At 39.7% G+C, this 72089-nt stretch overlaps 1 protein-coding gene across 1 annotated transcript; it reads left to right on the top strand.

Annotated features, from left to right (window-relative positions):
* Positions 1-16316: 16316 nt before the first annotated feature.
* On the top strand, positions 16317-68194 carry DHX15 (DEAH-box helicase 15). The gene is made up of 14 exons (XM_068404346.1): positions 16317-16564; positions 22071-22419; positions 26889-27082; positions 28247-28406; positions 28800-29018; positions 43894-44061; positions 49482-49568; positions 51166-51315; positions 51481-51589; positions 52738-52929; positions 55912-56034; positions 58357-58547; positions 65988-66157; positions 67629-68194. Exons 1-14 carry the CDS (start codon positions 16497-16499, stop codon positions 67744-67746), a joined length of 2298 nt encoding a protein of 765 aa, XP_068260447.1. The 5' UTR covers positions 16317-16496; the 3' UTR covers positions 67747-68194.
* The last annotated feature ends 3895 nt before the right edge of the window (positions 68195-72089 follow it).

Below are 72089 nucleotides of genomic sequence, written 5' to 3'. Positions count from 1 at the left end.
ATGACAGTGAATGATAATTTTATAAAGTATAGTAAGAATGACAGAAACCGCAGCAATGCTATAAGCTTGTAACTAGCTAAAGATAGCACATTTATTAATAAGGATGAGGAAAGAGAAAGCATTATTTGATTTTGCGGGCTTCTGTTGGAAATAAACTGGATGACATACTTGTATAGCATGAAATGCTTTCAAGTCTACTAGTAAACTATGAATAGTATAACCATACTTACTTGGTATGCCTATGTTAAATGGACAGACCTTAAAGATCATCTAGTTCCAACCGCCCTGCCACAGGCAGGGACACCTTTCCACTAGACCAGGTTGCTCAAAGCCTCGTACAATCTGGCCTTAAACACTGCCAGGGAAGGGGCATCCACACTGGAAGCACATTAAACTAAGAATTAGAAAAGGAGTTGCTTCAGATACAGCTGGTGTTTTTACACTAGGAATTATTGTGGAAGAGCTGTTCCTAATTTAAGCTTGTACCTTACCTTGTTCTGAAGTAATGTTTGTGTGTACACAAGCCATTAGACCCATCCACGAAACCTTGTATTTGAAAATCTTCTGCCCCTAAATTGTATTATTATTATACTATGGAATAATTTGCAGGTTCATCAAAGAGGCTTCAAATTGCATGAGCTTTGGAGGCGGAATCAGTCATCCCCAGCAGATATGTCCTTCTCAGACTGGGGTGGGGTAAGACAGGCATAGTTGTATCTGTGGAAAGCTTTTCTTGTAGATAAACACAGGGCTTAATACAAAAAAGCTATTATCCAATACTTCTAATTGATACTAATTTATTTTTTAAACTGATGTTTGTAACTATTCTTATATATGCTAAACAGTCCATTTGCATAACATACACACAGAGCTACACAAAACACAGCAGCCTGACATTCTACATCTTCTTTCCCTGACCCACTTTGTCATCGTTAATGTTTCTTTTGTCTCTTTTTGGCCTTCTCCGTTCTCTTTTTTTTTGTTGACAGAAAAATCTTTCTCCCTTATCATTCTTTCCTTACTCTTTCTTTTTTCTTTCCTTAGTTTTCTTATTCTTTTTTTTTTTGATCTACACCTACCTGTTTGTTTCTTCATTTTTCCAAACTCCATCCTCTTCCATGAGGTAAAGATATCCAGCAGTTGTCTTAGAATTCTGGCTGGCCTATCTACTAGTTGGCATTTGCTTTCATAGAGGGACTGGGTGAAATTCCTACTGTATCTGAAGAGTGTTTCTCCTGCAATGGTTATACACCAGTCCCCAGATGCTCAGTAGTATGATAAGGAACCACATTTTAGAGGTAAATGTAATGAGTCTTCCCACAGTAGGCTCTTCAGGCCCTAGGTTTTTCTTTAGTAAGACTGATAGAAATAGTAATTAGTGTAAAAACTAATAACAACCGCAGATTAAAATATGGTAAGTGGCTAGGTTTCATTCTGTCTCCATAGTGCATCATCCTCAGGGTTCCTCATCTCCAGGACATCTGTTCCCAGCCACCCCACTCCTATAAATCTCCCTGTTATCCTTGTCTTTCTGTCCATCACAAGAGGTGATGTTTAGGCTCATATGCACTGCCCTGCCACGTTTAGACTATCAGGAGCTACTGATCCACATCCTCCTTGTCTGCCTCTTGGTCCTTCATCCCAAGTGTCAAGCTGGCCATACCTTGTGACACTGCAGAACTCAGTCTCTTCCTGGTCCCATTTTCCTTTCTCCTTTCCCTTCTTTGAAGGCAATAGTGCTCCTATGGGCTAAATGCACAAGTCCATATCAGTACAGTGCTGACATGAGCCAGTAAAATGTTATTAAAAAAATCCATGAACTCTTTATTTTACTTGACCAGTGATGAAAATCACAGCATAGTTATATGAATTACTAGTTTCTTACACGACTGTCTTGATCTAACTTTTACAGGGTGGGTTACTAAGCATTGGAATTTCATCTCTCTACAGGAAAAACATATGCTGGCTTTCTAATAAGAACAAACAGGCAGACCCTGCAAAGATACTGACATTCTTCCATGCCCTAAGCTGAAGTGAATGCTATTCACTGTAAGAATGCTATTTGGCCACCACTTGCTGTTGTCATAGCTCTAGCAAGAGTAAAGATGCAGACATTGAGTTGAGACAGTACAGCCAGTGTGGAAACTGCCATGAGAGACTGTTCTGAGAGAGAAAGCTGACTGCAAGTGACACAGAGAAATCTGAAAAGGGGTTGCATGCAATAAGGTTATTCTTCAGTTGTGACATGTGGCATGTCTAAAGTAAAAAAAAAACAAACCCCTCTATTGTACAGTTTTCTCCTGCATTCAAAGAATTATTTTAGCAATCGAAAAGTACTTCTTTACCCCCTACATGACTCAAAAGTTGGTAAACAGGTTTTCTTTGAACTTCCTAATTAAATTAGTTTTGGGTAGAATGCAAGCACAATAAATTCCAGCTCTAAAGGTCACATTTTGGAAACATTATAAGCCACTTAACAACAGAAGCTTAGAAAGAGAATGCTTTCTCAGCCTTTATGACTGCCTTGCAGCACTGTGATAGCACTGGGACAGCAGTATTACTGTAATTAAATATCCTTTGCAACAGTCTGGAGAAGCGGAAACTCTCTGGTCATCTATGACGTGTAGCAGAGCAATGCCCTTGGGATTGAGATGTGCATAAGGGTTAACTCTTTCTCAGGCATTGTAATGTGACAGTGTCAGCTCCCACATGCATAAGCTCAGCCAATAAGCTTGTATTGATATAATGATTGAATTTATGTATTTTATTGGTCAAAACTTTTGTACTTATGGAAGAGGGAATTCTTAAAGCTGTCCATTATGGGGTTCAGGAGATTTAGCTTTAGCCATTTGAGACTGTTCCCCTCCTCAGCCTTCAGTGGTTACACTTTCAAGGGCAGAGAGAGTAGGATGGGATGTGTGTCTGTGCCATAGTCAAAACAGCAGACAGATTTCCAGTTACAATACACGTGGGGTGGAGGGGTGGCAGAGGCACACAGAGGCCTCCCACTGGACACGCATAGCCTCCTAGACAGAATGGAGAAGGTGGCAGACCAGGAACAGCCAAAACTGCCCCAGATGAATCCTCCTGAGCCTGTCTGTCAGGGTCTCACCACCACAGCTATTTCACGTTAGAGAAAACAGCTACTCAGCTACTGCTCTCTGTCTTACTAGCTACAGGTTAAGCATGAATATGACAGCAACAGGTGCATATCCAAACGCAGGATGAGCTCCTGTGCTCTCCAAGAATTCTTTGGTGACAAAAAGTAAGGACAAACTTTGGAAACTGCTCACTCCAATAAGTGACATTTTATTCTATGGGAATAAACGTGTATACAGTCACACAATCATTATAATGAAAAATATAGAAACAACGTGGTGTCTACAGTGTAAAAAAAAATAGCTAAGGGAGAAATTACAGAATAAACAAGACACTTTTCTATCCTTCAGGTTCACCTGGACATCATGGCTGATTGAAGACTTGTGTACCACCGACGATGTGCCTGACTGCATCCAGGGCAGTTTTTGTATACCTTTGTCAAACAGCCACCATTTAGGCTGATTGATAGGAAGTTTGGTTCTTAACCAAAACCGGAAAAAACTGCATAGCTTGCACACCGAACTATGGAAGTAGAAGGTATGAGAATACTATGCTCTCTGTAGAGAGAACATAGGAACACATTAAGAAAAATGGCTTTCAAATTTCCTTGAGATATGCAAGTTCATTCTACATATCTCTATCCCACAGCAGCTTGAATCTTCTAGGAATATTTGCTCCTGTGATATCTGCCTTCTTGACCAACACTGGAGGTTTTCACTGTTGCGAGCAAAAGTTTTTAAAACCCGAGCTTGTAAGTGAGGCTAAGAGGCTTAGTTGAGAGCTACAACAGTCATTCTCTCTGTTTTGGGCACAGATGACTTTGTACAATTCATGCTGTCCAATGAGTAATACTGGTACTGACTTGCTGCATTGCATTTCATGGCTTGTGTTATAATCTGGTTTCAAATATAAAGTACAAAGAAAGAGTGGGATTATACAAATGTAGTAAGTTTGTTTCTACATGTTTTAAAAATTAGCATTTGTTGGATAGTTTACGGCTTACTTGTGCATTTAATGTATTGAACAGTCACATGTGATTTAAGTTGCAAACTCCAATACAGTATTTCTACATGCCCTAGAAATGCAGAAAATTTCCTCACGCCCTCCCCCCGCTACATATTCGTACTTCTTATGTCTGCCAGATGGTGTGGAGCAAATTATTCTAGCACTCAGACCATGTGAATTTTAAGCAGATGAATATAACAGTCTGCGCAGCACTTTGCCTTCTTTTATCATTGACTGTGGTGCTGGCCTGTTTGATCATACCCCAGAACAAACAAATCTCATTAATCAGTGTTTTCCTTTTTTTTTCCCCTTGGCTGCTTTTTCCTTTCCATTCACTTTTGGAGAATTGCTTTGGGAAGCCTTGTTTTTAGAGGGAGATAAATTTTTCAGTCTGTTTGGTGCTTTTATTCAAAAGTGAATTTAGCTTTAAGAAAAAGTGCCAGCTTGATAAAACTGAGAAACACTGCAGTTCACATATAAATGAAGCTTAGCCTGAACATCTATGATGTAAGTAAGTTATCCACTAGTAAGCCACAGCAATTTACATCTCTATAGTTGAAAGGGCAATGTGATTTAAAATCCATGTACCTTACATTATTAGGACTCTTACTGAAACTGTCATTGAAGATTCTGAATTATGCAATTCAAATATAGTTACTTCACCTCAAATGTCAGCAACATCAGCCAAGCAATAATTTGATGATGCCGTTTAATTCACTCTGCCATGACTGAACTGATCTTGAAGCACTCCTGACTTTTTGTTTTATTTTCACTTCACAGACTTGTAAAAATATTGGTCAGAAAGGACCTTTGGAGACCATCTGGTCTAACCTCCTGTGTGACTTGGGATTCTTGCCAGTGCTAGACCAGGTCAGCCATGGCTTTATCTGTATGAGTCTTGAAAAGCCCCAAAGATGGACATTCCACTGTCCCCCTGGGGAAATAAGGGTATGAACCTGCTCCAGTGCTGCACTGTCCTTCTAGGAAGTCCAGACCTCCCTAACTGAACTTTGTGCCCATTGCCCCTTGTTGCACTCTGTTACTATGGAGAAGAGTTTTGCTCCGCCACCTTCAAGCATTGTAGGCTGCTAATAGATTGCTGCTTAGCTCTTCTCTGCCAGACTGAACAAGCTCAGCTCCCTCATTGCTCACTGATGGACAGTGACCAACCACTCCTCCTTGATGCCTCAGCTATCTTGGTGGCCCTCAGATGGACCCTCTCCAGTTTCTCCACATCCCCTTCAAAGTTGGACACAGACTCCAGATATAGCCTGGTCAGTGCACCTCACCAACAGTGTCTGGATGAACCACCCTCTTCACAGCTGAGTTAAGAAAACAGGTACTATTTAATACTGTTGGCTACTGAGTTTCTTGCAGTAATTTTCCTGTATTAGGACTCTGAACCATAAAGACCTATGGTTCTTAGACAACTGTTGTGGAATACACAACTTTTGGCACAGTCTTGCCTTTGCTTCTTGACTGTACTGGGGCTGCTTACAGGTTTCAGGAAGATGATTCCTGTAGGAAGTTTATCTGGTAGCGTGAATACATTGTCTCTACTCCTCCAGACTAAGAAGAGAAGGTAACAAAGCCAATTTGCAGGCCAAGGCACCATCACTTGAGCACATTCCAAATAAATACCAAGTAAAAATATAGTCTTTTGCTCTATTGTTTTCCCTATAAAGCTCTTTGATGGGGATGGGAAAGAGCTGGAGGTTTGGGGAATTTGAGTGGGAGGGCGGGTGTAATGCTAGTTTCAAGAGCTAAATTTAATCATGTGGCAATTTGTTGCCCCATAATAATATGTACATATTTCTGTCAGTGAAGACTTACCCAGAAATATAGAATCCACACTGGGAGGGAGTCCTAACGTTGAAGGTACAAGAACACTGTAATAAGTGATAAAGAAACCCTTACTTATCTCCTCTTCAAAATTAGAAGCCCTTGTTAATATTCCAGCACAGACCCGGTTTATGGAGCTGCTGGCAATAGCAGCAGATCTACTATAATCAAAATTAAAGCTGACAGAAGAAATAAAAAATACAGTGCAGCAGCCCCGTGCTGATAACCATGTATGGTACACACCACATTGAAGAAATGGGCAGGAAGGAAGAGGCACTAAAAGTAGCATCAGTACAGATGGGGATATATTGCATCACAGGTGTCTCAAAGAAAATATGATGAAACTCAGAAAGCTGCATTCACTGAACAACAGCAAGGTCAGAATTTAGGCTAATGCTTAGTTCTAGTCTTGAGTCAGGGTAGGGTAATTAGATTTACGTGGTATTTAACACTAGGAATTTTTTTCTTCCTGTTTCTTCTTCCTTATTCTCACCTGCCTCAATGACAAAGTCACAGTTGCATTCTACATAGCATCTGGGCTCATCTCCTGGGGGATCTGTGACATTGTACCTAGAACATATGGCCACTTTGCGCTTTCCCTGACCAAAGTTTCACCTGCAGCCTTCTCTCTTAATTTACCCTATATTTTTCTTTTTCCTCCAATGAATATTAGCTTTGCTTCTCTCTCCTTTGTGGTTTAGAGTTGATTTCTCAACATTGGTAACTTGCAAATTATTTTTAATTGAAAGTAAATGTTGGTGTGTGGGAGTACATACACAGCCTATGCAAGCCTGTGCATGTGTGCAGCCCAGAGGAAGACTGCCAAGGAAGAGTGCTGAGGCCAGGCAGGGCTGTGCAGCCACAAGCTGTATGTCTTTTAGAACATTAGGATAAAGGGGGAACAATGGGTAAGAAGTAGGTCTGAAGTTTGCAATTTCATACCAATGTGCTGGTGAAGACACACAAGCTTGCACGTTAAATGTCTGATGAGGGCTTTAAGCCAAAAGGTGATACCCTTCTTTTTCCTTAAGTGATTTGTCTTTCAGTCTTATTTCCTGTGACTTCCATCTCCACTTTATAACTTTATCCCTTTAGAAAGTCTGAGAAGAGGCTCTTTTCAGAAGGTTGAATTTTTCTTCATCTTTCTTCTGTTTCTGCTTCTCTTTTTCTTGTAACTGTCAGCTCTTACACTCTTCTGTCCCTTTACCACTACTGTTTATTCCCTTGGCATTCTCATCTTTTATACACCCTGCTCTTTTTCCTTCTCCATGGAGAAACACAATGTTGGAACTGAGATAAACCTAAAGAAGTAGTATTCCTCCAGGAAGCATCCAGATGATAGGCATGAGGAGAACTGGATGATTTTGTGAATGCAAGAGTGCATAGGACAAACTATATCTCAAAAACTTCATGCTGAAATAAATTAGCATTTTTCATACTGACCCTATGAAACAGCATAATTTTCAGATAAAGTCAGCAGATGTTTTTGAAAGCATTGACACCAATCCCAATCTTAACTATTGTGGGGTTAGTATAGAAAAGTGATTTGTTGTTAAGGTATGACAAAGCAGATTATGAACATGTCTCTTGGCTATATCTTAGTATTAACTACTGAGAATATTTTAATTCAATAGTATTCATCACCATGGCATTAGCCAGGGGTGGCATTTACTCTCAATCAGAATAAAGATGGGAGATGCTGTGGTTACAAATAATGCTACCATAGACCACCTTCAGAATCTGTACTGGTTATTGTTCAGTGATATTCTTAAAGCGCAAAGCAGCAAACCTCTCCTAGACCACCCCTGGGATTACAACACATTATTCCCCTCAGCTTCCTCGCAATGTCCTTCTGCTGGACTGTTAATGCTTTCCTGCTACCCTAATCTTCCAAGAAAGCAATTTATGTATGTGCTCCCTAACTCATTTTTGTCTGAGTGAGAAAGGTTAACTTAAAACAGTCCAAAAATCAGCTCTTTGTTAATGTGGCTTATTTGACAAAAGTAGACCAGAAAGCTTATAAAAACTACACCTATGGGAGAACTTCAGAGTTAAAGGATGTGTAGGAGGGATATTAGAGCTTTCTGTTGTATGAATGTCTATCAGTAGACAGGCAACAGAGCTGCTCAAGTCTTGTTCTGGTTATTTTAGATTTATTTTTAAGTACCCAAATAGACATGCTGTTAAAAAGATGAGCACATAAGAGTCTCATTTGATTTAACATCCTCTACAAGGTCCATGGTGTTTTGGCTATGTCTTGGAGGACTTGAAATGTTTTTTCCTACTTTACTGTTCCTGCAGACCAACGTGCTTCACTGTAGGATATTGCATGCTTTTTATAGAATATGAATGCTTTTCAGAGAATATTGGTACTGAAGATTCAGTCCTTACCCCATCACTCTCCCACACAAGGTGCTAAGCAGCACTGCCTTCTTTTAAGGGAAAGAAAATTCTCTGGGATTCTCCACTATAAATTTGCCCCAAGGTATTAATTCATTTCCACTGGAATCTATGGAAAAATAAAGCGAATGTCGAATATCTGAATATTTCTGAAAAAAAATGCTGAAGAAATGTTTTACTAAGAACAGCCAATATTATTCATGTAAATGTATCCAAATCAATCAGGATGTCACTTTAATGTAGGATCAGTCATCTGATATGGAAAAAATGCATATTAAAACATATCTTTTACAAGAAAATTCTTTGGTTCTGATCCTCCGAAGATATATTCAAGCACTGGACTTTATTCACTATGAGCAGTGTCAGGCTGTTATGTCACGGATTTTTTCAGGTGATCTTGCAGCTGACACAGTGTTCTGTCTCTGGTTGCTTGTCTGTATCCCTGTGCTTTTCCATCTGTTGTCCTTGTTGGGAAACCAAACAGGCTAAGAAACTGCTTTTATGTTGTTGTTTCTAGGCTATTTTTTTAGCCACATTCGTTTCACAGCCTGATGCACCGCATGACTGTGCAGTCATGACTACCCAAACAACCATGCGACAGCAAGGGAGAGGGTACTGCAGAGATGGGACTGAGCAGTCAGGATTGGGAAGGTCAGGCACTGCTTAGGTAGTGCTGGAGAACAATCTTGAAAAACCTCATTTACCCCTGTGGAACTACTTGCTGCATGTTAAATGTAACATAAGACTGGGCTGTGTGTTACATATTTCATGTAGCATTGCGTAGACAGAAGGTACTTCAAAAAAGTTGCAATTGCAGAAGAAAGCACTTCTACGCCTGTGATAACCTTAATTCTGCCTCCCTTCTTGTTATAGTAGTCTTACAGTAATAGTACAGTACTGCTATAATAGTAGTATTACACATTCATATAGTGCATGAAAATACTATACACAATGCTATACACAATATAGTAGTATTACACATTCATGAAGACAGAAAGAAGTTTGAACGAGCATTGCTTTATTTCAGCCACATAGGCTACATAACACCTAACAAGTACAGATGAGTCCCAGCCATTCTTTTTTCTGGAGGCATCTCTTACAACAAAGGAAATGTTCACTGACATGATGCAAGATGGGGCCCAAGAAACTAAAGCCTGAAAGCAAGCTGCTGCCTTCAGAACAAGTTATCTGCTTTTCAGTCCAGGTCCGAAGAGTCTGAGCAAGACTATGGGAACAGCACGCGCCTCACCATCCTCTTTCCCAGTACTTTCCAGATCTGGGCAGAAAGCAAGCACTTACATAAGAAATCCAACCTGCACATGTATGGATCAACTATCCTATGTGCTTAGGGCAGGCCCAGTTATAAGACAAGAAAGAGCCCATACATATGGCTCGCCTTTGCAAAGGAAGAATTGTGGAGAAGACAAGGTCACCACTACTCTAAAATACAAAAAACCAGCCTCAGGGCACATGAGACAGTTCTTGATATTAACCTAGATATGGCTGTTATAATTTTAAAAAATGCCTGCAAGTATAGCATTCTCCTTGTTTTCAGCTGAGAGGACAAGTTGCTCTATCTCTACAAAGAAGGTCACTCACTCACCAGAGTATTGTATTGGTTCTTTTGTTTTTACAAGAAGGAGCAGCCCTAGCAGCACCCTCTCCTTTGCCTTTGGGAACAATCTTGCTCATTGGAGAGGAGGATATCATTACAGGGTATGCAATGTAATATAACAGTGCATTAATCCCCACCCCCCCAAAACCACTCCAAAACTTCTTTCAGCTTCTTTAGGACCCTAATACTGGTTTTCAGTTCATACTAAGGTTGTTACTCCCAGCTATGAGCTGGGGGTAGAATGACACACACTAACAAATAACTGCACTTCTGCAAGACGGGGGCTTTATGGTAATAAGTTGTCAAGAGGGAGGTTACACAGCTGCAGAAGTTTAAATCTGCTTTCAGTGTTTTCATTGGCTCCTGAGGATTTTTCTGCAAGTGGTCTTTTAACACAGTTGGGAGAAAAAGTTTTGATCATCTGAGGAAGGAATAAGGAAGATCATTTGTTAAAAAATTGGCCCCAGCTGCGCAAGGTATGATTGTTAATGTTTATGATTTGTTACAAACCATTTCTAGGATATGATGGATTTTTAGTCTGTATAATTTTCTACTGCTATTATTTTGTTAAGTAGTCTGGAACTTATTATGAAGATAAGGATTACTATTTACCACTTTAGATGTTAGTAGCCCATGAAGTTGAGGTTATTAGATCACCCATTTCACTGCTCTCTAGCTTTTTTTTGCAATCTTAGCTTGTTGAAACTGTGTATGCTATATTTAGATAGCAAAAACAAAGCAAATAAATTTCCTGATACTTAAGCAGATTCTCAGAGTGAAGATGTACCACTGGCAGATCCAGCATGCCTAATCTTAGGCATGAATATTAATGTTTTACAGATTGTATTAAAGGGAGGACTTTAATAAAAAAACTTAAGGAGCTAATGCAATAGTGAATGAGATGATTGTACTCAATACGAAAGGAATGAAAAATATATACCAATGTAGTACATTTTTTCCTTCTGCTGTGAACAATTTGCAAAGAAAATGCAAGAAAGAATCAGACCTTCGCAAAAGAAGTGCCAACTGAAAAACTTGTATTTGCTCTTCTTCCAATATTCTAGCACAAGATCAAACAACAAGCTTGAAATAGTGTTCGTCTCTGACTTTAAACAATTCCACATGAAATAGTTACTAGTCCCTAAAAACACCTTATATTTAGGGAGCTTCTCCCAAGATTTCAGGCTTGGCCTAGAAAGCAGTCAAGTTGTAAGGAGCTTAAAAGATAAACTGCCTTCACATATAACATACTAGCCTGTAGCTTCAGACATTTCTGAATGCAGAAGGTATTAAAACATTGCCACCTTAACCAAGATCTAGAAGTTACCAGAACAATGTGTAAATTCAGTGTATAATAACTGTAAATTAGATGTATAATCTAATTTACTCGGGTGATATTCTGTATTTACACTGTCTTTTCAACTTATATTCAAAGTGGATACTGAATACTTGCTCTTGCAAAGTTTCTGAGAGGGTACTACAGGTGACCATAACACCTTAGCAAGTGACTGTGGGGCTTAGAACAGCAGCTGGTTGTCTACAACAATGTATTTCCTTCTAGAAATGGGCTTTGTTTTAAAAAGTGATTTGTCACTCTGGTTAACGTTTTAGTAGATACAACTGCAGTCGCTCTCTCCTTCTCTCTTTTTCTTCTTTATGAAACTTTACCAAAACCATTCAGACCTTTCAGACCTGCAGACTCAGTTACAATGGTGTGTTCTATATGGGATAACATTTAATAGCCATTCACAAAATTCAGATAGTGCCTGTGTGGCTGATGAAACTTGCTGTCATGGAAATACTGCTGTTGCCATGCTGGCTTCCTACAGCATACTTCCCAGAGGCAATTCCAAGTGTTGATTTATATATATTTGAAGTGTTGCAAAGTTTAGTTTCTGTAATTACAGAGAAGCTACCTCTTTTCTTCACCGCAGAAATTGAGATCAGTTCATGTATTCATTTTCATATTTTTAAATTTGAAAAATGTGGAAGTCTGACTTTTTAAACATACTCTGATTGCGGGTTCTTGTCTCGAGTATTCTTTCTCTGATGATATGGCAGAACATGAGGAAAAAATCCATTTATTTACATGGGCTTTGTGGGGGAGGACAGAATGAGAGCTTGTCTGTGATAAGAATTTGCATTGAAGGTTCCTACCTTAATTTTTGAAGGGTATTACCCATTTTATATATATATATATGTATTATTTTAAAACAGTGATTGCAATGATAATTATTAGAAACACTTTCAGTTTTAATACTTTTAAATTAGTTTGCAGGAAATTATTTAAAATCGTGTTTTGTAGATTTATAAAAAATAGGGGTTAGACTTGTTTTTAAAAAGCAAACTCTTAAAAAAAAATAGATTGGCAGCACAAGTGTGGCCATGTCATTGGGAGCATATAGGGTCTACTGCAAGTCAGCAAGCCATAAAAGAAATATGTACTACAGAGGTTTTAGGGCTCTAACACACAGGCCTTTAGTGGATTTAACCTCCCCTAGCTGTGTGTCTTACAGCTCTGCTTGTTATTATAGCTTCCATTGCAGCAGTGGTTTGTGATTTCACTTCACCATCCCCTGTTTTAGCTTAAGCCAGTAAATAAGGTGTGTTTCAGCTAAGATGCTAGACTGGATAGATCTCATTTTTCTGCCCTTGATAGACTTGGTAATCTCTAGCAAAGGGGTGAAGCCATTAGCTACAGGCAATAATATCCTAAACTGTGACACTAGCCTTCTCTGTCAGAAACCTCACCTGATCCAGGGTAGGTCTTTGAATTACGGCTTGTCTGAGACCCATGTTTATTCCTTTAGGGAGAAGGCAATGCACGATCATAAAAAAAAATAATATTTTAGAGATAATGTTATTCTCCTAAGGCATTGTTTCGGTTTTAAATGTTAATGCTGCTTTCAACCCAAATAGCGTAGTAAGTATTATGCTCATACCAAAAGCAAAGAAATATTCACTGGAAATCAGCTAAGAGGATTTTGATACCAGTGAGTATACTTTTTAAAACTAGGGTAAGAAATGGAGAGTAGAAGTGTAGATAGTCAAATGGCAACCCATATAAATGTCTCCTGTTTTAGTAATCTAAGATTTTCATTTTTATGGATGGATATAAAAGATTTGGGGGGGGGGGGGGCGTGGAATAGAAAAACCTCTTATTTAACAAATGCCTTTGAAAAGGCAGAAAATATGCTTAAATGTGCCCTATTTTACACATTCCTTTCATCCTTTAGGCTTTTGACGTAATGCTTATCACTTTGTCATTATGTCAATTTGTGCTTACCAATCTTTTTTTCTCTTGTCTCATCTTACATTTAGGCTGTGATCCTGCGAACACTTACCTACATGCTTAGTTTTGCTGCTCTTAGTAATCCCTTTGAAGTTAAAAGGATTATTTGCATTAGTAAAATAACGCATGTGGGTGCTTGCAGGATGAAGGCTTTGCATTGTAAATTCTTTGGGATGGGACCAGATGGTTTATTATGCTATCGTATAGCTCAAAGCATGGTTGGGTGGAGGATGAGTTCAGGAGTTTGCAAAGTATTGTTAACAGAGTGAACTAGTATGTGGGATATCCGTCTGGGGCCAAGTGCTCAAGTAGCTCCTCACCCCAACTAACACACCATCTTCTTCCCTTCTTTTTTGCATTTGCTGCTGACGTATAGCCTAAGATCTCATACCTGCTGAGATACCTGCTCCTTTTTTCCCACCTCCTAAAGCAGAAACTTTGCTGGTGTTGGCCACGTGGTAACCTGGAGCAAGATCAGAAGTAGCTTCACGCTGCTGTGTATAGGGAGAAGCAATCAAGATCTGGAATATATAGCTCCAGAGCTCTCCAGGCTCCCGTTGTTGGACAGTTGCTGCCTTCTGAGAAGTGCACAGCAGTAGCTGCTCATTACAGCTAATGTATGTAATGCTTTTACCTTCTTCCCCTGTTTTCCTACTTCCCAGGAAGACCTAGCCACTACTTTTTTTTCCCCCACTCCCTTCTCCGAGAAGCTAAATGCGTGCTACTCAAACACTCTATTTCAATAATCATTTGCTTTTGTTTAAGACAGCCATAATTTAAAACCCACTTGGGAGATGTGTGGAAAGTCCTCCCTTAGCTGCATTCTGAGAATGCAGGTCTGTGTACATTACCACAGCATCACAAAAAATAAGCTTGCTATTTGGGATAGAGAGAGACACCCTGTAACACTTATCCTCTGTCAACCTCTGACATAGATATTCCAGTGTTTTTTGTAATATAACTTGAAAAATTACTTCCAGCTTCACAGGAAAAGCTCAAATCCAGTTTTCCAGGAATATTTATTTTGGTTGATAACTCTAAGCAGAAAAATGTTATTTTTATTACATTAATGTCTAGAACTCCAGTTGAGCTGTGGGTGCCATTTTATTATGTTATCTAAAATTAGGGACAAGAATGCTCTTCTGTTGAAGAACATACTCTAAGGACTTGTCTACCTGAAACATTTCAGTAGTTATACTGATGTAATCCCAGAAAATCTTTGGAACAAGAAGCTGTGGACAAACACCCACTTGCTGAGCTCGCTGTACTTGTGGAACAAGTCACTGCTGCTAGATGATCTTTCCTGACCACTTTCGTATTTGTTAGCTGAGCCATTTATGTGAACGCTCCCTTGCTCTCAGAGTCAGATAGACTTAACAAAAATTTATTATTTAAAACACCTGAACTAACCCAATTCCTTTGACCAAAATGCTTGGGGAGCGAGTGCTCATTCAAGTAGCTGAGCAAAGGTTGTGGTGATCTCTGACAGAAGGGCTATGAAGAGTGAGGGGGAGAAAGCCTTGCAAAGTGTGTGTTTTTCAACAAATGTACCTAGATGAAGACAGATATCGATGATAGTGCTTTTAATTTCTATCTTAAAATTGTTTGTCTACAGTATGAATGTAAATCACTGTAATGGTGCTGAAGTAGATGAAATAGACTGGGAGTAGAGAGAGGAGGAGTGGAGAACAGTATGTCCAATGGTTGATGTTCTTCAAACAGCTGTCAGAAGTATCAAGAACAGTGCCTCTTGCTTTTCCAGAAGCTCTTAGAGACTGGCTTTTATGAGCTGTGCTGCAGTATCAGATGACCACACTGGAAGGCAAGGCAGCTGCTGAGACTTAGTGCTGGGAGGGAGCAGAAATGGCCAAAGGAAGGATGGTTGTATGAGAGCAGAGGTTGCTCAGTGAGCACGAAGTATGCTTCTGAGCTGAAGACATGGTTGTTAGAGGCATCTCATTGTCTGCCTGACTTTATCTTCTCTTGCCCTGACTCATCTGTGCCTTCAGTTAGAGGACAAATGCTGCTTGTGTGGATGGTTAACACAGTTCTTAAAAGGTGCTGGGGGTGTTAGGAGGTGGGGAACAACTCAGGGTCACAGGAAACAACTCTGAGGACCAACTCTTCTGGACCAGGCTTAAACTTGCAGACTTCTGCTGGCAGTTATGCTGATTGGTAGTGTGAAACATAACTAACTACAGCTGTAACTGTTGAAGCAAAACCTAACTGTAGTGAGGAAATGGCACTTGAACTCAGCTGTCTTATTTCACTTCAGGGATTGTGTTACTAAATGCCACTGTAGCCGTGCTCACGCTTGGAAGACTTTGATGTAGTAGAACTAAACAGGTCTACTGGAGTTTGTGTTACGGACATGGGCTTCCCTTGTACTGGTCATCTGACCTAGGCACAGTAGACAAACTACAAGAGAAAGTGACAAAAACTGGTAACTGTCTTTGTGGGTCTTTGAAAGGCAGTTAAATGTTTTTCCTCATGAAATATGCTGCTATGAATACTTATTGTTGAGATTTGAGTAGTTAAAGGCTGTATGTGCTTTTACAGCATGCAGCTGTAATGTTCCTGGTTTTCTAATATTTCTGCTGCTAGATGACGTGTGAAAGATTGCCTTTTTTCCCCACACGCAAGGCTAACACACCCAGAGACGTCTGTGGTGGCCTAAAAGAGGCGTTTGCCAGAAAGTTAACCCGGTTTCGACTCCCTTTGTGGAAACTCCCGCTCCACCGCACGCGTGCCCGGGGGAACAGAACAGGCTGCGGAAAGGGGCTTTTCTTGTAGGACATCACCGGTAGCAGCCGGCCTGGCAGGGCCGCTCCGACCCGTAGCGTGCGCATGGCCGTCCCATCCCGCCCGCCCACCGCGCCGCCATTCTGGCGGCCTCCTGCCACCCTTGGAGCGCGCGGCGCTGGGCGGGGCCGGGCCGGGCCGGGCCGGCCGTTGGGCGCGCGCCGAGGGAAAGCGTTTGCAGACGGTCCCGCCCTCCCGCGCGCGCGTTCCACCCTCTTTCCCCCACCCTCCCAGCAACATCGCCGCGCGCGCCAGCGTCTCGCGCAGCCCCGGCGCTTCCTTCCGGCCGCCATTTTAGTTGCTGTGCCTGGCCTCGCGGTGCCGCGGCTGCTGCTCGAGGAGCGGAGAGCGCGCCCCGCCGCACGCAGTCCCGGCCCGGCCGCTGGCCCCATCACTGACCGCCGCGTCCAGCGGCTGCTCGCCACCCCGCCCGCCGCCGCCATGTCCAAGCGCCACCGCTTAGATCTGGGGGACGATTACAGCTCCAGCAAGAAACGCAGCACCGACGGGTAAGGGGCGGCCCGGCCCGGGGAGCGCGGCCTGCGGCGGGTGGGGGATCGCAGCGGCGCCCGCGCAATCTGCTCCCCATCCTCGGCTCTGGCCGCGGGGAGCGGGGCGGCTGCCGTGCCGGGGAGAAGGAGAGGATTGTAGCCGCGCGGCGAGCCCCCAGCGGCGCCGCCTCGGTGGGGCAGGCCCGGGAGCTTCGGCGGCCCCCTGGAGCGCTAGGCCTAGGCCCGGGAGCGGCCCTTCTGTTGGGGCTGGGCCGCTCGGTGGGGGCGGAGGAGGCGGATGGCGGCAGCGCGGTGGTGGGGAGCAGGCGGGGAGAGCCTCGTGCGGCGGCGTTGAGGGGGGGAAGGGGAGGCAGCTGCCGGCCTGGGCGAGCGGGGCTGGGCTCCAGTTGCGGCGGAGCCGGGGGCGGCGCGCTGCTCGGCCCACTCCCCCGGCTTTGTCTGCGGCCCTTCTTTATCTCTCTTTTTTCCTTCCCTTTTTGTTTGTTTCTATCTTCTTCTCTCTGTCTTGAGAGGTCTGGCAAATGTGGTCCTAGAGGTCAGCGTGAGGTTTGTTTCTCCTATATAATTAGTGCCTCGCCTGGTAGGAACGTTATTCCTTTGTTAACGTCTTTCACTCAGTAACTGACAGGGATGTGCCTGACTTTACGTAGGAATCGATGATGAGGTGGATTTTGGGGTAGGGGTCAGGGGAGGGATTATATTTTTTCCTTAGTTTTGCAAAGGTTAAAAGTTTTGGGTCTGTGCTGTGCAGGCTTTAGCAGATTGTCATTAAGGTTAAGGAATAGCTCTTTTGTGTATACAGAAAGTTGTACATATGCAGTTTTTTTGTATGTAGAGATTTTTGCGAAATTTTCAAATGGTTATGCCAAAATTGGGCATTATTTAAATGTAGTACAACTGTTATGGTTGGTTCTAAAGATAAGCATAGGTCAGTATTTCCTTGTTGTTATGTTGGTGGGTTTTGAAGTTTTGGTATGGTTTTATTTGGCATTGTTTTTACTGATTATCTACTGTCATTCTGAACTCTTAGTCTTAATATTTTGTGTATGCTTTAATGAGTTCCCAGCAGTGGTAAAACTTCTTAACCAAAAGCCTTTGACCTTTGTGGCACCTAAAAAATGTACCAGTGCTGGTCTTGTGTCCCTTCTTTGTCCCCTCCTCTTCTGCCAATAAAAGCATTAAATGGTGTAGGACTGAGAATAAGTCATTGTAAGCATAATTATTGAGCATGATTATTTATAATATTACTTGAAATCTTAATTCATGTAGCACAAGCCGTGCTAATGTTACATTGTCTTGATTTATTTTAGGGTAGTTTGGTTTTACAGTTTATGGAAGGCTGTAAGGAAGATGCACAGAGAGATTCTTGTTAATAGCATGTACGTACAGGTCTTCCTCTGTGCTGAGAGTGCCTTTATGCAATTTAGTTGGTTTTGGAGCTGGATTAAGCTGAATTAGCTCCATGGATGGTTACCACTTCCCATGCAGAAAGTAGTTTATCTTGCATTCAAACTGGACCACTTGATTAAATATGAAGATTGTATCAAGTTACTGTGTATTTTTTTAGTTCCTTTTTAATTGAGGCCTGTATTGGTATGTGTGGCTCTACATGGCAATGATGCCAGGCCACAGGCTTCTAATTGTTGGTGTAACCCTAAGCATTGGCACGACATCTGTTTTCTTCTAGTCTTGAAGTGTCATCTATGACAGTAAAAAGTAAAAGACTTTTCGGAAAAATGGGGATTGTGTGGAAGGTTTTTGTTACAGTATTTGTGTGAATTGCATACATAGGTTAATTTTTTTCCAAACATACTTAACTTCAGTTGTTGTTGTGTAATGTCACAGGTACTGCGTTAGTAGGTTGTATCATTCAGACTAATTGCATTTTGTTTTTTTTATGAACAGAAGCCCTCCTTTAGCTGCATTGGCTTTTTTGCATCAACTGTTGCCCTGTCTAGTAATGGAGAAAAAAAAACAGTGATATTCTATTAGATGTGCTTAGACTTTCACTGCGATGATCAGTGGTTTTACCTTGTGCCCTTTGTTTCCATTTTCATTTTTATATGCTTTTCATCCTCTGATTTAGTGATTGCTAGAGCGTTTCTTTTGTGCCCACGTGTGTATATATTATATACGTGTGGACATAAGGAAGGGAAAGCAGATAGCAGACCAGACTACTTCACTTGAAAAACAAAGCAAAAAAACCCAACCCCCTTGTGATTATGGAGACTGTTATGGGATTCAGGCACAAGACAAATGTGATTAAATTATGATTCTTTTAATGTTCATTTCTGGGTTTGAGATCAATCTTCTCTGTACAATAATGAAAAGTAACTTAAATGTGACGGTTTATAAATGAAGAACTGCCAAGTTGCATTTTTAGAAAGTTTAGTAAATTCATATGGGAGCGTAACTGTCATTCCTCTTTTCCCTTGTTGACCTTTCAAAGGAGTCTGGATGTGTCTGCTAAGTTTCAGTAATAATGGGAGACTGGGAAACATTTTTAAGGGGGGGAAAAAAGTGCTGCTATAAAATGATAAGTATTAGAGAGTAAGTTTGAGGGCATGTTATATGTTGTGGTTTTTCTGTGTTGGGATCTGGTTGCCCCCACTTCTCTTTTTTTTTTTTTTTTTAAACAAGACACAACTCTCTTGATTAACCTGTAAGTAGTTTTTTTTACTTCTGAAATGTAGATAGAACTTAATAGGTTTGTTTTCTTATTTGTGCGATTAAACAGCTGTAAGAGTTCAATGTAGAAACTGAGAAACAGGGGATTAACAGGACTTTCCATTCTGGATCGTATTTGTAGTCCATTTGATCCACTGTCTTGTTCTTGAGGTTGTATTTTTATCTATGCTTTAAGCCCACACAAATTCCTCCCAACGCAGGAGAAGACAGTGCTGCCCTCTCCCTTGTGCTGCAAGCGGGTGTTTGGGAGACTAGATCAGAGAACTGATCCGAGTTAGAATTGACATTGGTGGAGGGGGTCTAGGAGGGCTTGTTCTTCACGGAGCCATTGAAATGCTTATACCAACACACAGGAATGGTTGGCAACAGTGTGGATCCGTTCATTTTAGCAGTAGCGCTGGTTTATGTGAGATCGAAGCATACCTGAAGGTACACTTGATCTGCGATGTAGAAGCTTCTGACATCATACTGTTTGAGTAAATGGTTATGGAATAGTTCGTTTTGTTGGTGTGTTTTTTTTTTTTACACTTAAACTAGGTACCAATGAAGAATAAAAATCCTTCAGAGGTACATGCACAAAAACCCAAGCAAAAACCAAACACACCCTCTCCTTTAGTAGTGTGTGTTATTCTTCCCTTCAGTGAAGTGTGTGCTTTTACCAGGTTGTTGCATTTTACCTGGTTTTACAATTCTTAAATTCCTTTCATACCTTTATTTTCTTTTTCTATTAATGATGTTACTGTCTGACCATGCACTAGTTTATCCTGATACCTGCAGATATTTAAAAATCTGATTGTGAATAGCTCAGTTATCTACAAGTCCAAAGCTTCATTCCTGTCTGATACAGGCTATTAGACTCTTCCACCATTAAGTGTAGTCTAATGGAGCCTAGTTCCTTCAATTTGTAGCAGGGGTAACTTTTCCGTACCAGAGAATATGAACCTGTTGGGTTCTGCAGTATTTGCCTGTCAGTTTACGGTAATAAGACATTTCTAGCTTGTACAGTATTTGACCATGTTAGAGGTAATGTTGAAGCTATGGTAACTCAGATTCAAGCAAATTATCTAAAAGGGCCTTAATTTTCAGACAGTTCATCGTCTAAAGCTTTAGGAAAATCTATATAAAAGTGAGTTAGGTAAGTGACAATAAATGTTATGTTTTGTAATCCTTCTTTATTTTCAGTGTGTCTGCGTTAAAAGAAGTCTTCTTAAACAAAAACTTACTGTGACAACCTCTGAAGCCATAATATGTTGAAGTATTGAGGGGAAAAAAATATAGCCTGCATAGATTATGTTCATTTATGCAAGAACAAGAGTGGTGCTTGTTTCCAGTGTGCAGCACATTTTGAATTAAAATTTATAGAATTAGTACTAATACAGTCTTGATTACTTCAACTTTCATGTAGGTAGGAATTTACTTATTAATTTACCAGTTACATTTGAATGCCAGCTGTGTGTTTAAAAAAAAAAACAACCTAGAGAGAGGAGTGCTGGTCAAGTGTTTTCTTTAGAAATGCTCTCTACTCTTTCTTTCAGGCCTGCCTGAGTGCTGCTAAGGAAGGCAGGGGGGTGGGGGGGGGGGGCTTGTGTGTTTGTTTTCCCTTAATGACTATTCCTAAAAATGTTTTATATGTGCATTTACTATAAAGCTGGTGTTGACTTTGTTTTGCCTTTTTGATGGGATTCCGGTTAACATAATGCACAAAAGAAGCTGAAGCTGAGGTTATCCTCAGTTTTGCAGGCAAAGACACCACTAATCTTTTGACTTACACTAGTTTGAAATAAGCCCCGCTTTGTAAAAACACCCCATCACATTTTAAAGTGCTGAATTAGGGTAAGTTTGGGATTTTTATTAGAATTGTGTAGATTTAGTTCTTTAGGTCAAACTGGGGATTTCTTTGCAAGTGTTTCAGTGTTCGTAGGGAGAATGAGATTACATGCAAGAACAAGTAAGTGGATTTGCAAAATCGGAAACTGACACTAAGACTGAGGCCAGAAATTTAAATTTGAGTGGATAACTACCCTGAAAGTAAAACTGTGTTTCTTTTGCAGGTGTAACAAATGGGAATACATAAATACTGCTTGTTTTAAGTGTGTGGCAGGAGGTGATACTGGAGAAGATGGTACAACTAGGTAGTGTTAGGTTAACGGTTGGACTCTGATCTTAAGGGTCTTTTCCAACCTACATGATTCTATGGTTCTGTGAACTGTAGTGGCTGGTTTTAAGTCCTAAGTTTCAGACTCAACAACCTGTATATCAAAGTTGATTGAGTCATAATTGTATGGAAGACTTTGAGCAAAAAAAGCTACAAAGTAGTTGTGAGATGTTAAAACTTTTCTTTCAGGGCTCACTTACCACCTTTGTTAGTTTTTGTGGGCTAGCGTAATTCCCTTGCTTAGGTAGGCAAGAAGGCTATTTAATGTTCTCTGATTTTTCTGCAGCAGCAGGAGGTAGGGATTGGAAGAATTGTGAGAAAAGACTAGAACGTACAGCTGATTCTTTATAATCATGAAATGAAGCGGGTTAAGATGATGCTCTCTTCATGTGATGGCTTTCTTCAGTCTTGCCTGTAATGAGAGGAACTGTGGCAGTGCTTATGTGCAGTGAGTGTAACTGTATTTAGTGTTCAGTATGCATCATATACTGTTACTCTTTGATGCTTATCCTTCAAGGTAGCTTTTGCAAGGCCTGTTAAAAGATTTGGTTTATGTCCACTTTGTACTAGTTACCTTTAAAGTTGTGTTGTATTTAAATTCCTACTCTACATTTAAATATTCGAGTGTCTAATTTTCTGCTGTCTTTTAACTTTTTTTAGGAAAGATCGTGACCGGGACAGGGACCGTGATGACCGTTCTAAAGATCGTGACAGGGATCGTGACAGAGATAGAGATCGTGACAGAGAAAGGGACAAGGAAAAAGATTTGCGACCTACGTCTAACTCTACATATTATGCATCTGCTGGGTTAACAACCATAAAACCAGCAATGATTCCACACAGTATTAACCCTTTCACAAATCTACCACATACACCACGATATTATGACATCCTGAAAAAAAGGCTACAACTTCCTGTCTGGGAATATAAAGATAGATTTACAGATATTTTGATCAGGCATCAGTCATTTGTGCTGGTCGGAGAGACTGGGTCTGGTAAAACAACACAGGTGAGTTTTTAATCTGTATGATACTGCAGTTTTTTAAAGGTTGAGACTGTTGCTAGGTGTGTGTGGGGGTGAAACTTTCTTTGGTTTCTTGAAATTCATTGTGTAAGGACACCTCACAAATTGTGAGCAAAATAATTTGATCAATATTTTATTTGCTTAATGAATACAAAAGTGAGAAGAATCTTTCAGCATCTTTGCCTTTCACAGTCCAGTCCTGTTTTCTCGCCCCTGTTTCTATTAGGCTTTATGATTGGTAGTTATCTTTTTGGTAAAGGAAGATAAAGAGATTTTAGTGGCTAGACAGAAGTAATCCACAAACTGAGGTGATGGTTCCAAACTTACATCTGTAGTTTATTGAGCTGTTTGTGTAGATAGCATCTGGAAAGTAGGAAAAATGTTATAGAAGTAGGGACTTGTTAGTGTTTTATGAAACTTATTGCTGCAAATATGAACTTAAAGGGAATTGAAATGTCAAGTACAATTCTGAGATGATCTGATTGGTCATGAGTTTTGATGATATTCAGACTTGAGAAGATGAGGATTGTTTCCTGGGTGCTGAAACTTCTCAGAGATCATATATATCTTTCAAGTGCTGCAGTTAAAATAACATTTTTTTTGTAGATTCATGGCTTTAAAAATCTTTGTGAGCACTGGAAATAGTGATAATGGATCTGCAAAGCCTCCTTAACCCTTAAGAATTTTGGGGACCAGTAAACAGGAAAGATCTAAGTAAGATACAAGGAACACCACTGTGTATTTATAGCAGGACAGACTTGCTCAGAACATTAGTCTATCCTCTGGTTTGCTGTTTAAAATCTGTGTGGAAAAGTGGTGTTAAAAAGTTCTTTGTTCTGTAACCTTATAAATTCCTTTTATCTAGGCAGAAAATAAAAAAACTGAAGGGTATTTTAGTCTTTATGAAATGGATTATAGCTAACTTACGGAAAGTTTTACAGAAATAAATTTTAGTCATAAAATTTGGATGCCTACAAAATGTGAAGGACATAGTAGTACATTGGATACCTCTTATAGTTGTACCTGAAATATTTGAAGTTATATATGGCTGCCTTGCTGCAAATGTTAGGAACCAATGTCTTGTTTGGAAGGTACCTTATTGCATTATCTGTATTTCTTTTTTAACATGTATAAGCTGAGACCAGGATTTTATAGCATTCTTCAGAAAAGTTTGATTGTATAGTTACTTAGCAGAGATAGTATTTTGAACATTCATGTAAAAAAATTTGGTACTTATCTATATGAAAACAAGATTTCTTGTTGCATGATCTGAGAATTTGAAGATCTAAAGGATGTGTGTCCTTAGTAGCTGTTATTTTCTGGAAGGACTTAAGAAACCTAAGGCATCTTTCCTAAAAATGGGATTTAAGATACCAAAAGCACATAAGCTGTCTTGGAAGCTTCACTGCTTCCTCTGAATTCTCTCACTTCATGAGGTTGCAGATACTTTTTGAAACAATTAAGAGTGTCTCTGTAGGAGCGTAACACTGAAAGTGATCCTGCTGACACTTAATGAAAACCTTGTTTTGCCTGTGATAGTGTCACATCCTTTTCATGATCAAGTGCTGTCTTAAAACCAGTTGGGGGGTGGTTGTTTTTCTTCTTACATTCATTGATCAGAGTGAGATAAATAATTATCTGTGGCTAAGAAACCCTCTAATGCTCAAACTGAAGGTGTACATGAACTATTTATGCTTGCTTTTATTGGTATAAAGTTGGCAGTATTTGAAATCTGTAATGAGTTGTTCTTCAAAAATGGTTATCTTCCCTTTTTTGGTGATAGTAGAAGACTATATCATAGTAGATAATATTTTTGAGAGTGAGCTGCTTCCCTGATTATGCGCACGTTTTCCCTTTAGGCTTGTCAAGCACCCAGGTTTGGGAATGCTTGGCTTTGACAATGGAAACAACAGGAGATAAAACTTTTCTGAGTCTTGTTCCGCATAGACTTAAAAAAAAAACCTAAAGCAGTGAAGAAGTATATTGGAAGCCAAGACCATTAATTTTCAAGTCTTCAGTATTTGCAATGGCTTGATTTGTAATTTAAACTTAGAAGAATAAGTTAACTGTTTTCTTTAAATACTTTCAGAATATGCTCAGTGGTGGAACGAGTGTGCTGAATTTCTTTTAGAAAGAGGTTAAGTACTTGCTATAATTGCAGCGTGTGCTCCCTTTTAAATGTGGGGTCATATGTGGTGCTGGTATAATAATTTAAATTTCTTCCATAGATGGAATAGTAGAGTAGCATTTGCTTTCACTTGAGAGTCATAACTATAAAGGGTAGGATGTTTGTTGGCATAACATAAGGGATACCACTTTGTCAGCAAGTTTTCTTGGCAGGTGAAATTCAGAAGCAAGGTGATTCTGAGTATAGCTTAATCTGCTGTCCCTGCTGTCCACAGGAGAATTGATATGGGTAAAAGTCTGACACTTCAACTAATGAAAATTCTGAGAATTCCATCATGTAACTTTTAACAGAGAAAGTTTTCAATAAATTGAAGTGGCTCAGAAAGGCCAGAAGGACAGTGCTCTTCCCTCTTGCTCTGGATCTGTTTGAAAATGTGACTTTCCTTTGACTTTGGAATAGTCTTTAACAGCTTGCAGTGCATTTATCTTTGGTCTTAGAGGCCACTGTATGTGTAGTCCCTATCTGCTCATGTTTATGGTGGTTACATTTGGAAAACTCTCTTGAGATTGAGAAGTCCGTGAGGTTAAGGAGTGTGCTAACTAAGGCTATTCCTCATGCTTTTGATATTGATAAAATGGCTTCTTTTAAGGAAGGTCAAGGGTTTTGGTGATTTGTAGGGTTTTTTGGGTCAATGGAGTTGAGTTAGCTTTGTGTTAGGTTTTGTAAGAACCAGATAAGAAGTGTTCTGTACATTCCCAGTCATGACTGAAGTAGAAAATGTAGTGTGGCACAGTGTTTTTTCTAGTGTCTGTATGTCTTTTAAAGCTAGACATGAAAAGTATTCTGGTGGTCATCTAAATCAGCTTAACTCATTGAAGTCTATGTAGCCCTTTTCTTTCATTTGACACCAGTGCTGTAGGTTTTGCCGTTTACTGGAAAACCACTTCTAAATTATTTCATGCTACTGTGGCCTGACAGACCTGCTGTTTTAAAATTTATTTCAGCACTTGCTCTGTTTCAAGTCAAGAAGCGTTACCTAATATGCTTAGAGTTGAGTTTTTATTAGTGACTTGGGAAGCAAATTCCTTTCTCTGTGCTGCACATTAGGGGAGTGTGTATGTGTTAGAGGATAGGGTTTCAGGTTCATGCTATCAGTGTTCAAGAACTGCTATTATTTTTAGTTTTGATTGGGGTTTCTAGAAATTTGAGTTCTTCTCACAGTCCTGTCATGTTTTGATAGTCTGCCTTTTTTCTTTTTTTGTATTTATAATGGAAGTGTGTTCTCTGTTTTTTTAAAAAGTTTTTCATTACAGTCTGCACTTGTCTGCTTGTGGGTATGTTTTAGTGTTCACTTATGTCCGTTTGGCTGTGGAGATAAGATATTCTAGAAGAAAAATTTTCCTCATTTAAGTTACGCTGCTTTTCCTTTTATTCTGCACTGATGCAATATATAAATGGTTTTTTCCCATCTGTGTGAGCTTTTAAGAATATTTGAAAAGCAATTACTAAGTAGGAGTGGATTCTATTTGATCTGTAGACTTGGAACTAGTGCCTAGAGATGTCTCCTCATAAAATGTCACGCTGAGAACATGTTAAGAATATTCCATCTTCATCAAACTGTTACAAGCTGTTATTAGAAATTCTTCTGAATAAAGCTGCTTATTTTGGGTGATTCTTACTGTTTCCAGATTCCTAACAGGAGCAGAAAACTGCTGTCTGACAAATAAAATGAGTGGTAACTTAGGAAGGAAGACATTAGGAAGGAGTTTCATGTCTGGTTGTTAAAATTTCAAAAGAACAATAACTGTACAAATGAACGTAACTAATTATTTGTTCATTTTGTGTTGTGATTCCTGGCTGTGACATTTTTTATATACTAAATTATTTCTTTTTGCTTAATATATTAATAACCATTACTTTTTAAACCTACAAAGTATAATTTGCTTCCTAAAACTGTAAACAACAAACTGCTATGGATCCTAAAATTCTGAGTGTTAACTTTAATTTTGATTGCTTTGGAGCATGTTGGTCGCTGCTAAATATCTGCGTAAGGTACTGATCTAGCAGTGCTTAAATGTACTATGAGCCTGTTTATTTCCTTGAGAACTTCAAAGGTAGTTATGTACATGCTTAATGTGAGTGTGCTTTATTTAGTGACATTGGGTCCAACTAACTAGTCTATCTGCTCTCATGCTTTGGATATTTTTGTGCGTGCAGTTGGCATTTCAGTGGAATTATAACTCACTTTTGTTTGATATAGTACAAAGGTTAGAGATTACATCTGGCCATTTGAAGTATGTTTAAAACTGAATTTTATTCTTGACAGATCCCTCAATGGTGTGTTGACTACATGCGCTCATTACCTGGACCAAAGAGGGGAGTAGCATGTACCCAGCCTAGGAGAGTAGCTGCAATGAGTGTGGCGCAGCGGGTTGCTGATGAGATGGATGTCATGCTGGGCCAGGAGGTTGGTTACTCTATTCGATTTGAAGACTGCAGTAGTGCAAAAACCATTTTGAAGTAAGTATGGCAACTATCAGGTGAAGGTATAACACAGCCTGCTCAGAGGTGGGGGGATTCACAGGGTAGTGAAGGATGTGAGCAAAATTATGAAAGGAGTGATGAGGAGGGGAGTGAATCTATGGACAGGCACTTTCCATGTCTTGAGTGGAGAAGAGAGGCAGGAGCCATAGCATGAGCTGAGAGAAACCTGGGATGTGGGTCTTGAGTAGAATTGAAAAGGAGTCATTCCTCCTAAAGACTCACTGCACCCTATGGGAATTAATTTTAAGTGATCCATAAAGAGGGTGATCTGAAGAAGTATTTTTATAATTAAGGTGCTATTCAGAATAAAGCCCTTTAGCATTCAGTTTCTCTTCATGTTATGCATTCAGCTGACCCTTGTCTGTCATGTCTTCCTACTCAGGGTAATCCTGGTGAAGTTCAGTAGCTTGCTTCAGTAAGGAGAACTACCACGAAGTTTCAAAACTGGCCTATACCTGGCTCTGGGACGCATAATCCATAGTGTTTTAGTTGTCGACTGTTCTAGATTCCTGTGCTGTGTAGGTGGAACCAGGCCCACTTAATATGTCATTTGCAGATGACATTCAGAATGCTCAGTTAAAAAGGATTCCATATAGTGTGGTTCAAGGAATAGTGCTTTTCTATCAAAAGATGTCTTCTTTTTTTGCTCATACAAGTAGTTGAAGGCTGGGAATAAAGTTGATGCGTAAAAAGAAATTTAACTGAGACAGAAAAGCAAAAAGTAAACAGATGATCTGCAAACAGAAGAGGGGAGAAACAATTGCAGAAATAATATTTCTAGGATTTCAAAGGGTTTTTTCCCTTTCTTTTCCTGTCTCTAAATGTAGACCTGGAAGTCTGCCAGTAATAGTCTACAAATGAGTTATAAGTGTTGTTAAACCTTGTTTCCCCTTCCCTCTCCCCCCTGCCCCAGCTTCCCAGATTTCCCTACTCCCAGATTTCACTTCACTCTGCGATAATTTCTATTTGAAAACTTAAAATCGGCTTGTTACCTTGTTTGAAATAGTTTACTGATGTTTCTATATTTTAAAAGTTGATTAAAAGCTTAGTTCAAGCAATCTAGTGAATGATACAGAAGAGGGTTCTGTATCAGACTTATTAAATAAAATTTGTATTGAAATTGTTTTTGTTTCTGTTCAGATATATGACTGATGGTATGTTGCTTCGTGAAGCGATGAATGATCCTTTGCTGGAGCGCTATGGTGTTATAATTCTTGATGAGGCCCATGAGAGAACACTGGCTACTGATATTTTGATGGGAGTTCTGAAGGAAGTTGTAAGACAAAGATCTGATTTGAAGGTCAGTAATGATGAAGCCCAACCGCGTCTCCTTTCTCGTTGCAGATGTACTAAATAAGGTATCTGTGTGCTTACCATTAGCTGATTTTTATGATCAACTAAAGTAGATCAACATTTTTAATCTAATGGTAATCTGTATGGGAAAGATAACCCTAGGAAACTCATAATACAGTTTTTATTGAGGAAGATATAGAAACAACGTAATTGTATCTTAACCTTATCCGTATTTGACTAGGAATTTTTTTGGACCTTCGTAACAAGGGTGATAAAAGCATGCTTAAATCACAGTCAACAGTTGAGTTTAGTTTCTTACTATTACATATTCTGTGCATAATGTTGCACAAATTCTTGTTAACCTTTGGAGTAACTTTTCTTTTGTCCTCCAAACCTACAGGTTATAGTTATGAGTGCTACTTTAGATGCTGGCAAGTTTCAGATCTATTTTGATAACTGTCCTCTTCTAACTATCCCGGGTCGCACCCATCCGGTAGAGATATTCTATACTCCAGAACCAGAAAGGGACTACCTTGAGGCTGCCATTCGAACAGTGATCCAAATTCACATGTGTGAAGAAGAGGAAGGAGATCTCTTACTCTTTCTTACTGGACAAGAGGTACTTTCTTCCTTTTGTTTTTTTTTTTATCCATTGCTCCATACAGAAACTGTTTTAAGTCCCTTGTGTAGACTGAAATGTTTAGTTTTCCTTTTCTAGTTTATCATTTGAGTGACCTGAGGTTTTCTACCTGACATAGACTTCAGGTCCTTAGTCACTGTATGTATCTGAAATATGCGTATGCTGTGCAAGCCCTCTCTAAAATGAAAGTTCTCATCTTACTCATGTACCTCTAAAATAGAAACCTAGACTATGAACGCTAGATTTGAACTGATGTGAACTCAAATGTTCTGGGTACCTGGTAGCATTGATGTTTTTAGTGAAAATGTAGTTCTATGCACTTCTGGATGTGTATTGTACAACTTACCTGAAAAATAACACTTTGGTTCTGCTACTTAGCTGTCAGTAGTAGTTTTAATAAAAATGTTTGGGTTTTGTTTTTTATTAATAGCTTTGAGTATTAGGTTGTAGTCTTTCTGTACCACAGATAACTGAGAGTTATGTCTCAGAAATGGACTCAGTGCCTTGCAGAAGAGGATTGTACAAAAGCACTTAAGCTTAAACTACATCAGGAAATGAGCATTTTCTGGAAATCTTAAATCTTTTGCTTGAAATTGTTTTCTTTTTTTGGAGGGTTGTGGGGGTTTTTTGTTTGTTTGGTTGGTTGTTTTTTTTTTTTGGTTCTAATCTGTTGCTTTGAAGCTCTTTTGAGTGTCCCTATTAGTAGGCTGAGATGGAGAAGAGGTAAAAAAACCCCATAGGCATTGTGAAAGTTCATTTGACTGGGTCAATCTAAAATTAGTATTTTTAGTAGGGGTAGAAACACAGCTAGCAAAAATGTTCTTCTGATTCATTCTTCTTGCAGTCACTCTCTTGAAATACACTTCAAAGCATGTGGAACAAGTCAGTGTCTTTATTCTAAGCATGCACAGCCTTAACTATGCCAAGGGGGAAAAAGCAGTACAAATAACTTGTGATGCTAAAGGTACACAGGCTTCTTGAGTAGGTTTGCCAGTCATGAAGATGTGTTGCCTCTTAAATGAGCTTTAAAAGTTTTTACATTTGATTAAAATGTCCTCTGGCAGGTCATCTCCTCCCTTAGAAAACCAAAACAATGACTGTCACTGTAAAAGCAGATACTCTTGCCTTTACATGTGTCCTTATTTGTTTGGAGTGTTCCTGTGAATTAAAGTACAGGTAAATATTTTTAACGATTGTAAGGCTTTGAAACTTGCCTGTTTGTTTTTAGTTAGGAGTTCTAGTTCAGACTAGTCTGACAGGTAAACGTGAGAATTAGTGAAACAACTGTTGCAAGTGGATGAATGAACCAGTGGCAACAGAAAGGAACCCTGCTGTCCATCTGTTTCAGCAGATTTTGTTTTCTTACCAGGATGCTAAATCAGGCTGGTCTTTAGCCTTTCATGAAGAACAAATACTTGCCCTTCTAAGTATCAGTTATAAATGATGGCCTTGCTACATCAGTTGCTATGTATTGCTCTAAATAATTTATTATAACAGTTGGGGGGGGGTGGGATGACTGCCTTCACAGAATCACAGAATGTTAGGGATTGGAAGGGACCTCGAAAGATCATCTAGTCCAATCCCCCTGCCGGAGCAGGATTGCCTAGACCATATCACACAGGAACGTGTCCAGGCGGGTTTTGAATGTCTCCAGAGAAGGAGACTCCACAACCTCTCTGGGCAGCCTGTTTCCAGTGTTCGGTCACCCTCACCGTAAAGAAGTTTTTCCTCATATTTAAGTGGAACCTCCTGTGTTCCAGCTTGCACCCATTGCCCCTTGTCCTGTCAAGGGATGTCACTGAGAAGAGCCTGGCTCCATCCTCATGACACTTGCCCTTATTAATGTTTATAAATATGTAGAGGTCATTAATCTCTCTAAGCTAAAGAGACCCAGCTCCCTCAGCCTCTCCTCATAAGGGAGATGTTCCACTCCCTTAATCATCTTTGTGGCTCTGCGCTGGACTCTCTCTAGCAGTTCCCTGTCCTTCTTGAACTGAGGGGCCCAGAACTGGACACAATATTCCAGATGCGGCCTCACCAGGGCAGAGTAGAGGGGGAGGAGAACCTCTCTCGACCTGCTAACCACACCCCTTCTAATACACCCCAGGGTGCCATTGGCCTTCTTGGCCACAAGGGCACACTGCTGGCTCATGGTCATCCTGCTGTCCACTAGGACCCCCAGGTCCCTTTCCCCTACGCTGCTCTCCAACAGCTCTGTCCCCAACTTGTACTGGTACATGGGGTTGTTCTTACCCAGATGCAGGACTCTACACTTGCCCTTGTTATATTTCATTAAATTTCTCCCCGCCCAACTCTCCAGCCTGTCCAGGTCTCTCTGAATGGCAGCACAGCCTTCCGGCGCATCAGCCACTCCTCCCAGTTTTGCGTCATCAGCGAACTTGCTGACAGTGCACTCTATTCCTTCATCCAAGTCATTAATGAATATATTGAATAGAACTGGTCCCAGTACCGACCCTTGAGGGACTCCGCTAGACACAGGCCTCCAACTGGACTCTGTCCCATTGACCACCACTCTCTGGCTTCTTTCCTTCAGCCAGTTCACAATCCACCTCACTACCCGATCATCCAGACCACACTTCCTCAGTTTAGCTGCGAGGATGCTGTGGGAGACCGTGTCAAACGCTTTACCGAAATCAAGATAGACCACATCCACAGCTTTACCATCATCTGTCCACTGGGTTACATCCTCATAAACAGCTATCAAGTTGGTTAAGCATGACTTCCCCTTGGTGAAGCCATGTTGAGTGCCCCTAATGATCCCCCTATCCTTGATGTGCCTAGAGACAGCACCAAGAACAAGTTGTTCCATCACCTTTCCAGGGATGGAGGTGAGGCTGACCGGTCTATAGTTACCCGGGTCCTCCTTCTTGCCCTTTTTGAAGACTGGAGTGACATTCGCTTTCCTCCAGTCCTCAGGCACCTCTCCCGTTGCCCACGACTTAGCAAAGATGATGGAGAGTGGCCTAGCAATGACTTCTGCCAGCTCCCTCAGCACCCGCGGGTGCATCCCATCAGGGCCCATGGATTTATGGACGTCCAGATTGCTTAATTGGTCCCTGACCCAGCCCTCATCAACCAAGACAGATTCCTCCTCTATCCTGACTTCTTCTGGGGCCTCAGGGGTCCAGGGCTCCTCAGGACAGCCTCCAGCAGTATAGACAGAGGCAAAGAAGGCATTCAGTAACTCCGCCTTCTTTTTATCCTCTGTCTCCAGGGCCCCCACCTCATTCATCAGTGGGCCTACATTGCCTCTAGTGTTGGCTTTACCTGCAATGTATTTGAAGAAGCCCTTTCTGTTGTCCTTGACCTCTCTTGCAAGGTTTAATTCCAAGGAGGCCTTAGCTTTCCTAGTTGCCTCCCTACATTCTCTGACAGCAGATTTATATTCCTCGCAAGTGGCCAGCCCCTCCTTCCATGATCTGTACACCCTCTTCTTCCACTTGAGTTTGCCCAGCAGTTCCCTGTTTAACCATGCAGGTCTCCTGGTACCCTTCCTTGACTTCCTACCTGCTGGGATGCTCTGATCTTGAGCTCGGAAGAAGCAGTCCTTGAATGCTAACCAACTATCTTGGGCCCCCTTACCTTCTAGTACCCTGTCCCATGGGATTTCCCCTAGCAATTGCTTGAAAAGGCCAAAGTTGGCCCTCCTGAAGTTCAGGGTTGCGATTCTGCTAGCTATTCTGTTCCTGCCACATGAGATCCTGAACTCTACCATCTCATGGTCACTACAACCAAGGCTGCCCTCAACCTTCACCTCTTCAACCAGACCCTCCTTGTTAGTGAGGATAAGATCCAGCAGCGCTCCTCTCCTAGTTAGCTCATCCACCATTTGCATCAGAAAGTTATCATCAATGCACTGGAGGAACCTCCTGGACTGAGGATGGCTGGCTGAGTAGGCCTTCCAGCAGATATCAGGGTAGTTGAAATCCCCCATGACAACCAGGCCCTGTAATTTGAGAGACTGCTCTCAGCTGCCTGTAGAAGGCCTCATCACCCTCCTCATCCTGATCCGGTAGCCTGTAATAGACACCCGCAACAGTATCACCCCTGCCAGCCTGCCCCTTAATTCACACCCACAAACTCTCAGCTCGCTCCTGATCCGCCCCTGGACAGAACTCAGTACATTCTAGCTGCTCACTCACATAAAGAGCAACTCCACCACCTCTCCTTAGTGGCCTGTCTTTCCTGAACAAGACATAGCCATCCATGACCACATTGCAGTCATGCGAGGCGTCCCACCAAGTCTCTGTAATTGCCACTAGATCATAGCCCCCCGACCGAACACGGATTTCTAACTCCTCCTGTTTATTCCCCATGCTGCGTGCATTGGTGTACAGGCATTTCAGGGAGCGAGCTGAGCACACCGATTTCACCCCAGGGGGATGGGAGGCCTCCTGGTCTACCTCAACACTAGAGCGTTGTCCCAGTGGTGCAAGCCCAGCTGCTACCCCATCCCCCTTCGAATCTAGTTTAAAGCTCTCCGAATGAGCCCTGCTAATTCCTGTCCCAGAACCCTTTTGCCCCTACGACATAAACCTTTCCCATGTATTACGGTCACGCCTGGTGTCTTATAAAACCAGCCATTATCAAAGAACCGAAAGCCCTGCCTGTAGCACCAGTCTCGTAGCCAGGCATTAATAGAGAGAATCCTACTATTCCATCCCACGTCATCACCTGAAAATGGAAGGAGGGAGGAGAAAACAACTTGTGCTCCAGACTCTTTCACCAACCGTCCTAGGGCCTTGTAGTCTTTCTTCATCCCCCTCAGACTACGGGATGCAGCTTCTTCCCCACCTGTCTGGAAGATCAGCAGGGGGTAGTAGTCTGTGGCCTTCACCAGGTTGGGGAGTTTCCTGGTGATATCCCTGATTCGGGCTCCAGGCAGGCTGCAGACCTCCCTGTGATGGAGGTCAGCTCTGCATATTGGGCCCTCAGTTCCCTTTAGGAAGGAGTCTCCAACCACTAAAACTCTTCTCTTCTTCCTTGTGGAGGAGGTAGCTATACGCCTGTCAGGTTTTTCTGACTGTGGTGGGACCTCTGATATAGGTTGCCTCTCCACCACATCCCCATTGGACTGGCTGTATTCCACTAGGGCTTCATATCTATTGCTCAGAGGCATCTGTGGAGGCGAGGTAGGCAAGGAGGGCACTCGCCTTTTGCCACGGCCATAGACTTGCCTCCACTCACTCCTCCCCTCTAGGTTATTGTTTTCCACCTGAGAGGGGCAGAGTACAGGGGTCCCTCGATCCTGGGAGCTCTCCGGCAGGTGCTCCCATTTTTGTTGCAGGGAAGGCAGAGCCTGGCTCCACCAGTCTATCTCCATTTCAGCCTCCCGAATGCTCCTAAGCTTTTCTACTTTGGCTTGAAGCCTTTCAACCTGGCTTTGTAGCTGTGCCGCTCGGCCGAGTAGATCATCTACCTGCTCACAGCGCACACAGCCCCCTGACACCACAGAGACGCTGAAGGATTCCCTGCAGCCTGCAACCTGCACCATCGCCTCCTTCCGTGGGAGCTCTGTCTGGGTTCCCACATCCATTTTGGTCTTCTTCCGCCGGGTGGAGACCATTGTTCTTTCACTGAGCTGGGAAATACCTGTTGGTGACACCCCTGGTTCACAGCTCCTTGGCACCTTCCTCGCCTTGTGCACTGGGAGGATGTGCCTTCAGATGTTACCAACTCTGAACACCACTCATGTTTGGCAAATGGCTTTAGACCCAGCTGGTCTAGTACCAACCAGTGCTACGGAGGTACTCTGTTCTATTGTATGAACAAGTTCTTTGATTTCCACTGGGTTAATTTACAGGACATAATGTATTATAAACGACTTTTTAATAAAATAATGCATATAATACATGTTCATCTGTACAGATATAATTACGCATAAATGTATCTAAGAATATCCCTGTATTGCCTTACTGAATCACTTAAAACTTGCATTGGTAAGCCACCATCCTCTGTTTTTTGTCTGGAGTTCTCCGGTTCACATATCCATGGATGATGCTGTTCAGGGGCACTGGACTGACTCTGCCTGGAGCTAGTCTGAATTTTGCTTGCTAGCATGAAGTTGAAGTCTGGTTTAGCTTCTGTAAAGAAACTTTGAAGTGTTATATCTGTTTTGATTCAGGGATGTTTTGAGGCCTCTGTTGAGCCTCATAGTACAATGTATGTGTGTACTACTGTTGAATCTAAAGTGATAGGACCTACTGTAATCTCAAGAACTGGAAAGTGTGCTCTAGGTACCGCTACCACTGTGTGGTTTGGGTTTTGGGTTGGCTTAGTATCTTGAGTCTTGCTGTTGGTTTTTGCTGGGCAGAAATGCTTTATAGTTCTTCTGGATTCCGGCAAACAATATGAACTGAGTGCAGGAAGATTTGATTTTCTTGCTAGAAAGACGCATTTACAAAACCAAATGAAGTTACATAAAGGGAAGATGTTCTAGGTGAAACCACACAAGTGTGAACTGTTTTGAGTTTAAGAGGCTTCAGATGAGGAGTAATTGGAATGGTCTAAGGCAGAGTGAGGGTCCTTACTAGTTACTGCCTTCACTTTCCACTGAACTTCAAGTAATTTTATATGGGCAATAAGATGGATAGCAGTTAATTAGTACAGATTAGTTAAGACATAAAGTTGATGATGGAACCTGGGAAGATTCTGTGTTGTCAGGCCCAAAAATAAAAAAGTTTAAATACATTTGGCAACCAAAAGAATCTTAATTGTATAGGCCTGTTACTGGATGAAGATAAAATTGTTGTTAATGGTGCATAAATAATTGTTTGTTAAAAGCTTCCTTCCTGAATCCTGAAAGGAGCAAAAGTACATGATTATGTTGCGTGAACTGCTTTTCAATCCATTAGTAACAAAAAGAGGATGTTTTAAGAACGTTTATTAGGAATAAACACTTTGAAACAGGACTTTTATCTCACAGTCCCTGTAAGGAGGAGAGCTCATCCATTGATTTTCAAAACTAACAAAAAACTACCCTGGTATATCAGGGAGATTCCAGAAGATGGAAATAATATTTGTGCCAATATTCAAAAAAGGTATAGCCTGGATAGCTGTAAGCCAGCTTGCCTGATGTCAGTTACAGGCAAAATTAGAAACTCTTGACAGCGGATTCTGTTCACAAGGAAATAGTATAATTACATTTCAGTCAACATGTCTGTCTTAGACAATGGGTTTTGTCAAACTTGTTCTCAGTCATTGAGATTACAAATTTGGTAGTCTAGTTGCGTAGATACACATTTGTTGAACTTGATTTTAAATGTCTCAAGACTGGCTCACCTGCAGATCTCAGAGGTAGCTGGTTTATTGTCTACTGGAGTTCTGCTAAAACAGTATTAGATTTCACATTCCATTAAGATCAGTAATCTGAGAGAAGGTGTAAAATTCTTACAGATGAAACTTGTGGAATGGGGGAGGCAGAAATCATGACACAGAAACTGCATAGATCTGTCTTGCATATCTTAGTAACCTAGGCACTTACAAGTGCAAAGTGTGTTCGCTGCCACGCCAGTACCCTTTTCTCCATAAAGCCAAATGCATCATTACACATTTAGGAGGAAGAATTCAGGCTGCATGTGGAGATTTGAAGTACAGATCAGCACTGTTGTTCTTGATTGTATATATACTGAAATATACTGAAAAATATTGCTGTGAAGTTCTAGTGTCAGTGTTCCAGAAAGGTTTAAAGCGATGTTGATAAAACTGATGTTGGTGTCGGAAAGAGTTGCAAAACATTTTTGAGGTTTTGGTAGAGTGTTTTGTAAATGAGGATTTATTTTAAAGGTACATTTTTTTTCATCACAGTGAGACTGGTTAAGATCTGGAACTGTCAAAGAAAGTAGCAGAGACTTGAATTTCCTCGTAAGAAAAATTAACAACTTTTTTAGTCTCAGTGGTAGTGCTTGGGTGAGGTTAAGTCCATAAGTGTACTGGACTGCAGCGAACACAAGTTGTGTCTTGTTTAGCCTTGCATAGAAAGTATTGAGGAGTTGGGGAGCACAAACTGAAAGAAGAGTAGTAATATTAGTTGTGTTCAAGTGCTAAAAGGAGGAAGGTTTTTTTTTTACTCTTCATTCATTTGAGAGTATGTCAATATTAAATATTTCAAATAGACCAGGTCAAAAAAATCCTGAATATAGAAATCATGCTGAGACAAGTTCAGTTTTGACCTGTTGACAGAGCAGTTCTCAGTTATGGTCAAGTGTTGACTTGTTCTATGGACGACTTTTTTTTTTGTCTGAAGTACATCACAAAGTTTTGTTTCTCTGAATTTGTATTCAGAGCATCTCCTGAAATGGTGCAGCTCTTAGGGCCAGCTCTTTTTCCTGTACTTTCCTTATTTTAGCTTGTAGCAGTTTGCTTTCATTCCTGGAGGAAGAAAAGGAAATTAGTGAAGTTCCATGCAGCTTTAAGGACAAAGACAAAATTTCTAGAAGGTTCATGTCATCAAAGCCAGGTGTGGCTGGCAATGCCCCTGTCTGTGACAGGAACTTGAAAGAGGAGGGGGAAGGTTAAGGTGTCCACCAAATACTTCTGGTTTGGGAAGTACTTTATTTACGCATTTAGGTTCCGCCCCCACCCCCACCCTCCCCACCCCACTGCGTACTCACTTTATACAAGGTAAAATTGCCTTACACTTTTTTTGACTTTAGTTTCCTTCAGGGTTTAACAGTTGTGTCTACTTGACTCATTTATATAAGGTGAACCTAAATCTAACTGTGTATAGTGTAGCAGCTGATACGCTGTAGATAAGATTGTCATCTCCTATTTAAAAGAGTTTAAAGTATGTTCTAACTGGAGCAGTCTTGAAGTTTTGCTCACTTCATGAGATTCTTTGTAAGTGCTCCAAATAGAGGGTCAGTTGAAGAAAGGGTTTCTGAAATATGTTCCCAAGGACCATGTTTACAAAATCATTGAATTCTGTTTTGCATGCTAAATGCTTGAATTGTTCCATTAAATGTGCTTAAAATGACATCACTAGTCACCATCTTTTTGTAGAAACAGTTTTTCTAAAGATAATGAGATACAGTTTAGATCTTGAGTGGAACCTGACCAGCAAGTTAAATGGATGTTTACATACCAGTTTGGCCCGTGAGCCAGATGAATGCCAGCACTTGAAGTACTTTGGTGGCTCAGGGTAACTTGTGGTCGATCGCTTGGTAACTGCTGTTTAGTATCTGTGATTTCAAGTCTGTGGCAGCACGGATGGGTCTTGCACACAAACAAAAGGGAAGGAAATTTAGGTTATTGGATTGTTTGCTTAGCGGGAGCAATTTAACTCAGCAACTTCATTGCTGATAGTCTTTCTGGGTTTCTTTTTATGTTTGGGTTTTTGACTATCATTCAATGGAACTTTCTAATGTAAGAATCTTGACAGTATTTGTTCAGCACAGACTTGCTTCTTACAGATGTGGTACACCAACTCAATAATACATGCAACTGCTACTGTAATCCTTTTGTTTCTGTTCTTGCTAATAGCAACCTTTCAGTATGAGCACCTTACTTTTTACTGCAGAAATACCACCAGGAAAAGAAATGGAAGTGAATTTCTACTGAGCATTCATTTTGAATAGTGTAATAAATACTTTGTATGCTGTTGGAAAAAAAAAAAGTGTGCTGTTCATAAGAAGCAAAATTATTCTCTGTGGTTAGCTTTATACAGCTCCTTTTAGATGAACTGCTAATGATATGTTCAAATCCTTAGTTTTTGATGCAGAGCTAGGGAATACAAAGTACTGGAGTAGTGAGATGATGAACAGTGGAGGTGTGGTATTGGTTTGTGGTTCATTTATTTCCGAGTCTCTCTTTCTTCACTGTGTGCTCTGATACAGAGGCCAAGGAACCAACATGTTTCTAAATCAAACTGGCACAGACTGTCTTTAAAAGTCATACCTAGAATATTTTCTGTGATAAGGCTTTCAAAAGTGAGATTTTAGGGGGAAAAAAAAGTGCGTTACCAAATATTACTTAGTATTACTAAGTCCTGTTCATGTTTTCAGTCTTGTTAGTATTTACTAATGCAAATCACAGAGAAGGGTTTGGGGGTGGGGGGGTTGGGTGGGATTTATTTATTTAAGCATTAGTCCTGTAACTGGTACTCTTGAAGTTAAGCCATAGGAAAACTTCAGGTCTGTCCCTCGTAGTTTCAAATACTGACAGCTTTTCATCGTGTCTTCCCAGATCATTTCTGTCAGGTTAAAGAAACTGGCTTCTTAGGAGACCTTCCTTTTTTCCCCTTCCCATGCTGTCCTTTGAGCAATGTGGAAGGTTTTATATTTACTTTCTGCAGTGGGGGATAAAAAGGAAACTTTAGCACTGTTATGGTGATAGAAGAAAAAAAGGTTTTAGTTTTACAAATAAGAGGGGTAGGAATTCAGCTCTATCATCTGTGTTTTGTTCTAGCTGCAGTAGTTTTTCTGCATGTTCTTGGATGAGGGATGCAAGCAGTACTGGGCAGTATGAGAGAGAGAGAGAAGGCAAAGGGATAGACTGTAAAAAGACAATTTGAGCATTAAATATAAACTAACCTGCAGCTAGTGCTTTCTGTGGTTACTTTAACTGTTGCAAAGGAGCAGCATTTAGTACTTTTACAAAGAGTAAACGCAGCTATGTTTCCATGGTTACAGTCCAGCAGTTTTATCTGTGAAATCTCCAGGTGACAGTGAATATGTTTATCCCACTGAATGGTCAAAAGTGCTTTGGAGTACTTAATTTTGACCACAACCTGAAGCATTACATACACCTCCTTTACACCTGCAAAGCACCTATAGCTCTTTTGTTTTGTTCGTTGATACTGTAAGACGTATAACTGTTTTCAAAGTGCGTGCATATTTTGTGTACTGTTACTATAGTATTTAACACCGCTCATAAGCGAGTGTGTGTGACTCAGGACTGCAGTTTTGGCTTTTGAGTATTTATATATGTAGTTACACACGCTTAGATGAAGTGTTCTTACTGTATTTCACTGGAGCTGGAACAAAAGTTCTGCTCTGTGTCAGCTTGATTCATTTAATATAACCAGTTATTTCACTTCTAGATGTATTGATCTGCTGTTAGAAGGGGAAAATAAAGAAAGCACCGTGCTTTTAGTTTCTTGGGAGCTTGACATGAATAGTGGGCATTGCTGTCCCCATCCAGAGGATGCTAAAATGGAATATAAGCAGCAGTTCTGGCATTATGAGAATTCAGGACTCCTTTTGTCAACAGGCTTCAAACTCAGAGTTTCCCTCTGGTCGGGTAGATCTTTGCATTTCTAGCTGCACAGAAACACAGCTTCAGTGAGAGGAATAAAAATTACTGCATCCAAGGGTGTTTTTTACTAGTCATCAGTCTGCCTTTTCTTTGGAAAAGTGGGTTAAGATAGAGTAAAAATCCTGTTGGATTCAGGAGGTATAAGTTAACCTACTTACTGTTAGATTGAAATATAGATGGCTGCACTACTGTCTCTAATAAGAAACTGTGCACCCTGTTCTTGTTTTGTTTTCTAAACAAGAAACTGTTAAGCATTGGTTCTGATATAGACTTGGGTCTTGCTGAAATTTGTGGCACAATGGAAGTTCATGTTGCAATCCTGAAGCTTTTTGGTGTCTCTGAATTGCTTTCTGATATCTGAATGAAATCCACCTAATTTGACAGGTATTCTAAATATTGCCTGTGGTCTGCCAGTTGTTTGAAAACCAAGGAGCCTGCCTGAGGATTGTGTGTAGAACCAGCCTTAATCACACCAATTTCTTTGAAAGAGTATTGTTTAAATTAGCTTAAAATTGATTTAATAATTATCTTGATTAAATTCTTGGTTACTGTTTTTTTTTTTTTTTCATTTTGTAAACTATATTTAGCTGTAGGTACAAAATAAAAATTGTTGATGTTTAGATGACTTTTTTTCCTGGTTGAAAAGTATTTGCCACCTCATGACCTCCTTGATCACTAGTATATCCATAAAAAGACATATTTTTGCTTTGCTAATTCTTCTCTGTCTTTGAGCTTTTCCAAGGAGAATTGCTTATGCTGTTGAGGGTGTGGAAGAATGTTGAGCACTCCATGTTAATATTCAAAATGTACTACTGTGGAGTTCTTACCTTATACTTGATTCTAGTTTCTATAGTGAAACAACAGTTTCTATAGTTTAACTACAGATCTTGTATGTATATTGTTAATTCATTTTGACAGGATCAAGCAAGAAGTTTTTGGCAGCTTTAAAGTACATAATAGACTGGGACAATTCTGATGACTGGATGTTGTGAAGTATAGATATGTTGAGTCTATGTGGCACTTGCACCTTGAGATAAGTGAGCATTTCAGCTAGCATATAATCTTTCCCCTTTTTATGGTCTGTTTGCTATTTACCTTTTGGTAGTCAGCTCTTTTTAGAATGTGTGCACAATGGACAGTTTCATTGACTGCAATTTTACTGAGAACTGTTTCTCAAGTAACACTCCTAAGAAGTCTTCAGTTTTGAGAGGAAGTAGAATCGAGTTCAATCTAGTAACTTCAGCATTGCCTAAGTGTCACACTTTTTGCATGTTAGGCCTATTTTCTTCTTTGATTAATTCTGAAGTAGGTCTTTGTGCTGATGCACTGCGCAGTCGTGGGTCTAACTGTGGCTCCTCTGATCCTGTGTCTGTTCCTGCTTCCAGTACCTTGGTATACGCTATCTCAAGTAGTCAGTGTGATAGTCAGGGCTCTGAGGAATTTCAGGCATAATCTAAATGCAACACAAGTTCACTCTACCTTCCCTCTTTTCCTTCCAAGAAGAAAACCCTCATTGTACATGTCAGTTGATGGAATAATCCCACTTCAAGGGGTTTTGTAATGGATTCGGAGTAGATAGTGTGCAAATATTTAAACGTACGTGGTTGTTTTAAAAAAACCTTTCATTTAAGGTAAGTAATTAATAGTAAATTGGGACTATTGAATTAGACTTGCTGAATCTTCAAAGGATTAAAATTAGGATTGTGCCTTCAACTGTATCTGTTCTATCTCCAGATTTAAATGTTTTCATGTGATACAAACGAATCTTTAGAATCTAATTTTGTATTAAATATTTAACAGGCCCAGGTATCAGCTTGTCAAGACTTTGGGTGCAAATTTGAGAGGGAATGTCACTGCCTCGTTAGTCAGCTATTTACTTTTAACATGTTGTCTTTTTACATAAACACTATTATTAAAGTATTAATTTACCTACTGTGTATAATCTGTCAATTAAGTTAGATTTTTCCTTTTCACTTGGAGGCTATTACTGAATTTAACTTATCGGCAGAACACCAGATGTTGACCCCTGTGTAAGGAAGTTCATTCCCTGTTAATAAACCAGTAGGGGGCATTCCAGCTCAGTTTCTTGTGTGCCCCTTACATTTTATGAAAGGTGTATTGGATTTGTTGGCAAAGCACACCTTTGTTTAAAAGGTTTTTTGTAAATACTGCAGTTCATTCAAATTGGCAAGATAATGCCAGAAAGCATTAGGCTTACTATTAAAGGGCTCTTTGATATCAGGAAGAGTCTTCACTTTGCCATGCTTACAATAGTTAGATATGCTGATCAATACAGAACATGAGTAGTGTTTTGTCTGTGTTTCTTTAAAACATACTTAATACAGCTGTGCTAAAAACTTACAAGTCTTTTTAAGAACCAATGAAAAAGACCCAGATTTGTTCCAAGATCTATCTGAATTTATAGTTTCTAAAAAGGAGGCTGCTTTTGCTTTTCTAATTACAGTTTAAAGCAGTAATTTTACAGAACCTTTAGTTTAACCTGTTCTGTATATTTGCTTGAGGGTCTTAAGCATCACTTCAGTCAGCTTCAGGCTGGTGAACTATTTGTGGTAAGGGAGGTCTGGCCTCTCTCCTCGGAGTGTGTTGTAGTGATTTTGTGCTTTTGCCTAATGTTGCTTCCTGTCATGACTTCATTCTCCCATCAGTGGTTCATCTGGAATATCAATAGTTGGTAAACGTGCCTCTTAGTTACACCAGTAGAGGCTCTGTCATAGTTTTTAAGTTGAAGTTAATGAATTGTGTTATTCATTGACCTAAATTTCTGTGAACTTTAATTTTCATTAAATCTCATGATAACTGTAGGTCACCTAGCTGACTTAAATGTGGGTGGTTGTTTTAAAATGAAATGGAATTATAAATTATTAGGCTGTGGTGAATTTTTTGTATGGTAAACTAGTCAGAAAATAGGCTAGCAAATACTGTAGAAAATACTAAGGTAAAAAAGGCATGAAAAATCTTTCTCATCTTCAGAGTATTTCACTGAGTTTTCTTAAGCTTAAATGAGATTTCAGTTAATTTTAAAGTAAAATCTGAAACACTGGATTGAGAGGTTTGGTTTTGAGCATCCATATTTATACTGTAAAGGTGTTTTGCTTCATTGTACCTAATGAGAACAATCTTCCATATAATTGCATTAGTGATATGTGGCATTAAAGCTTAATTAGCTTATTCTAAATATCTTGCACATCAATTTCTTTTAGATTGTGAAAATTGAAAAGGTCGCGAGTGCAGTTTAATATTCCAGGGTGAGAGACTTCAATTTTAGTACAATTTGTAGAGAATTAATTAGGAAACATGACTAAAAGAAAAAGGATGTTGAATGCAAATTAGGCTGTTCATTAGAGTATAGAAGCTGGAGCATCTTGAAGTATTGTGGAAATTCAATTGCAAATTCAGCAAGCATCTTAATTGATTTTTTTTAAATTATTTTTATTTTTTAAAGTAGAAGTTATTGTAATTGTTCTTCAGGGTGTAGACTTAATATAATTGTCAGAAGGCACTCTAAAATGTGCTGCCTTTTTCATGGAGTTCTCTTTTAACCAATGTTCTTGTTTTGCAGGAGATTGATGAAGCCTGCAAGAGGATAAAACGTGAAATTGATGATTTAGGCCCTGAAGTTGGTGACATCAAAATCATTCCATTGTATTCCACCCTTCCTCCGCAGCAGCAGCAACGGATTTTTGAACCTCCCCCACCAAAAAAACAAAATGGAGCAATAGGAAGAAAGGTGAATAGTATGCTGTTTTAGTGTGCTGTTCAGTAGCTAGCCACTCACAGTTGTGTGGGCAATTAAATAATGAGCTTCAGCTGTTTCAAGTATATTTGGACAGCAGCAAGTAGAAGGTTTTTTTATGAAGCCTTAATAATCCAATATTTTATCACATTAAAATTTTTTTATAACTCAAGAGTTTATTTCTCAGTGCAATTCAAAATTCTGGCTTCCATCTGTAAGTCCGGAATGTTCTAGGCACAAGTTGATTTGACTGAAGAGAGTGGCATTCATGTAAGTTTCTTAGGAGAAATATGATAAGTCAGCTTAAATACTGAATTTGACAACCACATGATTTACATGGAGGGATGGGATTTTTTTTTCCCTAAGTAATCATTCTGAGACATGCTCTTTCTGGAGACAAAATGGACTACCTCTTCAAGGGATGTTATCAGGCAGATTTTGTCTCTCAAGGTTTATGAGAAGGTGCAAGTTAATACAAGTACATTGAAGTTAGAGGCTTGTGTTCTCTGTGGTAGTAAGCAAGGAATTGAGGTTCTTTCACTGGACAAAATGGATTGAGAAACTGAAAAAGTTGACACTAGTGAATGTTCTTCATGAAACTAATAATTCAATTCCTGAATGCTCACATAACCACATAGTTTTTAATGTGGCTTATTTCTCTATTAAGAGTCCTTCCAAACGTTCGGTTTTAGAGATTCCTCAAGTTAAACTAATGCTATATGAAACTGTAGCAATTGCAAAGTTAAGATTTTGAAGGTCAAAGCTGAATCATACTATCTGCTCTAGGCAAGGTTTGTTCCTTGAGTATTTGCTTTTTTTGTGCAGTACAATGCATGTAGAATACTAGTGACAGCTTTCTAGTGTTCTGGAAGAATAAATCACTTAATAAATTTAGTGAAATGATCCTTTTTTTCCTATTTAAGTTGATTGCAGAAAGCATTGACTCTGAAATCATGAAACTAATGCTACAACAAGATTGTATTAGCAAATGACTTAAATGAATGAAATTGCTTTTCAGTGATGAACAAGTGATAGCTGTGTATTTGTTGTGGTTTAACCTCAGCCAGCAACTAAGCCCCACGTAGCTGCTTGCTCGTTCCTGTCCAGTGGGATGGGGGAGAGAATAGGAAGGGTAAAAGTGAGAACTCGTGGCTTGAGATAAAGATAGTTTAATAGGTAAAGCAAAAGCCCCGTGCACAAGCAGAGCAAACCAAGGAATTCAGTCACTACTTCCCACTGGCAGGTAGGTGTTCAGCCATCTCCAGGACAGCAGGGCTCCATCACGTGTAACGGGTACTTGGGAAGACAAACACCATCACTCTGAACGTCCTCCCCTTCCTCCTCCTTCCCTCAGCTTTATTGCTGAGCATGATGTCATATGGTATGGGATATCCCTTTGGTTGTTGAGGTCAGCTGTCCCAGCTGTGTCCCCTCCCAGCTTCTTGTGCACCCCCAGCCTCCTTGCTGATGGAGTTTTGTGAGGAGCAGAAAAGCACTTGGCTCTGTGTAAGCACTGCTCAGCAGTAACTAAAACATCCCTGTATTATCAACACTGTTTCCAGCACAAATCCAAAACAAAGCTCCATACCAGCTACTGTGAAGAAAATTAACTCTATCCCAGCCAAAACCAGCGTGTTCTCCACCCGTTATTCCATACCATTTACGTCATGCTCGGGTCCCACACTACCCAGTCTATCCTCATTAACCACCACCCCCATTCCCATCCTCTGATACAATACACAGGTATCATTCCCTTAGTCTATAAGCCACCCCTGTGAAATGTCTGTAAAATGTCCACAAAATGTCCACTGAGTTCATTCAGTCCATGACTTTGGGCTCCATTTGTTACGGTGGTCACTCAGGACAGGAGAGGTGGTGTGTTGTCTAGAGTTACTGGGCACCAAAGGCAGCTCAGGTCGGGTCCCTGCTGCACTTGCACTGCTTCTTGTAAGGCTTGTCCTCCAGTGTTTCAGGTGGTTCCTGCTATAGTAATTCCTATAACATGCAACTCAAATCCTGAGTTACAACAATTTAAAGGTATTTGCACTATGGTCTCCACCCTGGTCCCTTTGGGCCAGACCATAGGGTTTAACATTGCAATGAACTTCTCCCCTTGCCCCTGCTCTGGCTTGGACTTACCCACAGACTGCAGTCCCTTAGGGGCGTACCTGCTCCAAGTGGAGCCTTTATCTGTGAGCCACAGTGTCTCCAGGGGTATACCCACTGTGGTGTAGACTTATCCACAGTTGCAGTTGCTTTGAGGTACATGTGTTCTGTGCAGAAAAGGCCTTGGTTCTGTGTAAGCACTGCTCAGCAATAATGAAGACATCTCTATTATCAACACTGTTTCCAGCACAAATCCAAAACATGGCCCTGTACTAGCTACTATGAAGAAAATTAACTCTACCCCAGCCAGAGCAAGCAGTGTTTAATTAAATTTTCATTCATGTTTAAAACTGTGCACTTCAAAACAGGCAGTTTCTGGTTTTCTTGATGAGAGGATAACAGATGCAGCGTGTACCTTTCATTATGTTGAACTGACAAAGCCAGTGCCTGTGTCTAACAGGAAGAAACTCTCAGTGTAGCAGCTATTCTACTACAAGAAAAATTGCTGCGCTGGAAAAAGATATCAACTGTAGGCAAAAGCAGGCACAAACATGTAAGCAACAGATTCAGACCTGTAAAGCCATTATGTTTGTGGGTTTGTTTTTTTTTTGTGGAAAAAAAGACCACTTTTCCTCTTTGCATGCTTTGACTGAAATGTACTGGCTTTGTATTTTGGTTTTGATTTCCATAGCAAATCTAGCAATGAGTGAAAGTGTGTATGTGTGGGGTGTAAATTTGTTTAGATGTTTTAGTTTCAGTTAGTCTTAGTGAGCAGGATATGTAAAGTAGGACCATGGGTTGCTGTGCCTCCACTGTCTTGCAAAATGTCTGCTTTTACACAGTCTCCTGTGGGAGTTGAACCTAGTTTTTAGAACTGCTGAGGAGAGAGAGCTAGCAGGAGGTCTGAATCATTTCAAAGGCTCTAATGGTCATAAAAACTAAGTGAAGTGCTTGCAGTATCTGAATAAGTATCTCCTGAGCTTCAACTTTGTGAAACAAAAGTAGGATACTGGAAGTTGTGTAGCATGTTGCCGTAGTAGTGATGCTAACAGCTCGTACTGATATAGCTTGATAACTTAGCACTTTTTTTGTCCTCTTAGGTGTCTAGGCAAGATCAGCTATTATGGCAAGAAATCTTAATCTTAAAGATAAAAAATGGTTTTACTGGTTACAGTTAATCAGAGTATTTCATTTATAATCTGGAGGAAGATGACTTAACAAGGAGCCTTTCTACTCCCCTTTCCTACCTTATCCCTTCTTTCCAAATGGAATTCTATTTTTTTTTTTTGTTTCGGGAGTCATATTACTAGTTAATACATGTGTGATATAAAGATGTTTTTATATATAGATAATATGTAGATTTCAATATTCAAATTAACTTGTTTAAATTAATCTCTCAAACTCTTTGGTGTATCAAACTGTTAATCTAATATTTAAAAACATTTTAACATAACTTTCACTAACTCAGTTTAGTGCTGATTTCATTTGTTTGATTTACAAGGAACTTTGTGCTTTGATTTAGGCTTGAAAGATGTTGAATAATTTCCTCAAGTTTTTTCTTAAGTTTCTTGTGTTTTTTCATCCATTAATTATGGTTTTTAAGCAATATGATATTAACAAATGAGATCTGTACATCCAACAGAATCTACTGTGTAAATAACTGGTTTTTTCCTTCTACCTTTGGAAAGTTCTGAACAGTTCAAGTACAAGTTAAGTAAATTCAAGTGCAAGTTAAATGGCTGGACCTTTGTTGGACTAAGCATACTAACAGTATTGAGTTAATGGTGTTGAAGTGTCCTAATGGAAACTGGCGATTGAAAGCAAGACCAAAACCTTTTGACACTGCTCTGTAGTTGGTATTTGAAGATTCTGGGTATGGACACTTCATCCGTTAGTAGATCTGGAAAAAGCTGAGACTTGTTAGATAAAGTACACTCTGTAACAGCAAGCTGCATGTAGATTGACGAGCCTTTTAACATGGGCGTGCTGGTTTAATTTGCATATTTAATGACTTGCAAATTTGTAATGAAAATGTATCGTGCTTTTGTGTAAGCACTTAATTGCATTGATGTTTGTGGCTTTTATCTCTGACTAGTCTGTACAGGCTACCTGTGAATGAAAGGTGTACAGGATTTTTTTTTATTTGAGGAGTTCGAAGTAGCACATTGTTTCAGGGTAGAACACCATAATTCCAAATTTATTTAACATTTTTTTTTCACTAAAGTATTGCTTTCAATATATAGTAGTATTTGGGCAAGCTTAAACCTTAAGTCTACTTAAGAAAAGAGAAGCTGAGAGTAATAAGTAGCTGACTGGCAAAGTGATCAGCCAGGAGGAAGGGAAATCAGGAGGATTATCAATCTAGTCCAGCCACTGGCTTCATTGTAGTTCTGAGCAAATTGGTAAAGGTCTCTAAAATTCTAATTGCTAAAGTGAAAACAATGATGACAGAATGCTCTGCAATTAAGAACTGAAAGGTAAGTAGTTTCAGTGAAGTGTGGAATGGGTTTTGGGTCTTTTCTGAGGTAGCTGATTGAATTTGCTAATAACATGTTTTAATGTGGTCGCTATTGGGATGACAGCTAATGATACCTACAGACTGTTACACTGCATCTCTGGAAGTGAAATTTAAATGATGGTGAATCAAGCCTCGGAACTTGGACATCACCTTTGCTTTAATTTTTGCATGAGACAACCTTCAGAAAGTTTATAGAAATTTAAGAATGTGATCTTCAAAATATGTAAAGGTATTTGAGTATATAGTAATTTAAAAAGGCAAAGTTGAAATTAAGTATGTATTGTTCAGGATTTTAGCTGGAATGTTTTGTTAACTGCTTTATTCCAAAGAAAGTAAAAGAACATACGGTGCTGGTACAGTTATATAACCTTGATTTAATATTACTGAACCAGTTTGTCCTGTTTAGGCTTTTAAAGAAAAAAAAAAGTAAAAGGTGGAATTAAGAGGTGATGTTAAAGGGATCGAGTGTAACTTACTATTTTGTACCGGAGATGTGAGTAAAATTTTGAACAGTGGTCTTGTAAGTAAAATATTTGCTCTTCTGTTTCTTAAAACTAAGACTTATTACTGTTAATAGAGACATAGGGGAGCAGAAATGGTGGACAAAAATTGCTCTGATTTCAATAGAAGTTCATCTGGTTGATGTCGTCCTGTAAAAATGTTGGAGCACAGCTCTGGTAGTTACTGATGAAGTGAAGGAAAGTTTGCTGAAAATTCTTGGCGCAGAGAAAATCAGAGCTCTTCATCTTCAGGACAAAGTAGTTACATTTACAATTTTATTTTTTGACAGGTTGTTGTGTCCACTAATATTGCTGAGACGTCATTAACAATAGATGGTGTTGTGTTCGTGATTGATCCTGGCTTTGCAAAACAGAAGGTAAATACTACTTTTTTTTCCCTTTCTTTATAGTAGGAAAGATACCGGAATCTGGTTTGCTCAGGTAACTCTTCCCTTTGTGAACACTGATAGGTCTTTTCCCAATTGAAATCTCGACCTTGGTTGTGTTGGTTTTTTTTGTTTTGTTTTTAACTTATGGTAGGTTTGCACTTAGTCTGCAAACTTCAGATATCTAGAGCAGTCCAAAACAGTGCAGTGTAGAAGAATTTTATTTTCAAAAAATTGAAATGTGAGGATTTTGACAATTAGACCTGGAATATGGATTTCCTGGATACTTTAGGAAAGAGTGGTTTTGTATTGTGTGCCTATGCTTGAGAATGCTCAAGTAAAACCAAGAAATTGTATGAAAGTGAATAAAGATGGTGCTAGAAGCTACCTCTTCTTTTAAATCATGTTAGTGTAGAAAATTCCAGCACTAAAATGAGGAGAGAAAAATGATACCTAGGGTAGTACTGTTTCTTGTCAGTATTTATCATGTACTGTTGCAACCCTGAAGATTGTCATCGAGCTTGTGTTGTGCTTCTTGAAACATTGTGGGATGTTCAGAGGAACTGAAGTAGCTTGCCTACAGTCAAACCCAATAACAAAAGAAAGAATAAAATACAAATCTCTTATTCTTCATTTAGTTTTTTCCACTAACTATAACTGTCTTTATAACTTGGTTTCTTAAGACTTTTCCTTTAATACACATACACAGTGTCAGCCTTTTAACTTTTGCAAATGTGAGATACAGCAGAATGTGAGCACAGTCAATGCATCTTCATGCACAAGTTTCAATCACCATTTAGGCTGATTTTTTTTTTCCCACAAGTAGTTCTTATACTGGAAGAAGTATCTTTTGTAATAAGAAATAGAGTTTTTGTACATGTTTTGTACCTATGCATACCAGGAGGGTGTTAAAACATGGACCAAAGAACATCTTCAACTGAAACTACTATCTGTCTACTTTTTTTTTTTTTTTACAGTATATTCTTTTTCCTGAGCTCTAATGAGTTGGCAAGTCTGCTGTTTATGTATGACTGCAATGGAAATTTTACAGTAAATTCCAGCGTATATTTTGTACTGTGACAGTCTGCATGTACACTTGAAATAGCCTTGCTTTGTCATTGGTCTGATTTTTTACAGTTGTGTTCAACGTTAACGTTAGATGTTTCTGACCTCTAGAACATGATTATTCAACCTTATAATTGTATCAAGAAAACTTTTTTTTTCCCATTAAATTATTTGAGCATCAAGAGTGTGTTTAACACTCTGTGGAACAAATTGGACACAGTCCTTCTGCCATGAAAATCTTATCTAAAAATACACACGTTTAAGGAGGACAGGGAGCCTGGCAGGAGTTGTTAACAAATGAATAAAAAGGAAATGCTGGTCTCTAGGCAGTTGTATTTGAAGCTTTCTGTCCCTGATCCAAAGGCTTTTTCGCCTTTTAGATACATACAACTTGTGATTTCCTAGTCAGAAGCTGTGTTTGAAAATAAGTTTAAAACAGTCTCTGGTTTTTTTAGATATTTGTCTTATCCATGAAGTGTTCATTCTTTTCCTCCTTTCCTGCTGCGATTCTACTTTCAAATAGGTATACAACCCTCGTATCAGAGTGGAGTCTCTCTTGGTGACTGCGATTAGTAAGGCTTCCGCACAGCAGCGAGCTGGCCGTGCTGGTCGTACTAGACCAGGCAAGTGCTTCAGGCTTTATACAGAGAAGGCTTACAAAACTGAAATGCAGGTAAGATTACTTTTTTTCTAGATTGTGTATATAAGAACACCTGATCGATACAGGTAGTCAAGTGCCGTGCTACCAAACAAAATCAGAATTTGAATGCCTGTGTAGTTTAAAGTGTTTGGAAGAACAAGTGTTCCGAATTTTCTTTTTTCCCTCCCTCTCACCCAGGACAACACGTACCCTGAAATTTTGAGGTCTAACTTAGGATCTGTAGTACTGCAGCTCAAGAAGCTTGGTATAGATGATTTGGTGCACTTTGATTTTATGGATCCTCCAGGTATCTCTTTCTATTTATCTTGTCTACTGTAAGTGTTATGTTTTGACTTCTGAAATATTTAATTTGGTGAATATTTTATATAATAACAACATGGGATAAATTATTTTATGGTTTTTCACTGTTTTTATTGTAATCTGTAAGGAATGTCTTTTGTTTATCCTGAAATCTAGTGCTCTGTCTTATCAAAGCAAACTTTTTATGTTTCTGTGTAATAGCTTTTAATGGAATCAAGGAATCTACTGAATGCCCCTTACCTGCAGAGGATAGGACAAAATTATGGGCATTAGAAAATCTATTATTTGAGTTTTTTTTACTTATCAGCTTGATTACACATTCTAATTGTTCATCAGTTAACAACTGTATGTAAATAAAACTGACTAGCATTTTTAAAGTTGAATACATGTTTTTGGGTCAAACTATAAAGTTATGTGCATCTCCCTTCTAACAGTGTTAAATGTTCATATATACTTCAAAAATAACTGGGTTGTATTGCTAATTAAAAAATTAGATCAGCAATATAGAAATACCTCAGAGTTGGTTGGTTTTTTTTCCCTCTAAAATAAAAACAAAATTTATAATCTGTAAGCTTTTAAATAGCTCTACAGAACAGTTGCATTCTCTGCTGTGCAGCATGTATGATAGCAGAAAGGCCTTTGAATTTCCTTCTGTTTTTCTTTGTGGGTGTAATATACACCAGCTAAGAGGAATGCAGCATTAAGAGAACATTCTCAGAGGCTCAGATTTGTGAAAGACTCTAGGTATCTACAGTTGACATGGCTGAGATTTTGGGACTGGATAGACCTATTTTCAAGGGAAAACGCATCAGTGCATTGGAGGGGGAAGTGATGTTGCTATGATGCTGAATATTTCACAATGCCATTGCTGTCTGAATTTTGAAAAGTCATGATCTTCAAATATTCAAAGCTTTTGATCCAGCTAAGAGTTCTTCTAAATAAGTTCTTATTTTTTTTCCCCCAATTCATTCATGTTTGGATGTATATATAACTGAATTCGGTAACAATTTTGTGTTTGGAAGACAGTTGAATGGAGAACAAAAAATAAGATGACTTACAATAGTCTGCTTCCTCATTTTTTGCTTATTCAGAGCAGTTTGATTAATGTGCCTACCTAAATATTTTTTTTTTCAGCTCCTGAAACTCTGATGAGAGCCTTAGAGCTTTTGAATTATCTGGCTGCTTTAAATGATGATGGAGACTTGACTGAGTTGGGATCTATGATGGCTGAATTTCCATTGGACCCACAACTGGCTAAAATGGTTATTGCAAGTTGTGACTACAACTGTTCTAACGAGGTCCTATCTATTACTGCCATGTTGTCAGGTAATAGCAGGGAAAGAGATACTAAACAAAATGCACATCTTCAGTTTGGGGACAGTTTGAATTTTCCGCATCAAAAACATAAACAATATAAATATAATTCTAATAAAATTAAAATAGTTTTTTAAAACGTAATATAGGGGTTTAATCAATCATTAGGGGTTTATGTAGAGACCTTGAAGCTAATGAATAGTAACATTAAGAAACTACATGCATAAAACGATCAAAACAGTTTGCTCTGAACTTTAGCTAAAAGTGTATATATTTGATTTAATAGAGGGGAAAAAATCGGGCTAGTGGAACAGAAATTTCTTTTTAGGCTCGTAGTCAGGACCAGAAATGTCAGCTCAACCACTCTGTTTTTAAGGCAGTGAAATCTTACTTTGTATTGTGCATTCTTCTGCACGTTGATAAATCCCAGTATTTCCAAAAGGATTACAGTGTGATTTCTATTAAACCATAAGCTTGTACATGAAATGATATGTTTTTTCAGTCATTAAGTGGCAAAGCTGAAGAATGGTCATTACTCTTAAAGAGTAGAAAGAAACTTCAGGGGAGGATGTATATTTATAAGAATTAATTTGTGTGCACAGCTGTACTTTGCTGCATTATGTGAATAGCACTGCGTCAGAGCGGAGCTGCTTGTCGAGAGAGCTTGATAAGAGAAGTGTTACCGAGCAAGCCTTGTATTTAATTTCCTAGTAATGTGGAACTGACTTCGTCTTGTAGTTAGTTGTCATAGGACAAGCAGCAAGATTTAATCTATTATGAAAATGGGGGTGTTCTTACTCATAACTACTCTTTGGTCTTTTGGGTGTGCTATTTGACTCGGCTCTTCACGGTGCAGGTGTACTGGTTACATGCTTAACTGGGTTGAAAAGAGAGGAAAAATTTTGGCTAAGTGTAAAATCTGTTGCTTCAGTTTAGTCTTATGATATATTTATATGAAAGTTTTTAAGAACAAGCTAAAATGTTTGCAGAGTTATGATTGTTCAGACTCAGAGCAGATGGGCAGGGCAGAATTGTAATATTTTTTTTTAATTAAATGGTAGGCTTAATTGCGGAGGTGGTGGTAGGTTGGTGCCTGTCTTTCTCTTCCCTTCCCCCCTTTACCCCCAGTCTCTGCTACAAAACAGTAAGTCTAGTATTTTTGTCTGTAGTCTTCAACCGATTTGTGTTATTCCTTTTTCTATTTACCTTTTCCCAGGCCATGATCCTTTTTTGTTTTAAGGCACAATTAATGTCATGATAAATAAGGGTTTTTTTTTTAAAAAAAGAAAAAACCTGGATTGAAGCTGGTTAATATATAGGTAGTAACTAAAATTTTGCTCTTAAAAAAAAAAAAATAGTCCTCGTATTTGTGAGGACTATTTCCCAAAGTAAACACTTTTTTAAACCAGCAGCATGACTGTATGTTACGGTGCCTTAAGTCCACGTAAAGATTGTCAGGCGCTGGATAGCAATCCATGTATTAATAGTTTGGACTGAAAGGAAAACTAGATACCAGAGAAGAGCAGAGAATAGCATTGAATAAAGGAACAGATTAAATTATTGTACTTCATTGTATAAGAGCTGTGGTGTCTTGCTGTGGGGTAGAAGGTGTTATGTATCGAAAACAGTGACAAAATAATTTGGAATTTGCTCTTATTAGTCTGAGTTTGAAATTAAAATCTACTTTATATTATATCTGTGTTTAAATGAAGGACCCAAAATACAGGGTGTTTATTTTGCACCTGCTTTTCCATTTTCTTTAATGCATTGGTCTTTCTGATCTGTTACCATGTGAATTCACTGTTACAGTATGTATTTTTTTTCTGACGTTTCATCCAGTATTCAACTCGACATATTTTTGAAATGTGGTGTTTGGGGCTTTTATGGGAATTGAAGAATTAAAATAAAGTAAAACCACATAACACCCCACAGAAATGCCCTCATCTGTTGGGGACAGATGAGATGCAAAGAGGTGTTCTAATGAGATTTGTGGGCTTCAGTTATGAGAAGGCAAATATAGTCCAAGCAGCTGGAAAAAGAGAAAGGATTTGTAGCATCTTACTTAGCATTAAAAATTACATCTAATTAAAACGAAAATTATTTTTTTCTGCTGTAGATCCTATAAAGTGATGACTTCTATAACTGCTTTCAACATCTTGTGAATTAGTATTGATATTACAAACTTATAAGAATGTTGACAGACCATGAATTAAGTTGGTTGCAATACTATTTGTGGTCTTTGGTAATCTGGGTTTGGGAAGGGAATGTTAAAACATGATTTTTGGATTGAAGTCAGACTGAGTCAGATTTATGTGAGAGACTGTTAGAGAAAGCTCATCACATTGCGATTTATTTCAAGTAGTGCCATAGGACGGTTTAACCTTCCACCACTACCGCTACCATCACAACCTTTAGACTTATTAGTACCTTCATTCACCTGTTTCTGTACACCAGTGCTGATAACAATACCATCTGGGGAAGAGGACTTGACTTTACTAGTGTGTTCTGTCTGGCAGCAGACTTGTGATAAAATTCATGTTTAGACTGTGCTAGTGCAGTACAGTTTCAGAACTACCTTCTTCACTCTGTCCATAACGGCTTTTTGCGAAAGCAAATATGCAATTGAAGTGTTTGTTACATGGGGTACTAGCTCCTGGTAGAGCTATCAGCACTGGGTCTTGAACTAAGATCTGTTTAGCCTTCCAGTATATGTAGGCAATCTTGATGGCCTTCAGACTAGAGATTTTGATGCCTACATATAGTTCTATTAAAATAATCAGGTACTCTGTAGCTTTGCAACCCTCTTGTCTTACAGATGTGGTTAGGTGTTGATGTACCAAATCAAGGTAGTAAACAGTCCAAGATGCAGTTGGAGGCCATCCTGCCCTGCCCTATGCTCTGTGAACTGACCTAGCTAGGCCTTGTTCCTCTATCTGTGAATGCGTGACTCATCGATATGGGCGTTTGTGTTGGGCCCATACCAACCTTGTTTAGTCCCACAGTGTTTTGTTCGCCCCACGGAAGCAAAGAAAGCAGCAGATGAAGCCAAGATGAGGTTTGCCCACATAGATGGAGATCATTTGACGTTGCTGAATGTCTACCATGCTTTCAAACAAAGTAAGTGTGCAGCTGTTTTAGCAAAATTATTTGTAATGCGTTGTGCTGCCAGCTTTTGTTCCTGGGTTCCAAGGACAGTCGAAAGGCTTGGGATTGTTTTTTGAGCCGTTCTATTGTAATCTTAAATCCCCGCCCCCCCCGTCCCCCTATTTAAAAGAGCTATTTAAGTGCTGCTTCCCTTTGCGGGGGGAAACAAAACCAAAAAACTAGCCAAGAGATTGTGTAATAAACTGATGAGTATGGAGACAAGCCAGGCTTCTAAATCAATGCTGAGTAACCTTGGACAGAAGGAAGGAAGTGTTCCTATAATTAAGAAATATTGCAGGTTTGTTATCTGCTATTAATTATAAAAAATTCTGCATAATTGCGTAATTTTTCAGGGATAGCAGTGCAGAAGATACTCTGAGAAGGATACGTTCCTAGAACCAAAACCTTTTTAATCCTAACTTTTTCATGTAGTTAGGAATTCTGTAGTAAGGCCTTGGGATGGATTGAGAGGCAAAGGGATGATGCATCAACTAGAAGTAACTTAGAGACATATTATAAATTTAGTTCATTTACCTTATTTCTGTGTGTGGATTTCGGGGAAAGTGCATGGTCCTCCTCAGCATATCTGAAGTATATTTTAGCAGCTTGAAAAAGATGGGAATGAACAGGTGAAGCTAGGGAGTTCTGAAAAATGACTGTATAAGTGACACACCCTTTTAACAGTGACTTGTCCTGCTGGTTAGTAAAAAGATTACTCTTAACTCCCAACCAGGTTAAATTAGATGCTCCAGTTGCACTTCCCTGTAAGCAAACAAAAAAGCAACAGTCTTTTACCCTGAGTAAAAGAAAAAAAAAAACAAAACAAAACAAAACAAAAAAACAACAACTCAAAGCTGCAACAGAAAGGGGCACTGATCTAGAAATTTTACATTGAAACATTCTAACATAGTATCATTGTGTGGCAATCTGAAATAAGGGTATCTTCAGAGTAAAAGTCCAAACAAAAGTATCCAAAACTGCTTAAAACAATAGCTGAGAAAATTCTACTAAACACCTGTGAATTGGAAACATCTGTTGCTTGTTTTTGCTATTAGCTTTTCAGTTAACAGGATCTAGTATGTCTTGCAGACATGTTGTGTGTGTTTCTGGAAGCCACTGCTTTTGTGCTCAGGTTCCTGAGGGATGGAATTATTTGGGGAATAATCTTTTGTTCAGTCTCACTGTGAAATTGAGTAGGATTTGTGGGACTGAGGATCAGAAGACAAAATGCTGCTAGTGCGTGTATCTAGAACAATCTAAAACAGTTCTGGGTCATCTAAAATTAACAGTTCAAATGGCACAGAAAGTAATATGGTACTTCAGTTATGGTTCTGCTGTATAGTGTACAAGAGCTTCAGCATTCATACTCCATTTTAAATATATTCTGTAAGATAAAGTGCAGAAACTACTTTAAATGTTCCTCAAATTATGTAACCTTCCTCCTTTTCAGTGCAAATTAAGAATAGTCTCTCTGTAGAAGAGATACTTTTAAATTTTGTTAAGGCCGGTTTTGTTGGATTATTAAACTGACAAAGATTAGAAGAGAATCCCTTGAGAAGTGACAGAATTGGTAGGGAGAACTGGGTTTCTTGCTGTTAAACATGCAGGTTTTTATCCTGCCAAGAACAGCTTAGGCTTGCTGCCTTAACAGATTTCATACTGGAGCTGTCAGCAGTAGAAGCAGTGACTTAAGAGTACCAAGTGCTCTTACCGAGACTGTATTTTACCAGTCACCTACATGTACTTCAACTGCTGTGAGGTGCATCACACTTAGTATTAGATTTGTCTATTTGTATAGCTCTGAACTGTTACTTGAATGCTTAATTTAAGGAGGGTTTGGGTTCTCAAATACAGTATAATTATGTACAATCTTCTGTGTGTTCACTGCACACTACAGTTAAAGATTGTGCAGTGTTCCTTACGTTCAGTTCTGTTTTACACTGCATGTTTGGAAGATGATGTTTCTAGTTGCAAGGTGTGAGTTTTGAAATGTGTGAAATTTATTGGTGTGGTATTTCAGCAAAACATCAGTGACTGTGTATATATTATGTTGGTGAGGGGGAAAAAGCTAATTTTCTTTTGTCCTGACCACATGCTTCCTGAATAGAAAACAATTTAGGCAACTTATCTAATGCAAGAAATCAACTGAATAAACCAAGAGCTGTTGTCATTTATGAAAGTTTGTGGCTATTTTTTCTGGTTCATCTGACTGATCAATCAGTTAGTTGCTGTTTTATTTACTTGTTCTAATTGGATGAAATACTCACTTTTGATTCATGTTTTTTAATGTTGCAGATCATGAGTCGGTTCAGTGGTGTTATGACAACTTCATTAACTACAGGTCCCTGATGTCTGCAGACAATGTACGCCAACAGCTGTCACGAATCATGGATAGATTTAATTTGCCTCGTAGAAGCACAGACTTTACCAGCCGAGACTATTACATCAACATAAGAAAGGCATTAGTTACTGGGTATTTCATGCAGGTAATGTGTGCATTCTTGTAGGGAACATAGTTCAGTGTGACGTGGCTTTTAATGTTAGTATGGTTATTATAATTTATCAAAACTTTATGAATGTTACTTAGATTATATATGGCTAACTGTAGTACCACTGAGTCTTTGTCAGGTTCCTTGGTTATTCCTCAAGTAGTACATGCTTTAGTCAAATCTTATTTGGAAGAGAAGTCATAGGCAATCTTACTAGTATCACAATACTGTTCCTGGTGTGACCAGTCAGGAATTGATCACTAACTTCTGAATAGCTGAGGAAGTAACTGTAAAACATTTCAAAGTAACTGCAGAATATGTAGTTTTTAAATTATTTGTAATCTGATACAAACAGGGGAAGTATAGTTGTATATAAATATTAATTTTATGTAATCCTTATAGAGGAAGAGAGTGTGTTCTTTTGCATACTTATCCATATTTATATTTCACTTTTAAATTACATGAGTCGCAAGCACTGGAATACTGGAGCAGGTCTATAACCTCAAGATGTCTGCTGTTTGTAACTCATTTGCCTCTTGAACCAGGATGGTATGGAAGCCAGTCTCCACTGTTGCCTCCTGGATGCTTTGCATTTCATGTTAAGCATGCCTCCAAGCTAGAATGCAGGATGCGCTTTTGTTTTTGTGGTTGGTTTTGTTTTTTTTTGTTTTTGTTTTTGCATAGTCCCTTGTGCTGTGTTTTTTTTTTTTTCCCCTTCAGCATTTATCCCTGGGGCTAGAAGAGTCCCTTTGCTGGCTCTTGGAGACCCAGGGGTACAGAACCTTTAATGGAAGTGAGTCTTTATCACAACAGTCCAGAGTCAATGAGGATGATGTTTTTCCCAGCAAACATGTGCTCTCATGCATCTCATCAAGGTCTCTGCTAGAGCATAATATCTCAATTCCAGAGAACACCACCTTGTTTACCCTTAAGAGGCTGACCATTGCCCATGAAAGGCAAGCAGCTTGACAGGCGCGCACTTCCCACATCCTGAGTGGGGTGCAGGCTTGAGTACCGTGTATGTTTAACACACACACCCCCACCCCGCCAAGGAAACAGTGCCTTCCCCAGGGCTAAGCCATCCAGGCAGTCTGTAGCAGAAACATGTTTCTGGGTTTTCAGAATACAAGAATGTCAATGTCAGCAGCTGCATTTCACTGTAATGCAAATGGAAGATTAAGGCTGTTGGCTGTTTTTAAATATTAAAATGGTTCTAAAGACTGACTTGCTGTAACCCTTCAGACAAGCAGGCTAGTCACTGTGTTCAGTCCTTGCTTCTGGGACTTGCTTTCTTCATCTTTCTTGGGGGACGCTTCAGTACACATGCCCACCTACACCTGCAATTCTGTAAATCTTTTGCAGGACAGTTCTGCCCAACAGCCCTTGTTGGGCCCCAGCTGGTTGAGGCCAGTCTGATCGCCACAGTTGCACTTTTGTTTGGCACAGTACGCCATGACTTCCTGCATTTGCTTGGGCCTGTAGGAGGTCATGCCCTTGGAAGTTTGCGCTCTGTCAGTTTGTTTTATGTTACTCAGAGTGAAACTCTTCCTCTAATAGGTGTTTTCCTGCCGTGGATGTCGAACTGCACTGTTGGCGTAGGTAGCTTTTTGGTCTCTACTGCACAGGAGTTAAAAGACCTGACTTTATATTTTTGCTGTGAGTAGAGTAGGAGGCTCACACAGATGAAAATGAAAGCCTTTCCAGGAGTCTCCTCAGGCTTCCATGGTCAATAGGTTGTTTACCACCCCCCTCACCCTAAATGCCTAATTGAATTTTTGGGCTTAATACAGAGATAGCTACGGCAGACCTGTTGAAGGCATTTGGAGTTGAAGCCATTTCAACAGCTTCTCTTCTCCTTTGATGTGTTGAAGTCCATTTTATTTTGAATTTTTCACCCTTTAACCTCCATGATAGTGGGATACCTGTTTGACCTTGACTCTGAACCTTCTCTCATGAATTCCATGTGGCTTGAGTAACCTTCAGTAGAAAACTTATAAAAGCTTATAAATATAAATACTCAAGGGAGATATTTACCAGCAGCTGAAGTACATAAAAATGTAGTCTGTATGCACATTGTATCCTCTCTAAGCACATACTCAGGCTCTGGCATTTGGGGGCTCTTGTTCAGGCAACCTGAGTAATGAAATGCATATGTCAGTCTTTGTCCTCTTAGTACAGAACATATGTGGAATTCCAAGCGTGAGCACTTGCAGAGTGTGTGCACATACAGTAGATAGTAGATAGTCTCTGCATGTAAAGTACTAAGGTCTATGGGCAGCACATGGCAGAAGTTGATTATTCAAACTCTTCAAGTTTAAAAATGCCGTGTGAAGTGGAAAAAACAGTAGCAGCCATTGTGCTGATATTAATTCTCATTGACTGCATTGTTTTCTACTTTGGTAGTTACCTCGGGTTCTAAAAACAATCATAAAATTTTACTGGAGAAATTTCTATGCTGCTCAAGGCCTGTGATCGGTGTGAGACAGGTGCAGGCCTGTATTAACTATTGAAATAATTAGTACTAAGTGCTGCAAATTTGTCTACCTTCAGTTGCGGGTCAGTGATGGGTAAATGTGGAATTTCTGCTGGTGATGTATCATCTTTTTCCCCTTCATATTTAAATAAAAACTTGAATTCCAGTAAATCTGTTGTAGACAAGCAAAGGGAATAGTGAAATAGTTTAAAATTGCCAACAGTTCTGCGTGTAGGAAATCTTCGGGGAGGATAGATATTGAGAAGAATTTAACTGTCTTACAAAATTTTTGTGCTATGTCCCCAGTTTCTTCTAGTTCTTACAATGGAAAACTTCTGTTGGCTTCTTTCAGTCACTATTTCTGTATCACACATCAGAATATGCAAAGTGTATATAAAATAGAACAAGTGTGATGCTTGCAAAATGACTTAAGAAACTACTCATTGAAAATAAAATACATCAGAGAAATACTGCTTTCTCAGTACGTTAGTGCTAGACGTATCCTGTCTTACGAAGGGAGAGGAACTGGAAAATTGTACAACTTTAACACAATTGTAATTTGGCAACAGAACTCAAGAACTAGGTATGGATTATTGTTTACTCAAGAGAAGTAGGAAAACTAAGCTTAGCATTTTTAAAGTGTTAATAGATACATAGCTGAAATAACTGTGTGATAAAGACTAAGCAAAAAGTAATTATACGATGGGAAGTAAGCTAAGGAAACTTAAAATTGAATTGGACAAGGCAAGCAAATGCCAAAGTATCTTAAAGATGTGTCATTTTCTTCAGTGATTTTTTTTTTTTTGTGATTGATATTACCAGTTGTCTTAAAGAACTTAGGTTGTTATCATTGTATTTCCAATCCAGTAGTGAAGGCAGAACAGGAATTGATAGTTGAAAATTTAGGTTAGAATTTAAAGGTGGAACAAGGTACTATAGTATGTGGTAGAGCCACCACTGTCCTGTGGTGTCTTCAAATCAAGCTTGGAACCTTTTTTAGAAGACGTGGCTTAGTCAAACACAGGATGTATCAGGATCACTCCAGAGAATGAAATTAAATGACCTCTGCGATACAGGAAGTTAGATGTCAGATGATGGGACTACTAATTAAAATCTCATTCTTGCTGCTACTCAGTCTTTGGTGCTATTTTGTGTATAGAATTGTGTATATTTTGAAGTCTTTACATAATTGGGCTCCTACAATAATATAATGGTAATAAAATAAAGCTGTGACACGAAGGTGGTCACCAGTGCGTGCTATTCATTTTGCTCTTTAAGAATGCAGAAGAAAGTTTAAAACTTCTTAATAGCTTCAGAAACACTGTTGCATGCTCTGCCAGCAGAAATTGCAGAAATCCAAGCAACTGGCATTGCTCCTTCAGTGCATGCTAGCATTTTTTTTCAGAAACACAGACAAGAAACAATCATTTCTCTAAACTGTCTGTCAAGACTAGCCTGCCAAAATTTGTAGCCTTAAATGTAAAAAAGGTTGGATCTTGTGATACTATTCCTGATTTTGCCCTTTTAAGTGCATTTGGATTTACAGTGTTTGACTAAAGACCCCTGGTTGGGCCCTCTAGGTTCAATGACATGATAGATAATAAATAAGCACAAGCGTACATAAAATTTTAGAGGAGGGTGTGTCATTCTTAATAAAACTGTGATATCTTTGAAACCTGTTATGAGAAGTCAAACTAAAATCTTTTCCTATGGTGGCATGTGCTGTGGTGGCCACTGTTTCCATGTGCATTTGTCATGTTGATAAAAGCATTATACTTGTCTCTAAATCATCAGCAGGTGGGCTGTCTCGGGGTGCAGAGTAACCTGTTGCAGAGATGCGTGGGCTGGCTTGGCTCTTGGTGATCCTTTTAGTCGTGCTTGTGTAGCTCCTTATGTTGTGTAGGCAACAGCGTTAATAGCTTTTCCCTCCATTTATGGCCCCATTCTTTGTTCAGGTAGCCTCATTCACAAATGTCTTATACTAATACATGACAGATTCCTTGATTATCTCAGGGTTCAAATGTGTTCCCTAGTACCTTGCTTAGTATCATTACTCATTGAAAAATGAACCCATTTCATAGATATGCTTTGTATGATTCTGTGGAAGCTCCTGCTTTTTATACTGTGAAAAACATCACAGGATGGCTGAGGGTGGAAAGCGCCTCTGGAGGACATCTGGCCCAGCCACCACTGCGCTGTATTTTGCAGGCACTGGAATTGATTGCATGCCAGGGGTTCAAAGGAGCATAAGTGTATATGTACACTTGTATATTGCCTTGCAGTGGCAGGTGTTGGTCTCTTCTCCCAAGTAAAAATGACAGGACAAGAGGAAACGGCCTCAAGTTGTGCCAGGGCAGGTTTAGATTGGGTATCATGAAAAATTTCTTCACTGAAAGGGTTACCAAGCATTGGAACATGCTGCCCAGGGAAGTGGTGGAGTCCCCATCCCTGGAGGTATTTAAAAGAGGTATAGATGTGGTGCTTAGGGACATGGTTTAGTGGTGGACTTGGCAGTGCTAGGTTAACGGGCAGACTTGGTGATCCTAAAGGTCCTTTCCAACCAAGACGATTCTGTGATTCTATATGCTGCCTCCCCTGTGTCCTTGTTTGCTCCCTTGTGCCAGCCTTGGTGCTTGCCTGAGCCCATTCTGGATTCTTTCAGCATAGTGGTCTGGCAAGCCACTTACACCTTCAGAGCAAGAGCCGAATTGGCTCTCTGTCAGCTGTGCTGAAATAGCTTAGGCCAGGAGGGAGCAGGAGAATGTCGAAGCTGACAGATCATCATTGCTTGCTGTGGAGCCAGAGCTTCACTGGCCGTGTTTCGTTAGAGAGTGTTGATGTTAGTGAACCTGAAATTCTTTACCAATCTGTGTGCTAACCAGCATACTTAATAGAAACATCTAAATAGGATAAATACTGTAGCTCAATGTTAGCTCAAGGTTGAAATAAGTCATAATAGTATTTAACCACTTAAAGGTGACTTATCCTTGATATCCATGTTCTAAGGAAAGACTTTTTTCTTAATTGGGGTTATTCCCTGGAAATTAAGAGCTACTTTTCTGTAGCATTTCTTTTTCTTTGAGTATACTTAATTACTTATTTTGGAATCTTTTTACCTAGCTTAGAATTATACAAAGTAAACAAGAAATACAACTCTGCTATCATGATAAATGACATGGAAAAGGAAATGGTGTATTTGGGAAAGCTAGATGATAAGCCTTTACTACTTTAATACATCTGAGTGAGACTGAGGTGCTAAAGGTAAATTGTATTGATTTAAATTCAACAGCATGCTGTGTTCTAGAATGAAACCTAAATAAATGAATTATGTCCTTTTATAGGAAGAACAGGAACAGATAAAGCACCCAATGTTTTTTGTACGCATGCTTTACTTCTGATCTGAAAAATTAAATTAATTAAAAAAAAACAAAACAAAACACAAAACCACTTCCTTTCAAAAAAAAAAAAAAAAGGTATAATCCCAGAGCAGCATATGTACGATGATTGTGCTAGGTCTGTGACAGATGAGTTTCTAGTCCAGTCTGGTTTGCAGCTATACTGCTATTTAATTTTGCAAACGCTGGATTGAGTTGGATGAAATTAAGCCTAAATCATTACAGACTGCACTGTTAATCTCCATTTAAAAGAGCCTCTGTTGGCTCCGCAGACTTGAAATAAAGTAGCAGTGTAATCTCGAAAATCTTGCATAAAAAGATTTGCAGACTATTGAAATACTTTGTTCCACTCCTAAAACATGTTCTGGATATTCATGTCATAAAATATAAAAGAGAAGCACACTCGAAGTAATTTGTTACTAAGGAGATATTCTGACTTTAGATTTGAGGTAGCTATTGCTTTAGAAATCCTGGGGTTTTAATCTAATAGATGGAATTTACCTTTGACTAGGCAAAAAAAAAAAAGGTGAGATGTACCTAGGAATTAAGAAGACAAGGAGGTATGTGGTCTATATTAAAGGAAAGCAGCTAGTGATGATCTGATAAAAATGTGTCTTTCGGACATCTTTCAGCCATTGTCCATCCTTCTTCATCTTTTTACGGTATTTTTGTGTGTGTGTATATATAGGTAATGAAGTAAGTACTGAGGTCATCTTGAATTACCAGTATCAAAAGGTTAATTTTAGTTACCTGTTCTGTTAGATGAACTGTTCTTACAGAGGCTGTCCTTCTAAGGATAACTGTCCACTTTACCAAAGCGTAATGAGCTAGGTATCGGAGCATCTCGGCGAGGGAGGCATTCTTCCCTTTCAGAGAGCAAGAAGCTTGGTCAGAGAGAGGTTAATTGATTTTTTTTTTTTTTACCAAGGTCACAGCAGGAGCGTGTTGCTGAACCTACATTTTCCAGCTCTGGAGCTCATGCTGAAATAAGACTATTCTTACTTCTGGCATACTGACCTTCCCATTCTTACTGGCCTGACATATTTTTTTTCAGGCCCACTGTGTGAGAGGATTTGCAGAATAATATGCGCATCAGTAAAATTACTGCTGAAACACCCCACTAATTAAAGCTTGAAAGGATAATATTGCAGGTTACCAGTCCCACAGTGGCTGCTGCAGTGAGGTGCTTGAAGCAGGGGTCTGTAGTAGACCACAGTTGACTTTGTGTGATGTTACAAACCTGTCCAATAGATACTCCCTTCCATTACTGCTGTTTGCATTGCTGGTGTTCTAATAATGATTCTTCTCTTTTGGGCGATAACTATTTTTATATGTTGCTTGAATTGTATATTAAAATACACACTTACCGTGACAGTTAGCAAAAACATCTGGCATCTTGATTGTGTCTATAAAAAAACCTGAATAGTTGAAGTGGTCAAGTAATGTGCCAAATTTAGCTGAGGTTTGAAAGTTGGGATAGTATATTTTGTATAGAACACTTAACAGTCAGCTTGAAATCATTTCATTTTAAAATTGCCTGTGGTAATGAAAGAATGTCTTTTTCCTTAGGTGGCACATTTGGAACGAACAGGGCATTACTTAACAGTAAAAGATAACCAGGTGGTGCAGCTGCATCCTTCCACTGTTCTTGATCATAAACCAGAATGGGTGCTCTATAATGAGTTTGTCCTTACAACAAAGAATTACATCCGGACATGTACAGACATCAAGCCAGAATGGTAAGCCAAAAGTCCTCCAACAGTCATAACCTACTGTAAAGCTCTTGTTTTTCTTTTCCCTTTTTTTAAATTGAGGTAATTCCTTTCACTTTTTCTGAAGCTGATATTAAAATGGTTTGGGGATGGCAATGGCACGGACTTGAGATCTTGTACACAGCTAAAGGTTTTCTTTGTGGATAGTTGTTTCTGTTGGTGGGAGCTGTGTGTAAAGCTCGGATGCCCAGGCTCTGTATGCAGTGTGCGGGGAGATGCTTCTCTTAAAACCAGTTACTGTAGTAAGCCTGTTGGGAAGGAGCTGCTTGGAGATGCTAGGTTTGTGGGTACGTCCTAGCACCCACTCGTGTACCTACATTAAGAGGTACAGGTGGGTGCCTCTGTCCTCAAGGTGTAGGACCACTCCGGGCAGTTGGTGTCTGTAATTTTTCCGGAAGGATCTGAACAGGATTCAGAGCTTTCTTAAAACATGAAGGAAAGAGGTGGTAATACTGCTACAGCTGGCCTCGTCATAATATTGATTAGTCTGTGTGTCAAGGAAATGAGAGGCCTGATCCTCTGCAGACAAGCAGATATCTGAATCGTCTCGCACGTCTTTAAGGCTGTACTTAAACTGCCAAGTTGTAAGCTTTGGAGACACAGGAGGCTCTTCAGTTGTTGAAATTGTGCGGTTGTGCAGAAAGACTTTAAAGATTTGTAAGCCGGAAAACCTGGCGTATGTGTATTGTCTGTAATATTTTAATGGAAAATACGTGTTTGAATCCTTCCTTAGAAATAGCCTAAAGCAGGATCCTGTGGCCTGGTTTGGTTGGTTTGGTTGGTTTGGTTGGTTTGGTTGGTTTGGTTGGTTTGGTTGGTTTGGTTGGTTTGGTTGGTTTGGTTGGTTTGGTTGGTTTGGTTGGTTTGGTTGGTTTGGTTGGTTTGGTTGGTTTGGTTGGTTTGGTTGGTTTGGTTGGTTTGGTTGGTTTGGTTGGTTTGGTTGGTTTGGTTGGTTTGGTTGGTTTGGTTGGTTTGGTTGGTTTGGTTGGTTTGGTTGGTTTGGTGGGGGGGTTTTTTGTTTTTGTTTTTCGTTTTTTGTTTTTTTAAGCTTAAAACAGCTGAGGCTGAATTGTCCTCTTACATGAACGGATATTTAGATGGACATCTGTTGCTTGTGGACTTTGACATTGAGCAGCAGCTAACGGTATGGGCTACTGTGGCGTGTACTGAGGCAGCAGTGTGGGTCTGTAAGGGACATACTGCTGAACAGGAGCGTCGTGCTAGGCTCAAATGGGTGCTTTTTGCTTTGGACTTGGGCGCTCGCACAGGATGGGACCGAGATGTAAATGTGTGTGCGCGTGTGTAAACTGTCATTGATCTTGGAATCGCAGGATGAGCTGAAAATAACGGATAATCTTTGTTTCCCTCAGCTGTAGAATTTCTATAGGATGCACCTTAAAGTTTGAGTATTAGTAACAAACTTTTGCTTTTTTGACAGGCTGGTGAAAATTGCCCCTCAGTACTATGACATGAGCAATTTTCCACAGTGTGAAGCAAAGAGACAGTTGGATCGCATCATTGCCAAACTTCAGTCCAAGGAATACTCACAGTACTGAATTTATGCTTTGAACTGAAGTTACTCAGAGGACAGCTTTAAGAGATGAAAGGATGCAAAGTTCAAGTTGTGCTCTTCACTTTGGTTCAATAATGGCCTTTATTTGAAAGCTTTTTAATTTTTCTTTACAGTAAATATTCCATTCTGATTTCATAAATTAAACATTTATGCCTCCCTTTTGTGTTGACACTGTAGCTCATACTGGAAAAGCTGATCAATGTTTTGCAGTTTATTGAAAGTAGTTCTATATATAACAATGTTATAAGCATTTCTTTAGAAATGGTTGAAAATGCTTCTAAAAATGTGATTATCGACCATGGTATGCATGATCGTTGTAATTGTTGACATTCCTTTTAGAAGTTGTGAAATGTTACAACTTGTGCTTATGTAGACACAATCTTCAGCTTCAGTACAAAGATACTGACTTCAATAAAGTCTATTTATACTAATTTTGTGCCACAGTATGTCAGTATTTCTGTTGTTTTGATCAAAACGTGAGAAGCTGTTTAGTCTCCTGTTAAACTGCTGTTTATTGACATGGCAGTAGTTTAATATTTTAAAATTATAAGTGTGGATGCTTAAACAGCACAATTACGATGGCATCAATATAATGCGTACAGTGTTGATACCTTGCAAACTTGTTTGAATTATGTAGGAAGTTGTTTTAAAAATGAAATGCATGCAGAGTTTTTTGGAGGGTGCTTACTTCAAACATACTCCTAGATATTTCTTGAACAGAACTGTAGTAGTAACGTCCTGTAAAGTGAAGTGTCCGTGGCCAATTAGAGATGACCCTGCTGGGCGATGTTCAGATACAGTTTAAGACCAACACACATAATGCCATAAGTGACACTGTAGGTCAGATGACATTGGACCGTTGTAGATTCGTAGTGATTTTTAGTGAAATACGACTTGACAGCATTTTAAATTTGGGAAAGCTAATCCCATGTGGAATTTATAGTAAGTTTTAATCAGAATGCTGAACACCTCTCCTATGAAGACAGGCTGTTCAGCCTGGAGAAGAGAAGGCTCGGGGGAGACTGCATAGCAGCCTTCCAGTACCTGAAGGGGGCCTACAGGAAAGCGGGACAGGGGCTTTTTACAAGGGCAAGTAGTGACAGGACGAGGGGGAATGGTTTTAAACTGAAAGAGGGTAGATTTAGATTAGATATTAGGAAGAAATTCTTGACTGTGAGGATGGTGAGACACTGGCACAGGTTGCCCAGAGAAGTTGTGGATGTCCCCTCCCTGGAAATGATCAAGGCCAGGTTGGATGAGGCTTTGAGCAACCTGGTCTAGTGGGAAGGTGTCCCTGCCTGTGGCAGGGGGGTTGGAACTAGATGATGTTTAAATTCCCTTCCAACCCAAACCATTCTGGAATTCTGTGATTTCACATACTTGTTCAGATTTCAATTTTTCCTCACTCTGGAATACGCTGAGATTTGGTCCTTCTGACAAAGAGAAGCTGGAGCAGCTCTTGCTGGAACAGGTTCCCCTAGAATGGAGACTGTGCTGTTTGTTATTTGTTGTGCTGTAAGGCTGAGGCAAAAAAAAAAAGGTTATGCTTGGAGAGCTGGCAACTAACCTCAGTTAGACTAAGCTTAAGCACTGATGTGTGGGGTATCACAGCAGCTGGCTACAGAATTACTTAGAATCAAATAATTTGAGGATTCTCTTAAAATTCCAACTTTTTTTTTTCTAAACTGCCATTTATATGATAGGGAATAGAGAAGTTTTGCCAACTCTTTTTTTTTTTTTGGTTAGCAATGAAAACAGTATTGTGAAGGAAAACATGTCTGAAGATGAAAATTTGAGTGAATTTATAATATACAATGGGATTTGTGAGTCTGCCCCAAGTTTGATAAGCAAGTGAGGGAGTGGGAGATCTCCTCACTTCAGGCACTGTGGGGTGGGTCTGGACTTTCCTGCCCTATGAAATAGTTTTCAGTAGGAATGAGGGAGGTTGAGTCTTTAGAAAACGTTGAACTGGATTAAGTTTTCTGAGTGCAGTTATAAGAGGTTTTTATATAAAACATAGGGATCCTGAACTTAAGCAATTTGATTTCAAACTAGTATTCCTAAACATACAAATGTTTTAAACACTCCTGCTGTAGGATCACTGAAGTTCAGTACGGGGGGTTTCACGATGCCTTGCTTATTGTCCTCTTGGGAGTTGGGGGAGCTACTTTGTGCAATGCTGAAAAATGGCTGCTCCCCAGGTAAGAATTTCTCTAGTCTTCATGCGCAGCCTTCAGCTAAGTGGTGTAGAACTGCCTTCTGTGTGACTTTTTCTTTTACCTAGGAAAAGTATGGCAAGGTCCATGAACACAGCCAATTGTCAGTGTGAAATCCCTTGAGGACCCCAGAACCAGCTGGCGTAAGCTGCAGTAGCTGTGGTACTTGGGAATGGGGGAGCAGATGGCTGTGGCTGCGAGTGGAACCTGACACGGGAGAGGCTTTGGCCTGGTTTTCTTTCTTTCTTTGAATTGTCATACGTGCAAACTCTGCTTGGGCTGTGACAGCAGACCTGGGATCTTTCACTCTCCTCCACGTCTGCTACCAGGAATGCAAATACCACAGGCCAAATGAATGTCCTCTGACAGCTGTGCAGCACTGCCATCTTCCAATTAAGACCGTGACACCTGTGCAATCCACCTAAAGGCACCAGGGTGCACTGGTGTCACTGGCTTAATTGGAAGGCTGTCAGGTGTCCTGGCTGTCACTGGGGACAGAGCAGGCCCAGGGCCCTCTCCCCTCCTGGCAGTGGTAGCGTGAGCAATGGGAAGCAGCTTGGCTCTTGGGACCCCACTGGGATCTGGGGGTTAGCGCTTCCAGAAGGTACTGAGGCTCAGACAGCTGGGGAATCTAGTGGATTTGATAGCTGTGTGACGTTTGCAGGTGTCATTGTGATTCCCTGGCAAACGCTTCTGTCTGAAACACTGACAAGTAAAGCACTTGCAATGCTTAAGTTGAGGACTAAAGCGTTTTCTCATACCTGTCTGTGTGCTAAATAGTCGTTCATACACCACGTAGTGGTGAGGGGCCCTGGGGCGGGAGCAGGGGAGCTCAGTGCTTTTGTGCAGGCACCGGGCACTCCCTGGTCTGCACAATAGTGATGAGTGTTTAAGGGTTTGGGGCAGTAAAACGTAAGACTCGCGTAAATCACTTGTGGACACCATAGAGTTACTGCAAATTTCACTTTTATTTCCGTGTAGTTTTAGAGCTGTACAGTAGTGGGAAGGCAGCAAGTTACCTAAGAAGTGGCCCTCTCTGAAGGAGCAAGGGGACAGCATGGCTTCTTAGAGAAAGCCATTTCTAGGATGTAAAGGGAGACTCTATCAGGAACCCTCTTCTGAACTTCAGTTATCTCAGGGATACAACAGATGGTTTTGAGAATAGCTCTGTTTTTTCATAAGTTAAGTGTTGAAAAGTAAAACCCCACTCTCATTTTTCTGGTGGAAAAACTGTTGAAAAAGGTTGCCCAGAGAAAGAAACGGGGAGACCAAGAAGGAGGTGTAGGAATGAGGCTGCTTTCTCTAAGAGCGTATGAAGGTCACTGCCTCCCTCTTAGAACGGTTAAAAAAATGCGGGCCTGCTCATCATCAGAGCTTTGGTTTTGGCTACAGGTACTGCAGGCTGCAGGAAATGGGGAAAAAAGTTGGAAATTACAGAATATACAGGAGTTTGTTAATGTCAAGTAGCAATTCAGCTTCCCATGCATTTTTGTTCTGTGAAATGCCACAGCTGACTAAAATAATTCCAAGCTGCTTTTAACCTCTTAACAGTCATCTTCACTGGCAGCAGCACTCAGAAAATGTTAGCTTGCTTTCTCCTGGAAGGGGTTGAGCCCTTTGTAGGCAGCGTCGGTGAGTGCCCGTGCCCTGTGGCTCTTCCTGCTGACCCGTGGAGCGAGGGAGCTGGAATAACGGACGTTTCCACAGCAGCAGCCCCGACCGGCGTTAGCTGTTGGCTGTTCTGCTGCGTACCCTGCCTTACTGATGTTGCTTCAGAGCGTTCAAACTACCAGCCAGGGTGTAAGCATGTTTGTTTTGGAGTACTGAGGGATTGCTCCCTTAGGATTTGTTGGTTATCTGCTTTGGAGCAATCTGAAAAGCAATGCTTTGTGTACTTACAGTGATTTTTTTTTTTTTTTTACCAGAGGAATTCTGGTGGTTCTTGAAAATACATGGTTTGTATAAAATAAACTATTTATAGTGTGGGACTTTTGAAAATATAGAATGGATTAGATGATAGGAAAATAGTACTAAATGAAAGGAGTATATTTTTTCAGGAGAGTCTTCCATCTTAATTGTGCTTCTGTATAATACCTCAAAGCAGTAAAGG

Source organism: Nyctibius grandis, chromosome 6 (genome assembly GCF_013368605.1).
Source record: "Nyctibius grandis isolate bNycGra1 chromosome 6, bNycGra1.pri, whole genome shotgun sequence".
Taxonomy (NCBI): Eukaryota; Metazoa; Chordata; class Aves; order Nyctibiiformes; family Nyctibiidae; genus Nyctibius; species Nyctibius grandis.
The sequence above is the reverse complement of the archived record's forward strand: the minus strand, read 5'-3'. Positions and strand labels throughout refer to the sequence as shown.

Excerpts from the sequence above, each read along its gene's own strand:
- DHX15 (XM_068404346.1), top strand. The coding sequence starts at position 16,497 with ATGTCCAAGCGCCACCGCTTAGATCTGGGGGACGATTACAGCTCCAGC. Across the intron at positions 27,083-28,246 it reads AGTGCAAAAACCATTTTGAA|ATATATGACTGATGGTATGT; the intron begins GTAAGTATGGCA and ends GTTTCTGTTCAG. Across the intron at positions 29,019-43,893 it reads TCTTTCTTACTGGACAAGAG|GAGATTGATGAAGCCTGCAA; the intron begins GTACTTTCTTCC and ends CTTGTTTTGCAG.